Here is a 72089-nt window from a genome sequence, read left to right as displayed (position 1 = left end):
ATCACACGCACACCGTCTCCACATTGCCCTTCCGCCACAACACACATATGGACACATACACACGTTCTCTCTCAGTCACACAAACAAAATCAATATTAAAAAAACTAGGGCGCACCTAAAACGTCCAAATCCAAATAAACATGAACTGGAGCTAAATTCAAATATATGGAAATATTGTAGCGTCAAGAACTTTTCCAGGAAAAAAAGTTGAGTAATATTTGGGGATTGTTTTCACACACACAAAAGGTTCGGTGGATGTCCTTCGAGCGCGACACGGTGACGCACCGTTCGATTGACCGCACGGCCGCGGTTCACGTGCTTGCATAGGATTTGTATCGTGGCTGTGGTAACTAATACAAGCGCTGCCTCAGTCTAATGTTTACGTGTACTAGTACAGTTTTCTTTTAAGTTTGAGCAACCCTATATAAAACTAAACTAAGCTACCATACGCGCACTCATCAATATGTCACCGCCGCCGTTGCGCATGCCGGCACCCGCCTGCTCTGGCCATCCATTTCTCAACCATCACCGCCATGTCGCCGCCATCCCTGTGCCATGCAGCCAAAGGCTCGCCCGCTCACGTCGTCTGCAGTCCCTCCCCGCGATGCCGCCGCGCTACCAAGCACGCGAGCAGCTGGTGGAGCCACATCTATGCACGCAGCGTACGAAGAGGAGGACAAGCGCGTGCTCCAGCACGCCGACGAGGAGGCACAAGCGTGTCATTGTCGTCTCCGCCCACGCGAAGGAGGCGCGCATGGTGGTTGTCGCGATGGAAGCCGGTCACGCCCACACTAAGCCCGCGAACCGGGTGTGGATGCGGAATCTACCTTCCAGACCTTGAATGCCACATGGATCCTGCAATCTAAAGGAGCAATTTGGGTCAGTTGACTCTTGTGTTGGATGCAACATGGATGACTAGAAGTGCTTCTTCAACCTCCGAAATTGATGCACTGTTCATCTTCTCAGCGCCACACGCCTAACCGCCTAACCACCTGCCATCGCTGCCCCGCCCTCCCCAGAACCGCCTGCCACCGCCGTGCTCCCCCCACCCCCGCCATCCGCTTAACCCCGGGCATGATCCATTTTTTCCGGCGAACTGCATTCCACACCCAACACTCATAAGATAGATCAAGGGCACCCTGTCACCCTAATATAGATACTGGGGTAGCTTCTCTGCCGTCTTCTTCCTTCGCTCCGTCGAACTTCTTTCACAAATCGACTGACCCAAATTATACTACTAGTACAAACGTATTAAGTATAGTAGGAATACGAAGATACGAGCAGTAGTACCAACTGCAAGAAGAACAATAGTAAGACATAGTAATAGTACTACTACTATGCGTACTAAAGAGTTCAAATAACGAGAAAGAACATAAAGTTAAAATAATGAGAAAGAACATAAACATAGTTCTGCTGGGGGCTCAGCACAACACACCCCTAAAATAAAACTAAGCAACTAGTCCGCTTGACACTGTAGTAGAGCCAGCATGAGCGACGACACTACCACCTTACTCGGAGTCCGAGTCCACATCCTCGACTTCATCCTTGTCCCTCTTCCTCTTCCTCTTCCTCTTTATCGCTGCTTCTTTGCTTGAACCGGTCACCGGGCTCTGCTTCTTCATCCAACCCTTGTAGATATTTAAACAAAGGTAGGCATCCATTGTTGCGTACAGGATGTGATCTTCATCTATTGTCTTCGACTCCCATGCATGATGAAACTCTTGGTGAGGTTTCTTCAGTTTAGCGTACGAAGGATCAATCACGGCTGCTGCCAGGGTCAGCATTGAAGGCTGAGAGGAGGACACTAGGCTTGCCTTCTAGAGATCAAAGGGCTGGCATACAATGAGGCCTATCCAACCTAGGACATCCATGTCGTTCCTAAAGTCTACAGTAATGAATTTCACTCTTTCGTCCTTGAGGAAGTTCTTAAAATCCTGACACTCAACATCGGCATGGCATATGTGGTAGACCAAGCACACGTTATGTACGCAAACCTGGATCACGGCAGGCTTCTTCTTCCCTACCTCCTTCAGAATCTTCTCGCTTTCCAGGACTGTGGTGTACTCAACATCTAGCCCAGCGATCCACTCATCCTTTGAACTATTGAACATGCGTAGGAAGCGAGCAAGGCATGCTTTCACCATCGCGGATCCAAGGGTGTAGATGACGATGAACTCATCACCGGTGATGGCTCTAAACTGGTACTCAGTGGCGACCATGGAGATTTGGGAGGCCATGGATTCTGGAGGAGGGTTAGGAGAAGTTGAACTGGTGTAATGTGAAAGGACAGGACGACTGGGAGCGAACTATTGTACGGTAGAAGACGGGGATGAGTAGGGCGTGCGAACGGCGTGGGGTTGTTGGCTTGCCCGGTGGATAAACGGCTCCAAGCCCCCAAAGAGTTCTTGAGTACTATGCAGGACCCACTAGATGTCATGTCTACTAGACCCATATCGTAGGCCTGGCGGTATAGCTTCTGCCTGTTCGCATGCCATGCCGGCGCATGGATGTAACTTCACTAAATTCCCTCAACCATCGCGCCTCCCACGACCTTCGCCTCCCTCACGCGGCCGCGCCCTTTGAGACTTCGACCGGCTATAAATGAGAATTTTTTTGCCTACTCCGCATGCATGATACTCCCTCTGGTCCTTTTTACTTCCGTCAACCGTTTGCAAAGGTTTTGACCAAATTTATACTAAAAATATCAATATCTACAATACTAATTATAATGAGTACAAAAACTACATTTTATAATGACTATAAAAATATTGATTTGACATTGTGAATGTTGATGTACAATTTTCTATAAGTTTGGTGAAAGTAGAGGTACATTGACTTCAGACAAAACTTAAATGCACAATGCAGACTAGTTCCACTGTCCAGGTGCGTGCCATGTCCTATCTAGTAATCACAACAAGGTTAGCTATTAGAGTACTACTACCTCCCTTCCACTTCTAGTTTAAAGGGCTTGATTCAAAAAGTTCACCTACCCTTACCAAGATAGAGGTGGTGGAATAGTTTTTGTAGTGGTTTCTAGAGTCTGGACTCCATCTTCAGGAACCTTCGCAGCCGCCGGCAAGAATGCAAGGAGATGAACCAGAAAGGAAATGAGGCTGGAATGAGTAGTTCCGTATTTTATACAGTGACAGAGGTGGGTAAATATCTGCTATACCTCTGGTGGAAAGGCCATGTCTCTATGCACACACACACACACACACACACACACATCTCAGCCGTTGGTTCCAAGTAGATCGAACGGCTCACGTTGTCCAGAGGCAGACATACCATCACCACCAACTGAGATTTTTGTAGGAGTGGTCATGCATGCATGTGGTGTAATTAATGCATCAGTTTACACAAATTTTGGAGAAAACCGAGAGTACTAATTAAGTACTTTTGCAAACTATGTAACTAATTACACCATTCATCATCTACCTTGGTTGAAGAGATTTTCAAATTAAGCCCTATAAACTGGAAAGGAGGGAGTAACACATTACCACCACTATGGCCAGCCTTAATCATCGCATGCAATAATTTAGTGCACCTTGAAATCTGAACGCCTGCTTGACTCTCCTTCTCCGTCCAGCAGTCCCGCCACTCCACCTCGTGTGGAAAAAACTGCATGCATGACTCTCCTCCCTCGTGCTCGTCCAATTCATTGTGACCAACAATATTTCCACCCCTTCCCTCGCCCGTAATTTACTCCAACAAATATGCCCACATAGTTGCTTCAGTTACTTGACTGCAGGTGCATTGGGTCACTGACATGTGGGCCCAACAGGCATCTGGCCCACATGTCAGTGACGCAACTAGATCTGCAGTTAAGTCAGTGAAGCGCAGTCCATATATTATGTAGGTGTGCCATTGCTCGCTATAAATACTGCACCTCCCACGGCATTCGTAAGAACGCTCACGTTCATCACTATCTCCTCCCCCTCCCTCTCACGTCGACCACCATGGCATCGCCCCTGCCAAGCCCTGGGTGCCCCTCGCTGCACCGCGCGGACAGTCACGCGTCACCGTTCCGTTCCTCGCCGCCACTAGTCAAGGAGGACGCGTCGCTGTTCTATTCCTCGCTGCCACTAGTCGAGGAGGACGTGTTGGCGTTCCGCTCCTCGCTGCAACGCATCAAGGAGGACGCGTTGGTGTTCCGCTCCTCGCTGCGACACATCGAGCTGGACGCGTCGGTGTTCCCAATCTTGCCAGCATGCGCGTCGGAGGACACGTCGGCTCCCGCTACGAGGAGAACGCTGCGCCACCCGCTGAGCCCCCCAACCTTGAGGAGCTTTGGAAAGAAATGGATGTCTCCTTGTGGGAGGCTTTGCCTCCGGCAGAGCGTGCCAAAATAGAGGCGGAGAAGAAGGCCGAGGAAGAGAAGCACACCATGGGGCAAGCTGCCTGGCAGGCGTATGTCGCGTCCGAGAGAGTCAGGCAATTGGCACTTTGGTAGAAGGCTCATGCGAGGGTGGCAGAGGACGCCCATGCCAAAGCCCTAAGTGTAGTTGGGCCCAAGCTCCTCATCTACGCTTGGCTGTACATGGACCGGGTGCATGCTTCCAGCAAGGAGGAGTACCTGTTGGCGCCGGATCACCACACCGGTGAGATCGCGCCCGCCCGCCGGCAAACCGCCAATCAGCACCTCGCGAGTTGCGAGGCTGAGGAAGAGGCATTGTGTCGGCGCGCTGGGAAATGGCCGCACACCAGGGCACTCGTGGCGCGCCGCAAGCGCTCCTGCGAGCGTCATGGCTTTTATTAGGAATATAATTTAGTTACGTAAGCCAATCTCATTAGTTTTGGGATGCAAATGATAAATCCCAAACGTTCGGGAATTATTAGCGGCCTTAATTAAGTATGTATAAAAGGAAAAGTTTGGAAACCTTGTGTATCTGTATGCATTTTGTAAGTACGTGCATATATCACAAACTTTACTATATACTATCGCACTACACGTCTCTCTCTATATATGCTTGCAGACTGTGGTACTCCCTCCGTCCAGGTGAATAAGTCATCTTTGGTTGTGCACCGTGACCAAGAAGGAGGAAAGACTTATACATCTAGACGGAGGGAGTACTACTATTACTTATGTACGTGCAAATGCATGTTTTAACATTATGATGCGGTTTTTGTAAAAGTAGAAAAACAGAACTAGTCAAGCTTGTGAAACGATTCAATGCAAAACAAATGCAAAAATGCTCGTTTGATTGTTTACTTTTAGCTTCCTTCTCCATGGTTATTTCTCTATTGTACTTTGTACGGAGTATCTCACTGGTCGGGAAGGCATGCAAATTCCCAAACCGCTTCCTACACCCTGTATCGAATTTTTTGCCTAACAAGTTGTGCCGTGTTGGAATTCCAACTTGAGTACTACTACTAGGAGTACCAGGGGCCAGTTCTTTTAGGCTTCTAGATTAGTGATCCCATAACTACTACCTCCATCCTAGTTTATTGGTCCCCATTGTAATCTGTGTCAAATTTTGACCATAAATTTAACTAATGAAATATTTGTGCATGTCACATGCACTAACATTTTATCAGTTAAATCTTTGGTCAAAATTTAGCACAAATTACAATGGTGAAGAATAAACCAGGACGGAGGTACTAGTACTTTAGAAGCCCAAATAAATGAGTGAGGTGCCTTAATGTTACTCTCCACTGTGACTAGTCTTATGGGAAGAGCTGGGGAAGAGACGGCTTATTTTTTAAGCCGCCAAAAGAACTGGCCCTAGGAGTAGTAGCTAGGGATCAAGTGTGCGAGATGAACCAGAGAAAGTAAATGCAGAGAGATGAAATGCAAAAAAGATGGAGGGATGTGTTGGTTGCTTGTCTGTTTATTTTACCAGGCCACTTATTACTGGAAATGGTTGGGTTTCCTGGTATGACGGCTTTACTTCCGTGCCACGAGCGGGGTTAGACTCCCGTGCAGCGCCGCCCTCTACACTAGTACTACATCGGTCGTGGTTTATTAGTGCTCCATTGAATTTGACTGAAGATTTAACTGATAAAATGTTAGTGCATGTCAACAAAAACTATATCATTGGATTCGTATTTGAACATAGTTTTCAATGATATAATTTTAGGTGACATGCATGAGCATTTATCATACTATATATAATGTTAGTTAAATTTTTGGTCGTACTAATCTAGAGTAAGGTGCTCGTGCATTGCACGGAACAGTGAAATGCATTGATCGGGGAGTTGTTTATTTTGACAAAGGATGTGGGGGTCATCTCATGTGTAACGGGTATTGATAGGTTTCTTCGGATATTATTTCATCTCCAGAGCTCACAAACATCCCGGTGAAATAGATAAAAAATGTCTTTTGCAAACAAAAGCGTTCAACTGTTAAAACTGCATCCAAAACTTGTGAAGAAATAACACTTATTGTGCTTTGCAAGAAATGATCTTTAAGAATTAGTTTTTGAGTACCGATTGTTATACATGTTGGCTACAGGTGACATGTCACTTTCTTATAGTCAACAATTGGCTATACTATTAAGTATTAACCATGCTCTTATACACCTAGACGGAGGGATTAAATCAGGATGATTTGGAAGGGGGCAGAGGAGAGGTAAGAAATGGTTCATCATAAGTCTTTCACCAGTACTGTAGTAAAAATTCTCAGTTAATCTCATAAATGGCAAGCGAGAACTCTGATGGAGCAAAAGCATACATGGAAGATTCTAGACTAAACCATAAATGGATACACTTTTATTCAAGCACGATACTCTAATAGAGCAAGATCATGCATGGAAGGTTCTATACTATATAGTAAGAAGTCTCCACATTCTTAGATAGCGGATTATATTGGCGAAGACTAATAATCAACATTTAACTTGGTAATGCATATGTCCAGGTGAACCTCCTTGGATCCTCGTGCACCATGTTGAGGGGGAATCATACCATGCGTCTTCCATGTCCACATCAGCGGGAAGGTCCCAGCTCGGCACAGTCGTAGTCAGCGTCATGGAGCTGGTGTGGCCCACGTACCTCTGAGGGGCAGCAATAGTGAGCACGCACCCATACATCAGCCTCGTGTTAGTGTCAGCGTCAGCGGCGTCGCCCCTGACGCACACTACAGAGACGGGGTGGCGGCATGCGCGGCCTCGCTAGTGTCCATGATCAAGAGGAAGACGTTGCCGTCCTCCTTTGAGACTAGCAGGCGGCAGTGATCCTCCAACGGCTACGGCACGATAAACGGGTAGCACGTCTTGTACTTGATGTTCTCCGCCAAGGGCCAATAGTGATCGCCGGACACCTGCGTGAGGTGACGCACGAGGTCTACCAGCGAGCCCCAAAACGGCATTGGGCACTCATAGCAGTAGACGAAGGGCTCCTTGCAGGCATCGACCAGGCTGTCCATGAAATGGGAGTGGTTGTAGGGGACGTTGTGCCAGTTGAATATATGAGCAAGTTACTACGAGATTTAGTCTGAATAAGCACAAAATAAATCATGACGACAATAATAGAGAATAAACTAATCATGTGGACTAGCATAGTAGATGAACAAATCAAATCTAGGACACAGACTAGAAACATGAATTCTACCACAACATCGAATAGGAAGGACAGAAACACATATGGTGCAACGGGAGCAGCACCGTTGGCGTTGAGGTTGTCGCCCATGTCGTTGAGGAAGAGGCTGCCGTGGTCGGGGAAGAAGTCGTCGTCGGTGAAGTCGTCACTGCCGGCAGTCGCGAGAGTGCGCTCCCCAAATTTCAACAGCGCTCGCCGAATGGAACGCAAGAGGGAGTGGCTATAGGGGACGTTGCGGCCTCCGAATGGAGTGTAGGAGTAGCACACGAAGCAGTAGATGGTGCTCCTCCCTAGTCTCTATCTCTACTCTTATCTCTATCTCTACTACTCTTCTTCCTTTTTATAATATACTAGAAGCTGTCAAATAGAATAGTACTGCACCGCCCGCTGCATGCCCGGCTGGACATGCCTCCTCACCTCCATCAAATGCCTCCGTTAAACTCGCATGCAAACCGAGAGACCTACTCCGGCCCGCGGGAGGAAATTTGCCGGTTGTCGTTGGAGTATAATAGAGTGACGTCCAATCCATTTGAGTTGATTGCGTGTATGATTCTCCCTCTATAAAAAGTTAATTGCATCCTTAATCTTGTATTCTAAATACTCGGTTGGTTCCATTGTCAGTACAGTGTACATGACTTGCAGGCTGGCTACAAATTCATACAAAAAGTTAATAAGAAACAAATCCATCCTTAATCTTGTATTCTAAGTACTCTGTGGGTTCCACTCCCAGTACAGTAGTGAAAGAAGTATATATTAAAAAATATAAAAAGCCATAGTTTAGGATAGAATTCGAAAGTCATCATGCTGCAAGCATCCGGCCCGGACCAGTACACTAGGTGTTTGTTGAGGATGATGCAAGAGATAAACATTTATAGCAATGAGCCCGTCTATTGCAATGGATCCAAAGTAGAATAATACATATTCACAAATTTGAAAGAAAACAATTTAGTTTTGATATACATATCACTAAAAATATCTTATGTTTCACTCCAAATATATTCTTTGGGCTGTTTTGATGAGGTAAGGGAGGAATGTGGTTGGTTTCAAGATACTAAGGGGTTTTGTGCAAACTGGAGTAGAGAAGTGGGAATTGTTGCAAAAGGCCACAAGTTACATCACAACCATTATATGCAGATCTAATGGTTAGAAATGGCAGATGGCAGACACGCCATCATCACCAACTGAGTCTTTTATAGGAGTAAGTAATATAGGAGTAGGAGTAGAGAAAAAACCGAGTTGGTGATGATGGTGTGCCTGCCATCTTATAGTATAGACCGTCCGATCTATATCTCATGGATAGAAAGCAAACTATGACAATTTTAAAACAGATACCCGCACCTCTCTCCACATTTACAGATAGGGTCTTGCCTCGTTCATCCTTATTTCCCACAACCTCATTGCTGAGCAATTAAAAAAGGAAGTCTCTGGCCGTCCATCCCCATGCCTCTGCCCAGTCTGACCACTAGTCACCACCATGCCCCACACCTCCTCACCTTATCTATCATCTTTCTTGAGATATCATTTTTTCGATGAAATGGTCGAGATACCATTTTTCCGATGAAATTATCAAGATATCATTAGTTTTTACACATGGGATTACTCCTGCATGGGTCAATCACAATAGGTGTTTTGTAAAAAAATGCATCTTGATGTTCCGTGCAATGCACGTGCATCTTGCTAGTTTTTTGCATATAATTCCAAACACCACGTAGACACAGTCTTTGACCATTTTACAACTATGTTAGTATCATTGTTAGTGGTCAGCCGGTGCAAGTTATAGCCCCGGGTGTTTTAACCTTCTTTTAGTAATGATATCTGGCGATTGTTTGCCACGAGCTCAATCCCGAAGAATCCCACGTAACCGTCAGATTTCCATCCGACGGTGGCCTGTTTTTAAGCCATAGTATTTGACAAAACCGCCACCCTTACACACGCACTATAACTGCGTCGCGAGCGTTTGCAACTGCCATTTCTGCCAGTGAATGTTCGTTGGGGATTGGATTTAGCACCGATGGCGGTTCGTGGTCGTTCCACTCTCGGGCATTGAAGTTTGTAACTATTTTAGATTAGAATATATTAATCCTCCGGTGCTAGTAGTAGAGCAGAGTCCTACTCCACTACTACTCTACTCAAGCAAGTTAGGGCATAGTAGTAGGTACTGTAGGGAGTACCAGTACTGTGATCACTCAAGCAAGTTGTATGGCATCGATATGACCCTACGCTGCTGGTATGTGTCTCATAAGTCAAGCGGCGTGTTGTAGTCATCATCAACTGTCCACTTCCCGCAGCATATATTCGCTTCTCCTCTTTGTCCACACATAATCGTCCAATCTTCCATCCCCGCTAAGGCGCCTCCCCCCTCTTCCGAAACCCGAGCACTAACAATGGCAGAACCGAGTAGCGTCCGCCGAAAGAGTGGCTGGAATTCACTCCCCACAGAGGTAATCAAGCTCATTGTTTCGCGTGTGGACAATCTCAGTACCATGCCGCTCGCTGCATGCTCGTCGGGGCTGTACCGTTTACTCAAAGCCCTCATGTCGGAGCTTTTTAAGCCAGCTCCTTGCTTGCTGATGCCGCCTGATCTTCAGAAATGGCATGTCACACAACATAATGATAGTAGGGTGGCGAGCATCAACCCTCTTGACTATGATCTGATCCCCGTCACCCTCAACTACATTAACGGTATGTATTGCGTCGGCATGAACACGTCTTGGATGGTGCTTGTCGACGGTCGTGGAAGCTAGATGCTCGTGAAGGTCCACACCCGACGATTGATCCCCCTTCCTTCGATTAATATTCACTACAAAAAAATGACACATCCGTGACATTTTGGGCCGAACGAAATTTTTTCCTGTCATACATATGACACTTCTATGACGATAATTGTGACAAAACCCGGTATCATCATAGATGTGGTGGGCTCCTACTTCTATGACAAAAAATCATGACAGAAAATGGGCTTTTCGTCCTGGGCGGGCCGGAGACGCAGCTGCATGACATTCTTTGGGCCGTTCATGACGGAAAAAACCATGGTAGAAGCGAGGGGGAGGAAAATTTCGGGGAGTTCCTGGTTACGGTGGGAGGTCGGGGGCCAAGCGATGCACGTTTCTCTCGTACACGTACGCACGTGTGTGCGAGGCGTTGTCTCTAACTGAACCCGAGCGAGGCGTTGGGCTCTAACTGAACCCGAGCAATTGCACTGCAGGCTATGCATTACTAAACCCGAGCGATCGATCGATGGCTGTTAACCGAACCCGATCGAGCGATTCCTTGGCTACTGCTGCTAACTGAAGCCGATCGATGGGATGAACAGTGAGTGTTGCGGGGGGGTTTGGATGAACAGTGAGCGGTGGCATTGCCTCTTGATGAACATGACCCCATGGTGTGGTGGAGGGCTGGATGAACAGTAGACGGTGGAGGGGTGCCCGTGGAGGGGTGGATGAACAGGACTCCATGGTGTGGAGGGCAGGATGAAAAGTAGACGGTGGAGGGGTGCCTGTGGAGGGGTGGTTGAACAGGACCCCGTGCTGTGGAGGGCTGGATGAACAGTAGACGGTGGAGGGGTGGTTGAACAGTAGCTGGTGGAGTAGCGCGCGGTGGAGGCTGGATGAACAGGTGGAGGAGGTCGACGGTGGATGAACAGTAGCTCGTGGAGGCTGGAGGGGGTCGACGGTGGAGATGAACAGTATCCCGTGGAGTCCCATTTTGCGGTACGCCACACCCCTCCCGATGAACAGGACCCCCGTTTCGACCATAGCGCTCCAACACAAGTCTGTTTCCTCCGTTTTGCGGTACGCCACACCCCTCCCGATCAACAGGACCCCCGTTTCAATCGTAGGAGGTCCGTTTCCTTTGTTTTGCGGTACGCCACACCCCTCCCGATCAACAGGACCCCCGTTTCGACCATAGGAGGTCTGTTTCCTCCGTTTTGCGGTACGCCACACCCCTCCCGATCAACAGGACCCTCGTTTCGACCGTAGGAGGTCTGTTTCCTCTGTTGTGCGGTACGCCAGGCCTCGTTTCCATCGCCTCTTCCGTCCAAGCCCTCCCGACGAACACGACCACGCATTCCGTTCTGACCCATGAACACGACGACGACGTTGTTTCTCCGTTTCGACCCAGCCATGTACACGAGCCCTCGCCGTACATATGCGCGAGTAGGCGTTCGAGAGCCCGCCCGTATGTACACATACGTGGCCGTATTTTCTTTCTTGCACCCTGGCTGCTATACGTACATGTACATGCTATGTGCGCGCCTCTACTACGACACGTGCGCGCCTCTACATCCACCAGTATATATGTATGTACACATTCGCGACCATAATGACAACGCTACGTACGCTTCGACCAGGTGGGTCCCGACTGTCAGGCACTTCCTTGCCTGCGAAGATGTAGCTGGTGGGTCCCAGCAGTCGGGGGGCGAATCATTTTTTTTTGCCTGGACGCACTTCCTTCGTGCGAAGATGTAGCTGGTGGGTCCCAGCAGTCAGGGGGGTGAATCGTTTTTTTGCCCAGACGCACTTCCTTGCATGCGAAGTCTAGCTGGTGGGTCCCAGCAGTTAGGGGGAAACGCTTTTATTGCGAAATATGGCGGCCCGTCCGGTGGGTCCCTGCTATCAGGTGGAGGAAACATTATTTTCCGCGTAATAAGGAGGCACTTCCTTGCTACGGCCGTGGACCTAGCTGTCAGCCTCTCCACGTACAGTCCACGTCCGATGGAACTCGTTCCTTGACCACGCCGCACCAAGAACACCAGGGCAGTGGACGACGGCGAGGCCTAGGAAGGGGACGACGTGGAGCCGGGGAAGACACAGAAGTGGAAGCCCGCGCGGAGAGGAGTACAAGGGTTCACTGGTTCGGCTGCGGTGTGAGGCTGCCGTCGCCGCAGAATAACAGGGGGTGTGGGTGAGTAGAGGGATGGCCTGGCCAGCGGTGGGAGTAGTACGGGGCGGTGAGGCCTCCGCGGCATCACAGCCGGCCACGGGAGGTAGGAGCACGCGACACGACCGGCGCTGCTTTGGGCGGCTGGAGCAAGAAGACCAGAGGTTGAAGAAGCACTACGGCCGTTGGATGGACATCGTATGATCACTGCAGCTAGAATCGTTTATATTGACTAAGTTGACAAAGCTCTTGGTACGCGTCAACTTAGTAGGCCCACAGCTCAGATTTGGCAGAGAACATATAGCCCATTTTCAATTTGTAAGAATGCACAACCCATTTTTTTAATTCTAATGGAATTTACTATAGCCCATTTACAGTTTGTTAAAAGTACAACCGAACTTCTAGCTAGGACAACGATTAATAATTTCAAACAACCGCTCAAAATAGAATTCAAAAAAATTCCCACATTTTGATGGGATCCGAAATATTTTTATCCAAAATTTCTAGTCAGGTTAAATATAATTTCAAAATAAAGTTGTATTACGTTAAAATCCAACAAAATATTGCGCGCGCAACAAGTAATGAAATTAAAATTTCAAATTCCAAAAATAATATATTTTTCAAACTAATTACGTGTTTGGTGCATAGTAATTTTCTAGTTATTATAATTACATCCCATTTATTATTTCTTAAAGTCCATTTTCTTGTTAAGCCTAATGCATACCTCCTAGGAAAGTTTGCAGCCCAGCGGGGCGGAGAATAACAAGTTGACCCGGATATTGTGTACAACTGTCGGACCAATTGCATTGCTGATGTTGAAAAAAAAGCTATTTTTTATACACACATTTAAAAAAATTATATAGATAAGGAACATTTTTATACACACATTTAACAATTTTTAAATACATGATTAACACTTTTTAAAACATATTTTTTAGTCAACAGTGGGCCCACAGCGAGCGGAGGAGGTCACAATACACATATTTTTTAAATACATGATTAACACTTTTTAAAACATATTTTTTAGTCAATAGTGGGCCCACAGCGAGCGGAGGAGGTCACAATACACATATTTTTTAAATACATGATTAACACTTTTGCAAAAACAATTAGCCCACAACAAGCCAATTAGCTCTAGTTGGCCCACAGTGGGCCAACAGGACCCAATCAGCCCACAGTGGGCCGACATGGGCCAGTCGGCCAGCTGTAGGCCGACTGGAATCCAATCGGCCGGCTATGGGCCGACTAGGCCCAGTCGGCCTGCAGCGGGCCGACGGTGTATTATTTTTGAAAAAAATTTACCCAGCGTAATATTTATGAAAATTATTAAAAAATGTATTATTTAAAAAAATAGCGAAAAAGCCTGTGTAGTACAGTACAACCTAACATGGTTACTCAGCCCACATTCAGCGATGCCGGAAAGGCCCAAACAAGGGTTCTCTACAACTTTTTGAAGTCACTGAGCTCAATCAATAACTTAAGAAAAAAGTTAGACTACAGTGAAACCTAATTAAAAGTTGTCACGAGCAAATAAATAATTCAACGGGTCCCTCTTGTGCGTGTGTGTGTGTGTGTGTGTGAGAGAGAGATAGAGATAGAGAGAGAGACCCATCGGCCAATGCTCGTAAATACATCTTTCAGCCATATGCATTGCTGATGCTCAGTAAAAACTTATATAGTTGACACAATCATATAGAACATCATAGCACACTGAACTTGCATACAAAAATTTCACGCAGGCGGCACAATCAGGATGGAAGCAGTGGATCGCTACGGGAAGGGCTATGTTGAAACCAACGAAGTCGTACATAACGGTTCATCGTCTTTATCAATGACGGAGAAATATTTTGAATGTTGTGGAAAGAAAACAGACAGACAACACAATAAGTTCTGCTAGCACATTAAGTTGACGTACAACCCTTTCTAAAAAAAAGTCCAGGTACAAAATTAGAACAGGTCACAATCAAATGTACTGGCATCTCAGTGCTTCACACCCATAGCTCGGATTTAACTAGTATCTGACAAGATTCAGTTGTTACCTCAAATTAGAGCACATCCAGGCAGCCAGCCCTGCCTCTTCTCCCAAAGAAGCAGTGGCCTCCGCCGCACGATGGAGTAGGCCCTGTGCCATCCATCGTTCCGAGCAACACGGGGAAAGTCTGACATTGACTCCTGTAATGGACGTCATCGACGGACCCTGGCACCAGCAGCGGCGACAGGACTTCGATTGATGGATTGACCACTTCTTCGACATGCACGGACACTCGATATAGGTACATCCCTAACGTGGTCCACGGCGGCCTTGGTGGAGACGAATAGTACAACCCCGGTTCCTGCACCGGTATCTCAACACCAATCACCTTCGGTATGGTGGACGGTTTCTTCATCCATGCCATAAACGTCAGAGCCCAGCTGTCCAGAGGAACAAACATACTTACGAGCTCACCTCCAAGGTCGTTGATAAGCTCATCCATGGACTCGCTGTTCCAAGCACGTCGAGGCATGCTGTGGAAGGTAAGCTTTCTTAAAAACTCAAGCTCAAAGGGCACTGAGCCCCATCCTGGGTGCCACCGATCAAAGCTCACTAGCGCGCCATCGCAGAACAAACGCCGGGAAGATTCGAACACACGACTGCAGTTGAAAGTTGTTTGGAACCTGATGAAGAAATCAGCCGGTGGCGGACAGACTTCGACGAGCAAGTCACTTATTTGGATGTCGTGCGCAATGCCAAGAGCTTTGACAAGGTCATCTGGTGAGACAGGAGGCCGGTCGCCGTTGATGGTTACCATCAGCACTTTGTCGGCAAACTGGTCGTCAAGCACCGCCATGCCACTGTTGAGCGACAGCACGCAGCGACCGAAAGCAAGATGGACCTCAGGATCTCCGGCTCGGAGATCCGCATTGACCGGCGACATGATAGTGCACTTGAGTACAGGGAGTACAGGAGGGGGATTTGGGGGAACTGGAGTAGGAATCGAGATTCCAGAGGTGGGGGAGGGGCGGGAGACTGGGGATGAAAAGGTAGCATGAATTTCGAGCACGCGCCAATATGCTCTCGGCGCGCAAGCGCACGAAAACACCAGTGGCGCCCACATGTCGTCCTAAGAGTCCTTATTCTTTCTTTTTTGGAGAGCCCGACCTTTTTTTCAGGATCTTTTGAGAGCCCGGCCTGAGAGTCATAATTGACCTGTTTGGCATTGCATTACTACTCGGCCCATATTCAACGACACCTCACTGGCCCAAACAAGTGTACATCATCGAAAAGACACTGAGCTCAAATTATATAACTTGAAAAAAGGAGATATACTCTGAACACTGGAGAATGGTGATGCCCTCATTTAGCCCACCAGTAGTTCGAGACAATAAACAGTTCGAAACAACGATATATACAACATTCAAACACTGACTAGTGACTACTACTGACATAAACAGCAAGACATGATAGTTCATAAGAAGTCTTGCTACACCACCAAAACGCACCCATCTGCAGCGCTCAGACTCTCGTGATCCAGACGAGAATGACATTCTAAACAGAAGCAACTATTACATAGTAAGAGTGACATAGACGAGGATGACCAAATGACAAGGAATATGCATAACAAAAGAAAGAACTACCCATCCAGAACCAGCAGCAAAGACAACAAAGTCATTCGAAGAGATGATCCAACACCATCATAATTTGCAGCCCTGCTTCAGCGACCAGTGATCCGGAGACACCAGTACTCCACCCTTTCGATGCAACAGCCCAATTACCTATCAACCTGAAGGCTCGAACCACATCACTGCCTGTCGTAATTGAGACATCCAAGGATCAAAGTTAATCCGGATGCCTTTGTCATTCTCACCTTCTTTTGGCTGCAGGCTGTATCGTTGACAATCAGGGGAGTTTGCTCCCGAACTCCTAGGGCTCGCCGTGTAGACACAGTTTTCCATAGCAAATAGAGCCTCTCTGCCATCAAGGTCCTTGCCAACGGTGATCTCCTGGTTAATCGGATAATTGAGTCCGAGAAACAGAGAGTGTGAACCAAGGCTGTTTACCTGCCTCCAACTAAAAAATCCTAAAGGCCCCAACAAGCTGGTATCCTGCTCATAGACATAACAGCCACTGTCCGGATACTCACGTATTACACGGTGCTTGTATACAGTGGGGTTTTTGCAATATAACTTTTCCGGCTCATGTGTCCGAATGATCATCAGTCTTTTGCCGTCGTCTGATCGAGCGAGGAACCAGTTGTGCTTCCCTGTTTTTGGCAAAGGTGGTGTGATTACAAAGGGCAGTAACTGTAGGGACACTACATCATATCAAAAAGGACAGGCATTGTTAATGTAAGATCAGCATTGTTCAGAGTATGAGTAGGATAATGCAAGAAACAGCATTGATATGTCCCTGTTGGAACTGGTAGGAAAATACAGGGAAATGTATACTGGGTTCGAAAATATAGAAGTGCCATGCATGGTTATACTCATGTTATCTCGCAATCGATTCTTCACAGGAAACTACCATGTCATGCATGTTATGTAATCATGTTCTGTCCTCACAAACAAATTCTTCAAGGTAACTAACAGACCATGCATTGTTATATACTCGTGTTCTGTGGGCAAAATTTTGTGAGGATATTATTCTAGCCATTGATTGCTGAAGGGCGAATATAGGTATGTACACATGGTAAGCATTGCAGGATTTCACTACTTCCAAATATAGAGTTCTCCATATGCACAATTACTTCCCTTATGTATGGTTAGATGAAACCAACAGTGTGGTGCATGTTTCTACATCATGAAAATGAGGAAACTAACATGAGAGGAAACAACTTACACGCGCCGTCCCAGCAATACGTGGTGCCATCTGCTTTGTCGATCGCGTAGATGATGCCATTGTGTTCAATAGCATCACAGAAGTGTGTATCAGCTTTGACGATGATCCATTGCGAGCCGAGTTGTCTCCAGCTAAAGAAGGCACCGGCGTAAAGACAGACGAGTTCACGATCGAACAAGGCAATTAGCTTGAAGTTTGTGTAATTCGCATGTCGTGTGGGCACTTGGCAGATTACAATCTTCTGCAAAACAAGGTCCGTCCAACTGACGTAGTAATCTAGATGACTTGGACCGCGATGGTAATACTCTATATAATCCAATGGAGGAAGGATAATCTCATGGGAGGTCTGGAAGTTCACGAGCACCAACTTTTTACCGTCTTCTTTGAAGGCAGCCATCCAGTGGGAGTTCATGCCGACCCAGTACATACCTGCCAAGAAGTTTCGGGCGATGGTGATCGGATCTATGTCGAGGGAAATGATGTACGGCGACCCACTACATACCTGCAAAGAAGTTTCGTCTAATGGAGATCGGATTGAAGTCGAGGGGCATCATGCACGCCTCCGTATCATGGTGAGCGAATCTCGCAAGACCAGATAGCAGCAAGCAGGGTGTCTTGAAAAGCTTAGGCCTCACCTCGACGATGGCCGTGTGCATGTCCCTCGAGCATGCAGCCAGCCGCAATGCGCTCAACATATCCATACACGAACAACAGAGGTCGAGGATGTCACTAGGGAGATTGCTCCAATCGCGGCTTATATGGATGCTGCGCGGTTCGCGTTCGGCCATGGTGGAGTTTGGAAGGGGGCTTGATTTACGGGGGAGAAGGATGTCGGTGCTGGAGCGGCTAGCGAGGGAATAGTGGTATTGGGGAGGCGAGTGAGGCGACGGTACACGGGGGCACACTGAGATGGAGATGGAGAAGGAGATGGAGATGGAGTGGTGCTATGGGAGCGGAGAGGGAGACGAGGCGAGGCGCCAATGTGCTGTACAGCGGCAGTGATAGACTGCACTGTGCACAGGGTGAGGCTGACTTGGTAACCCGAACACGCCGCCTGGACTAGTGTCAGGCGCAGGGTGTTGTCACTTCACTGTGAGGACCGGATGAATAGTATTTTAACCATCAAGTGTACCACAGTTGTACTACTACTACTACTATTACTAGTAGGTACATGAGTACTCCAGTATTGTATAGCGTAAATAGGTCTCCCGTGCTAGCATGCTTGTTCACTTCATTGTTCAGGTATCATCCATATTGCGAGCAGAACCAAATTCTCGTGCATGCCCAATCAACGCTCTGCTGCGATGCATGCAGTGGTCATTGTCGGTGGGAACGACACCTATGGGATCACAAGAATCCCTACTGTGGTTGGCAGGGCGCGGGGTCGTGAGAAGAGCGGATCTAACATGTAGCACACGGTTCATTTATCCAGGTTCGGGCTGCGAGGATGCGTAAAACCCTACTCCTACTTTGGTGGATTGTATATCTGTGTTCTTGAGCTAGCTATGGGGCGTGAGGAGCTCCAAAAAGACGAATCCTTCCTCTGGTCGCCTCGGGCCTCCTTTTATAAAAAAGGGGTTGCCACAGTGGCACACAAGAGGTGGAAAGGGTACAGTGATGCGAGGTTATCCCTCGCATTACATAACAAGGCGCATTTAATGCGTCTTGATTAGGTGTCCTTGCTTTATCGAGGACGGGGGAGAAACCTATCTCGTCTGTCGCCGCTCCTTCTTGTGTCGACACGCGCCCTGGCCAGCGACGCCTACGATGCCATGTAGGTAGGCAGGCAGCTGAGGTGGCGTAGTGGTGGGTCTTCACGAAGATCTGCATGCCGCCACGCAGGTGCCTGCCCAGCTGGTTGGGTCGACAGCTGCATGCGAACGGCGGTGGAGGTTTAGTCAGCGTGGGCCTGATGGTGGCCCTACGGGTGTCCTCGGTAAGGGCCTTGCCAGGGCCCCGGCAAGGGTCTTGCCGGGGCGGCTGCTATCATCCCCGGCAAGGCGCTTGCCGGGGGCCTTGCGGTCTTCCTCGGCTGGGATCCCGCCAAGGTTTGTCGTCTCCTTAGTGCGTATCTGATCTTGAATGTCTTCACAAAGATCTGCATGCCGCCACGGGGATGTCTCCCAAATCCTTGCCCTTTGGGGGCAGTGGATTCAAGGGTGGTTTGCTCCGTAGGCGCGGGACGAGTCACCGCGGCAAGTGTCTTGCCGGGGCTGCTAGAACTGTCTCCCGGCAAGGATCTTGCCGGGGGAGTCCGCTTCGTCCCCTTTGCTCTTCGTGGTCTCGGCCTTGGCGTTGTTCTAGTTCTCTCGAGCTTCGGTCTTACCCTGGCTCACCTCCCTTGCCTTTCTTGGTGTGGTGGTGCCCGTGGCTCAGACTGCCCGTGCACAGTTATAGGGGTACAAAAAGTGTACCCCTCTTTTTGTACACCGATAGGAGCCTACACTTTTTGTACACCGATAGGAGCCCCCGGGCCTGGGCCACACATAAGCGCAATGCGTTGTTGGGCTAGGACCAAAAACAGTGCGCGGGCAGGAGGGGCGGTTTTTACCGCGGTAAGATTCTTCGTGCGCTGCGCTTCCCACGACTCCTGCGCGTGGCACGGTGTGGGGAGGTGTGTGTGACGTGGGCAGCATGCGTGGGGTTGGTTCCCGCGGGCATGCGTCACACCACAGTTAACGTGAAAGGAGGCGACCCGTGTTTTCCCCCATAAAAAAGGAATAACCGCGGGCGCGCTACTCACTTTCTCCTCTTTCCTCATGCCTTTTCCAATCTCAGAGCCGTTGTTTCCTCTCTTCCTTCCTTCCTAAGCTTCCGCCGTCGCCCGCCGTCATTGCTTCGCCACCCCCCTTCCTTATCCCTCTGAACTTCTTGGCCGCCATGGCACCCAAATCCGTCAAGGGCAAGGGGGTGGCTAAGGGCGCTGGGACTGTGGAGCCGCCGGAGAGCGCGCTGTCGGGGGACCGGACGAAGTCTGCCCTTTTCTTCCCCTCGACGGTTGATGTTCATGAGCTCCGGGCCTCCTTCAGGCCCCTATGGGGAGCGAAGACGGGGGAGAGAATTCGGGACACCCGGCGATGCGCGTCATTCCTGCTGCTTGCGTCGATCCTGCTCCAAATCGGCATCCCTTTTTCGTCGATTATCTTTCTTGTGGGTTATGCCCCCCTTTCTCCGATTTCTTCTGTGACATTATGCACACCTTCGGCTTTCGCCTCTTGGATTTTACTCCGAATGCGGTGGCGTGCATGGCTTTCTTCGTGCATCTTTGCGAAGGCTTCGCCAGGGTGCAGCCCAACACGGCGCTCTTCCGCCATTATTTCTTCCCTCAGATCCAGCCGGGAGGTGCCGTCTCTACTTGCGTCACCTGGATCCCAAGATCCAAGGGGGCATACCCGGACGGTGCCGTGAAGGAGAGGTGGGAGGAATGGCGTGGACGGTGGTGCTGGATTGAGGATGAAAACCCGCCGGAATTCTACAAGGTCCGCCGAGTGCCGCCGGTCCGTGGCAGCGATTGGAGCGATGTCGACGCCACCGATGGGAGGCTCACTGTTGCCACTACTAGGATTCTCCGGCTCACCCGGGCCGGACTCACCCTTGAGATGATCGAGGCGGACTTCATTCGCCGCCGGATCGCCCCGTTGCACAACAAGGGGAGGCCAGCTTGGCTCTTTACGAATCCGGCTGACATTATGCAACTCTGCCCCGGCCTCGATCACAACTTCACAGTGCTGGCGCATGCCCACTTCTGCCAGTGGCTTTTCCATCTTGATGTGGGTCGCGATGGCGAGGTCGAACGGACCGGCAAGGCAGCGAGGGCTGCCGCAAAGGTTGGCAAGGCCCTCAAGGGGCCGTTTTTCAAGCTGCCAGCAGGGGTGGTCCCGTTGTGCAACAATTCACATCGGTCCGAGATCATCTCTATGATGCCGGACTGTAACGCGCACGACCCTGTCCCAAGCTGGAAGGAGCTGAAGGATGCTGATGTGCAGCAATTCTTTAACACCCTGATCGAGGTGTATGTCAATGCTGACGCAGAGCAGTGGCTTGTCATGGACACCACCCAGGTAGAGCTGGACTACATCGCCACTAGGGCGAGGGAGGCACAGCTTGCCATGGAGGCCGGCAGTGCCGGGGGTGTGGAGGACAAGGCCGCAATGACTGCGGAGGAAGAGGAGCTCACCTGGTGGGCGGCGGTGTAACACCCCGGATGTAACTTTCCCAATTTGTACTCCAACTCTTGCCGTTTCCGGCGTTAAGTTATTTTATTTTCTGGGTTCGGGTTTTTGTCTCCGTGTGTTGTCATGCATCCCATATCATGTCATCATGTGCATTGCAGTTGCATACGTGTTCGTCTCATGCATTCGAGCTTTTTCCCCGTTGTCCGTTTTGCATTCCGGCGCTTCGTTCTCCTCCGGTGGTCATTTCTACCTTTCTTTCATGTATGGGGATTAAATATTTCCGGATTGAACTGAGACTTGCCAAGCGGCCCTGGTTTACTACCGGTAGACCGCCTGTCAAGTTTCGTACCATTTGGACTTCGTTTGATACTCCAACGGTTAACCGAGGGACCGAAAAGGCCTCGTGTGTGTTGCAGCCCAACACCCCTCCAATTTGGCCCAAAACCCACCTAAACCCTCTCCATCGTCTAGAGCATTCGATCATGATCGCGTGGCCGAAAACCGCACCTCATTTGGACTCTCCTAGCTCCCGCTATGCCTATATATAGTCTCCCCCGAAAATTCCGGATCAAATCCACCCTAACCTAGCCCCCTTCGTCTCTCCGCGCGCCCGACGTTTCCGGACGCGCCGGACATCGCCGCCGCCCCCAACCGGGAGCTGCCACGTGGCGCCCCCGGACCACATCGCCGCCCGCACCCGCCGACGCCCGCAGGGCCCGTCCCCGGCCCGACTCCCGGGCCGCGCAGCCGCCCGCAGCCGCCCTCGCTGCGCCGCCCCTCGCCTCGCCGTCCGACGCCGTAGCGCCGCCGTGGCGCCATCGCCGCCCGTCGCCTCGCCGTGCTCCACCGCCGCCACACGAGCCCGAGCTCCGGCTCCGCCGCTCGGCCGCGCCCTCCTCCTCCGCCCCGCGGCTAGCTCCGGCCGGATTCGGTGAGATCCGGCCCGGGGACCTCTACTCTGGCGCCCCACCATCTACTCCGGCGAACTCCGGCCAGATCCGCCGCCGCCTTGAAAACCGTGCGAAACCCTAGATCCGGAGGTCGAAATTCTACCAAGTCCCCGATTTTTTCCAGTTTCAAGTACCTATGTTCATCGTGCCGTAACTTTGCATCCGTAGCTCCGTTTTTGGCATATAGCATATCAAAATGTTCATCTCAGAGAGTACATCATTTCATTCCATTGCGTCATTTTCATTTGATTTCATCTTTATGCCCTAAATGCTGTTCGAAGAGTGCTACTTGAGATATTTGTCAGATCTGCTGCTCCATTTAGATATTTGACATTTTTGCCATGATTATTGTGTGCATGATATGCCCATGAGTTCTACATATGTTTTGTTAAGGGTTTTGCCATCTTTTCAGAGGTGCAACCCATGTATTTTTGTGATGTGTGTGGTGACTAGCACGAGCTTGCCAAGTGAGGCACTTGGTAATTCTGATTTCAGGGACTTAGTAATTCCACTAAGTCCTTGACCTGTTTATCTCATGATGCCATATGTTCATGTTGTTTCCTAGAGATCCGTGACTCTTTTGAGGATGATCAGTAAGGATGTTTTGTTAATATTATAGTGCTCTATCCATCCATGTCCTTTTTTGCAATTATGGATCACCCTAGATTGAGTCAATCGAGCTCTACTTTTGCTACTTTGTGAATCTGGGCAGATTGTCAACTTGTTTGCAATTTTGCCGGTGTTGTTGTAGTTGATTCGTGCATGCTATGCTATTCTTTTGCCATGTCTAGCTTAAATTTTGTGTATTCTTGATAGATGTATGCTTAGCTTATCATGACTTGCACCGTAGCGAGTGCATCGAGCTCGTAAACATGCCTACTTGATATCTGTTTTCAGCATGCTTCAGTTTTCACTAAGTCTGAGAACTGATTATGTTTTTGCCATGTTCACATGCTTGCAATTGTATTTTCTGATCCCTTTTGGCTCAAGGTCACTAAGGTACTTTTGTTAAGCTCTTTGAGTAGCTCCATGCCATGCTTTACTTTGCCATGTTCAGGTCCTGTAGCATGTAGTTTTGTTGCTCCGAAGAGTGCTACCTGATCTGAGATTCCAGACAAGTGTTAATTTCACTAAGTCTGAGATCTGTTTGCCATATGCATTTTTTGCCATGCTTGTTTGAACCTGTTAATGGATGAATTGGCCGTAGCTCAATGCTAGACTTTTGTTAAGCATCTTGAATGCATCCCTGCCATGTATTTTGTTGTCATGTTTGAGTGCTGTAACATGTTCATCTCATTGCATTTAGATGGCTACTTGCTGTCAATCGCAGACCGGTGCCATATTTGAACCGCTTGCCATTTCCAAACCATAACTCCGATTCCGACGTTCTTTATATCGTTTTCAAGCGATTTCATCTAATCTTTCCAGTGGCTCACTTGGATTCCCAAGTTGAGGCCAGGTTCATGCATTCCTTGTCACATCTTGCATATGCATCACGCATCGCATCCCGCATAGCATATCATCTTTACATCATTTTGTTTGAGCTTGCACGTGGTTGATTGTGTCCTTGTTGCTTGTTTTTCTTGTTTGGGTAGAGCCGGGAGACGAGTTCGCTAACGAGGAGCCCATTGAGTTTGCTTTCGAGGATCCAGTCAACTCTGACAACTGTGCAGGCAAGATGATCATACCCTCGAAATCACTACTATCTTTGCTATGCTAGATTGCTCGCTCTTTTGCTATGCCAATGCTACGATGCCTACCACTTGCTTTCAAGCCTCCCGAATTGCCATGTCAAACCTCTAACCCACCATGTCCTAGCAAACCGTTGATTGGCTATGTTACCGCTTTGCTCAGCCCCTCTTATAGCGTTGCTAGTTGCAGGTGAAGATTGGAGGCTGTTCCTTGTTGGAACATTTATTTTACTTGTTGGGATATCATTATATTATCTTGTTATCTTAATGCATATATATACTTGGTAAAGGGTCGAAGGCTCGGCCTCTCGCCTAGTGTTTTGTTCCACTCTTGCCGCCCTAGTTTCCGTCATATTGGTGTTATGTTCCCGGATTTTGCGTTCCTTACGCGGTTGGGTTATAATGGGAACCCCTTGATAGTTCGCCTTGATTAAAGCTTTTCCAGTAATGCCCAACCTTGGTTTTACCATTTGCCACCTAGCCTCTTTTTCCCTTGGCTTTCCGGAGCCCGAGGGTCATCTTATTTTAACCCCCCCCCCCGGGCTAGTGCTCCTTTGAGTGTTGGTCCGAACCAGGCAGCCTGCGGGGCCACCTCGGGGAAACTCGAGGGTTGGTTTTACTCGTAGCTTGACCTATCTGAGTGTGCCTTGAGAACGAGATATGTGCAGCTCCTATCGGGATTTGTCGGCACATTCGGGCGGTGTTGCTGGTCTTGTTTTAACCTGTCGAAGTGTCTTGAAGAACCGAGATACGAGTCTGATCGGAACGTCTTGGGAGGAGGTATATTCCTTCGTTGATCGTGAGAGCTTGTCATGGGCTAAGTTGGGACTCCCCTGCAGGGATTTGAACTTGCGAAAGCCGTGCCCGCGGTTATGGGCAGATGGGAATTTGTTAATGTCCGGTTGTAGATAACTCGAACCTTAACTTAATTAAAATGAATCAACTGAGTGTGTTACCGTGATGGCCTCTTCTCGGAGGAGTCCGGGAAGTGGACACGGTGTTGGAGTAATGTTTGCGCAGGTTGTTCTCTAGTTTCTCGCTTGCGCTTTGCCTCCTCTTCTCGCTCTCTTTTGCGAATAAGTTAGCCACCATATTTTGCTAGTCGCTTGCTGCTCCACCTATATTTACCCTGCCTTACCTATAAGCTTAAATAGTCTTGATCGCGAGGGTGCGAGATTGCTGAGTCCCTGTGGCTCACAGATTACTATTATACCAGATGCAGGGCCTGAAGATTCCGCTCTAGGTGACGTGTTTGAGCTCAAGTGGGAGTTCGACGAAGACTCTCAACGATACTATGTTTCCTTTCCTGATGATCAGTAGTGGTGCCCAGTTGGGGGTGATCGGGACCGTGTCACATGTTGGGTTCTCTTTTATTTTGGTGCCGTAGTCGGGCCATGAGTGTTTGGATGATGTAATGTTATTTATGTACTTGATTGATGTGGCGAGTGTAAGCCAACTATGTTATCTCCCCTTTATGGTTTATATTACATGGGATGTTGTGAAGATTGCCTAACTTGCGACATATGCCTTCAATGCGATTATGCCTCTAAGTCGTGCCTCAACACATGGGAGCTATAGTCGCATCGAGGGTGTTACAGGCAGCCTCCGGGGAGGTCAGCAGCGCCGACACTGGAGCTCCGCTCGTTGAAGACGCAGCCGACGAGTCGTCGGAGGAGGAGGACGTGGCGGCGGGCTCGACGCCAACCAGGGGAAGAGGGCGAATCCTGCGGCGGGTTGGCTCCGGCGAGCCGGTCCGGCCCGGCAGGGCTACGCGGCCTCAATTGACCCTGGAGGGGTCTGGGCGTCACACGAGGGCCACGACAGCCAAGAGGCTGATGAAGGCTGCTGAGAAGAACAAGACAACAACCCCTTCCTCATCTGGGCATGCACAAACCCCGCCGTCTTTGCCTCCTCCGACAGATGTTGACTCGGATGTTGACGCGGAGGTCGCTTTTGATCTCGGGCCTCTCAGCCCGAAGAGGAAAAGGAAAGTGGTGGAAGAGGAGGAGGTGGATGATGAGTAAGTACTCCGTTCCTTACTGCCATTTCAATTCCTCTGAATTAAGTCACTCATCTTGAGACGTTTTTGCTTTCGCAGGGATGCAGAGATGTTGGCCCAGAGGGTGAAGAGGGCGAAGGCCTCGGCGAGCAGTCAGCCCCCAGCTGGGGCTTCGAAGACGCCACTGGTGGTGTTGAGCAGCCCGGACAGCAGCCCCCGGCACAGCCCCCAGTGTAAGTTCGTCACCCTCGTCTTATTCGACATGTGGTAGGCGTTTGATGCTATGGTGTTGACCTTGTCGGGTTTGCAGGAGGGGAGCGGCAGCAGGAGGAGCCGCAGAGGGCTACCACCAACACACCACCCCCATCGACTATGCCACCGCGAGGGGAGTCCCCGGCAAGGACATCAAGCACGGAGCCCACACCCATGGAGGAAGAGGGGGACTTGGGTGCTGGTGACTCTGCCACGGTGTCGGATGCTGGCGGGGAGGGGACTTCTGCTTCACAGCCTGGCACTGGTGAGTCGCCTGTCCTCCGTCTCTATTTTTCCCTTATTCTTTTTCTTGGCTTCAATGCTCCCATTACTACCCAGGCCCTCCTTCAATAGATATGGAGGACGTGGATACTGTTGTTGGGAATATTGCTGAGGAGGCCACGGCAGAGGCCGCCAAGGATGCTGCCGAGGACACCACTGCGGGGGCCGCCGAGGTGACCGGCGAGGCTTCTGCCAAGGGTGCCAGCGGTGGGCCTGCCGGGGAAGCCGGCAAGGCCACCATCGAGGAAGAGGTGGTTGATGATCAGCCTCCCTCTTCCTCAACCTCGGCCCCGGCAGATACCTGAAGGTGGGCGACGATCTTTTCGTCCATCTCCCAGGGGCGTCAAGTTCCCGAGCGCCCGCCGTAGGGGAAGTCTTTGACGGCGAGGTGCTTGCCGCCACCGGGCTCGAGTTTCTCGCTGAGCCGGGCGTTGGCGGTGATGGTTCTCCAGAAGAGCAGCTTTTCCGCTCTATGGGGGCCAACTTCCGAAAACTCCAGGCGCTCTACCGTGTCCGTCTAGACAAGGTCAAGTCCAGGACGGCAACGGTGGACCAGGCGGAGGTGGATTTCATGGCGCGCGTTGCTGAGACGCAGACCTGGTTCCACCAGACTCATGAGGAGCAAAGGGCCTTTCAGGACGAATTGGCCAAGCACAATGTCGAGCTCACCATGAAGATGGCTGACATCAAGAAGGCCCAGGAAAGGGCGGCGAACTTGGCTGCCGCGGCCGAGGCCGTCCGGAACTAGCATCAAGCCGCACTGGATTCCCAGGAAGAGGACCTCACCATGCGTGAGGCGAAGCTTGCCGCAGCGCTCCGTGGCAAGGATGAGGAGCTCGAGGCCCTTGTCGCACGGCGGACTCGCGAGCTGGAGCAGAGGCACAAGGAGGCACTCGATGCCCAGGCTCTGGCCCATGCCGGCAAACAAAGGGAGTTGGAGGTGGAGCGGGACGAGCTAAAGGAGCAGGCCCTCAAGTTGTCCAACGAGAAGAGCACGCTCAACAACGCCTTGGTAGAGGCGCAAGGAGCGGTCATCAGCGGGACTGGGGAGCACTCCGAAGCGCAAAACTCCGTCAGAGATCTCAAGCTAAAGCTGGAGGATCTCGAGAAGATGTTGTCGGAGAGCAGGGCTCGGGAGGAGACCTTGACCAGGAGCCTGGAGGAGGAGAAGCAGCTGCGGGCGAACGAGGCCGCCTCCCACCAGGATTATGTGGCAGGCGAGAACAGATGGATCAGCCGTCTGGAGGACGTCGTCGGCAGGGTCACCTCGCAGTTGGCCACCATGGGGATGCCAAATGTGAGGTATGCCCCTGAGCTCAGCGGGACCGTCAATGCCAAGCTGACCCAGTTCTTCGAGGGCGTCCTTGGAGCCTTGGCTTATCTTCACTCCAGCAGAGCGGCCACGTTGCCCGGGGAGGCCCGGCGACTTTGTCGGGGGGTCATGACCAAGGTCCTCACCAAGATGGCGTACTGGAATCCCGACCTCGACTTCGATGCCGCGATGGATAGCTTGCCGGATGGTACTGACCTCACGGTGCTCAAGGAGCGCATCAAGCCCGTCATCAGCAGCATCGACGAAATCAAGAGGGTGGAAGGCCAGCGCCGGGATTAGGCATCCCGTTCTTCACCGCCGCTGCAGGTTCACGACCAAGACAAATTTCATCTTTAGTTAGAACCGCAGCAATGATGTGATGTAATATAACTTTGCAGTACTCTTAATTTCATGCACGTTATTTCCCCGTTCAATTCCTCTTTGTATGCGCGCCCTACGTCGATTGGGTAGGCTCGCCGGTGCGGAAGCCCCTAGCGGCGTTTTGGGGATGGATCCCCATGGGCCTGCTGGGTATGTGTGCTGCCGGACGAGCCACCTTTCTGTTCTGAACACGGCCGCTCGAACTGTCGAGCTTGACTCGAGTCAGAATAGAGGGCGTTGTTGATCGCGGGAGGCTACTCTCCCATTCCTGACGCAGCCACTTGAGCTGTTGAGTAGACTCGAAACAGGGCAAGGGCGTTGCCGATAGTGGGAGAGCCCCCTGGCGTGCAGGTTTCTCATACAAAGGCGTGACATCTCCGGGGGGAAATAACCTCATATAAAAAGGATAGAACAAATAAGGGTTCAGTGCAACTTAGCTTCTGTTTGTAGTCGCTCGAGCGCTGATCTTCCGGCCTCCTTCCCTCTCCAGGAGCCACGAAGACGAAGGAGTGCTAGGCTGATTGCTAGAGCCGATTCTCACAACTGCGCCCCCTACCTGGTGTGCCAGAGATGTCGGTGGGAACGACACCTATGGGATCACAAGAATCCCTACTGTGGTTGGCGGGGCAAGGGGTCGTGAGAAGAGCGGATCTAACAGGTAGCACATGGTTCGTTTATCCAGGTTCGGGCCGCGAGGATGCGTAAAACCCTACTCCTACTTTGGTGGATTGTATATCTGTGTTCTTGAGCTAGCTATGGGGCGTGAGGAGCTCCAAAAAGCCGAATCCTTCCTCTAGTCGCCTCGGGCCTCCTTTTATAGAAAAAGGGGTTGCCACAGTGGCCCACAGGAGGTGGAAAGGGTACAGTGATGCGAGGTTATCCCTCGCATTACATGACAAGGCGCATTTAATGCGTCTTGCTTAGGTGTCCTTGCTTTATCGGGGACGGGGGAGAAACCTGTCTCGTCCGTCGCCGCTCCTTCTTGTGTCGACACGCACCCTGGCCAGCGACGCCTGCGATGCCACGTAGGTAAGCAGGCAGCTGATGTGGCGCAGTGGTGGGTCTTCACGAAGATCTGCATGCCGCCACGCAGGTGCCTGCCCAGCTGGTTGGGTCGACAGCTGCATGCGAACGGCGGTGGAGGTTTAGTCGGCGTGGGCCTGATGGTGGCCCTGCGGGTGTCCTCGGTAAGGGCCTTGCCGGGGCCCCGACAAGGGTCTTGCCGGGGCGCCTGCTGTCATCCCCGGCAAGGCGCTTGCCGGGGGCCTTGTGGTCTTCCTCGTCTGGGATCCCGCCAAGGGTTGTCGTCTCCTTAGTGCGTATCTGATCTTGAATGTCTTCACAAAGATCTTCATGCCGCCACGGGGATGTCTCCCGAATCCTTGCCCTTTGGGGGCAGTGGACTCAAGGGTGGTTTGCTCCGTAGGCGCGGGACGAGTCGCCGCGGCAAGGGTCTTTTCGGGGCTGCTAGAACTGTCTCCCGGCAAGGATCTTGCCGGGGGAGTCCGCTTCGTCCCCTTTTCTCTTCGTGGTCTTGGCCTTGGCTTTGTTCTAGTTCTCTCGAGCTTCGGTCTTACCCTGGCTCACCTCCCTTGCCTTGTTGGTGTGGTGGTGCCCGTCGCTCAGACTGCCTGTGCACAGTTATAGGGGTACACAAACTATACCTCTCTTTTTGTACACCGACAGTAGTTCTGGTGCATCAAGGACGGCATGCAGATCGTTCCACACTTGAGAAGAGGAAAAATGGAAAGGTAGAACGCGGCAGCAGAGGAAGAGAACGCTGGCTAACGAGGCTGGGAGGGGATCGAGCAGGAAGTTAATGCTCCACGCCTAAAGGTTTTGGGAAAACCTGATTTTCATGAGGTGACTTATACTCACCTAAACGGAGGGAGTATTCCTTAACCAGAGAATGTTGTGTGTCCCACTCACGCGCTCAAAAAAAAACTACGACACATTTTTTTATCTGTTTGCATAGGTCCCACCTATCAGGAAGGATGGGCACGTACATGAACAGGTACGACTCATCAGTCTACCCGCATAGCCTTTTCGTTTAGTCTACCTAGCCGTCTAATCAACTGCCTGCACGCCACTTCTCCCATTTACTCCTTCTCCATCGGGAACCGATTCTCCTCGGCTTCTTCACCTCCCCTTCGTCTTCATTTTGCATCCAAACCCCACTACATTCACATTGTTTTAACCTCTTTAAATAATCATCTACTACTTCAGTTAGACTAGCCATCTAATCCTAATTCTCCAAACCATAGCCCTCCGTTCCAGCGGTTCCAAATGGCGAAAGAGATCGAGATGCAGGTTTTTAGCGTCCAACATATCCTCGTCGAAGGCTCGATGTGCATAGTTGCCACCGTCACTGTCCACCCAAGGGTTGTTCGGCAGTGGATCAACAATGTATCGAACTCCCTCGAAAAGGAAGAGATGAGGGTCATCAGTCTCGACGCAGAGTACACGGAGCGTGCCCCTAGGAAGATCCAGTGTGCCGCCGTCCTTCAGCTCTGCCTCGAAGATGATGTTTTGGTGTACCACATCATACACTCGCCCTCCATACCAGGTGAGCTTCACGATTTCTTGTCTCGGGAGGACATATACTTCTATGGGGCAGCCATCGAAGGGGACAAACAGAAGCTAGAGCCGTACAACCTTGATTTGAAAAGCATCGCTGACCTACAAACTAGAATCAAAATTCCTATAGAAGTTTGTGATAAACAGACACCATCCCTATTCGACGTAGCAAATTTTGTGCTCGGTACAAATCTTCAGAAGGGTGACGAGACGGTGGCATTAAGGTCATCTGGATGGGAGAATTATCCCTTGACGTACGAGCGGATAAAATATGCTGCCCTCGATGCCCATGTGAGTTTCGAGATAGCTGCAAGGTCCAAAGAGCTTGTTGCGAAGCCGTCTCCCACAGAGAATGAGAACAAGAAGAAGAAGAAGAAGAAGAAGAAGAAGAAGAAGAAGAAGAAGAAGAAGAAGAAGAAAAGGCTGCACGAGCAAGAGGGCATTATGGATGGATGAACTATTTCCTCTCATGTAAAAAAATTATGCCCTCTCGGTGTCTATTGATATAGATGGACTATTTCGATGGTGTGCATGTCTTTGGAACAGAGTAGTAGTGTGGGTCCGCTTGACTATAAGGAACTATTTATCCGCATATATAGCTTTCTCTGCTACTCCTTCAGTGATCGGTATGTAGTGCATGTGTCCGTAGACATGACAGCATGTCCATGGAAGTTCAACTACGGCGACCATCATGTTTCATCTCGCAATTCCCACGATGCCTCTCCAACCCATGGCACCACGCCCCCCGACATGCGCCTCACCCCTCTCGGCTGCACCGCCCATCTCCCTTTGTGTGCATGACATGTGGGCCACCTAAAATGCGGCGAGCATCAAGTTTCTACCACAGCCACCCGCGATTCCCACAACGCCGCTCGAACCCATGAAACCACACGTCCCCTGACCTGCGGCTCACCCCTCTTGGCCCCACTGCCCCTCTGTCTACGGGAGCATTACATGTGGACCAGTCACCTATCGGGTCCACATGTTATTGACTCAAAGGTAGGTGTAGTAAGGCGCTGAAGCTCAGTCCCGACGGCCCTGAGAGGGAAATGTAACTCCTGCGCCTGGGCTTGTGGTGCTCCCGCAACACGAACTCATTCCAAACTCGATATTTGTTTCTTTACTATACATGCACGCAACGATTTAATGGACATTGTAGTCTCAACATGTGATGGGGAGCTCTAAATTTGAATTTGAAACTTACAAAACGAAAAGATTCAAAACAAATAAACTGGGAGAGAGGGAGTATATCGTAGGATGTGTCCCATACAAAATAAGTCCCCTGGTTTGTCACCGCGAAGATGCGGTTAGAAAGGAGCACAACATCTTCCTACTCGTACGGCATCAAATCGGCCGCAGACAGCATGGTCCACCTTTGACCGCCATGAGCAAGGTTCGTGCTTTCTTATTCAATCTCACCGTGGCTCCATCGTACCAATTCATGTGGTGGCCCATTGCATGGCTGATCCCAATGTTGGACAAAGGTTCTACGGGAACGGTGTCACCGTTGTAAATGTTGTGCAAATTGATGTTGGTACCCTCCCGTACATATGCAAGCGAATCTCCACTCGCAACGAGCCTAACCTGTGAAACAGTGGGCAGGGGGAGAATTAGGAAATGGACACGGAAGTAGTCTTTAGAATGCATTTACTACGTGATCAAACTCATCTTACCTGCTCATCGGAGGAAATCCGAGTGCCCCTCAACGTCGGCATCTCAAGGGGCATCAACTTGCAACTACGGCCACGCCGCGCTGGAGAGACCCCCAAGGAAACATCCTCGTGTGTTCCATGGAACATCAATATGCATTTGTATGAGTAGTTTATCCTGTGAGAGAAAAGGATGAACGAGGGAAGGCCTCTAGAGATAGAGATGGACACTACTACTACCAATGTGTTGGCCCGTGCGTTGCAATGGATCCAAAGTAGTAGAATAATACTTGTTCACGTGCTTGAAATATAAACACTCTAGTTTTGATATACATGTCTCAGCAGACATGACAGCTTGTCCATGGAATTTGAACCACGGCGACCATCACGTTTCTTGTTTCTACCACTGCCACACCCACACGCGATTCCCACGACACCGCTCCAATCCACGGCACGACGTCCCCCGATGTGGACATGGATCCTATGACGTGGCTATCACTGCCTTGCCCTGCCTTTCCTTCGCTGACAGGTGGGACCCACGCTTATGGGTCCCACATGTCAGTGACAGAATGGTAGGATTGTTCGCGTCAGGGGATCCTCATCCCCCTGACGTGCCCCTCATCCCTCTCGGCCCCACCGCTCCTCTGTCTTTGTGTGCATGATATACTCCTAATATATTACTCCCTCCGTACCTAAATATTTGTCTTTTTTGAGATTTCAAATGGACTATCACATACGGATTATATAGACATATTCTAGTGTTTCTAGCAAGATGCCCGCGTGTTGCACGAAGTTGATGGAAAAGGTAAGCACAACTTATAAATTGATGGATCGAGTACTAGTTACAGTGATGCTTATAATTAAGCAAAGGGATCACACATGTCGGTATTGACTGGAACGAGAATGCAACAGCACAATAAGAATTAAGGCCACGATGATGTGATCGCAGTGGTGGTTACAAAAGGCAAGAAGAAAGATGTATCCACAAACGTACGACCTCCTCCTCCTCAACTTAGTGCGTCGGGCCACCGACCGGCGGCTAAGGAGCGGCGGCTTTTGTGGTGAGGTCGAGGTGCTTCTCAGCAAAGGCATCCAAGGCTTCCAGCCAGTTGAGGAAGGCCAACCTCGTAGCGTCCTCACTGGCATTGTAGATACCTATGTACACGATTTGTTCGTACACGTGGATGTGTAGGTCGACGAATTCTTGCAGGGCGAGGCGCCTCACGGTGAGCGCGACCTCCAGGTGGATATTCTTCGTGGCGTCGGCGGGCAGTCGCAGGGCCACCAGTGCTTGGAAGAGGTTCCGGCCATGGAGGCCGATTAGGGTGGCAGGCAATGAGGAGCCCGGGCGCGCGGGCTGGAGGAGTACGGCGATGTCGTCCGCGAGCTTCTTGATGACGGTGAACTTGTTGCTGGTGTCAACAATCATCTGGTCCAACTGAGAGTCGTAGTTGGCGTCGACGGCGGGCATCCACCAGGCGGTCTCCAACACCGTCTGGAGATGATCCTCGGCGCCATGCCGCAGGCCGGCGTCGTGGACCATCTGGCGCAGCCGCTGGCCACTCACGCGCATCGCCGCCATGGGTCTGGAGTAAGCTCTTTTGCGCTTAGTGTAGGTGCTTAGGCAAATGCTTAGGTGCGTACGATGTGGTAGATGCATTGGAATGGAGGGGCGCCTTTATATGAGGGCGATGAGGGCAAACTGTGTTGCATTCACATCGTGCAGCCTCTTTTCCCGGACCTCCTCCCATTACTTCCCTCATGCATTAATTGAGGAGGATGCATTGGCCCTTCAACATATCGGGAACCTCTACTCCCTCCCTTGTCTGCATTAAAGCCATATCGGGAACTGCGTTGCCCGCTTTCAAATCGAATACTCCCTGCGTCTAGGTGAGTATTAAGTCATCTTACGAAAACCAAATAGTAAACACATAGGCGTGGTGCATTAACTCTCACGTTGTTTCTTAGGCTAGCCATAGTGGGAGTAACTTAGGTAGTAACTTAACACATCCCAAGACAATTTTGCTTATGTGGCAACTATTTAATGAGGAAAGAGGTGCTTGTGGTAACATAATATGTTACTGTAACATAGTGCTTTAGTCGCTTCGACAGAGACGCGAGAAGACGAGGGAGTAGGCTGCTGCAAACGTATGGCTGTGTGATTTGACAGCGAGTTACTGCTGGACAGGTGGGGCCCCATGATTTGACTTGCCATTATCATTTTAACTACGGCGCTACAACCGGCGTGAGCCTCCCAGATTCCTGACCACCTCCATACAGGTGCCTCTCCCAATGCTCCACCATGTAGTAGAGGCTGGCTCTTGCATGAGAGCCCACTTCTCCACTTTTTCCTTGCCTCTATTTCCTCCACATATGCAAAAATGCCATGTAAAGCGCACTATTGTACTTACTTTTACTTGCTCCTACAGGTGCTTAAGCTTGCCACATAGGCATAAAGTCTGATGTGGCAAATTATTCAAGAAGAGAGAGACTAGTTTGGTGACCCAAGGAAGAAACGGTGCTGAGCGCGTGTACCTAGGTGAAAAGACAATTTTGAGTCTATAGCTAATTAAATGAAGCAAACTTAGCAACACCATTTCATTGGAAGAGGTCACTCCTTGGAAAATGCAATAAATACTAGTACTCCATGTGTCCCATAATATAAGAACGTTTTTGGCACTACACTAGTGTCAAAAACGTTCTTATATTATGGGACGGAGGGAGTACGAAGAAAGAGATAGAGAGGAGTAAAAAAATACACTTATAGCCAACCTTGTTGTAGTATGAGTGACTAAGTGATGACTATGTATAAAATGCCAAACATCAGGTAGCCTAACACATCGTGTTAAATCTCCAAGGGCGCGACCGCACGAGCGACGCGATGGTCGTGGTAGGCGCGACCATGATACGGGCTGCTAGCAGTCCTTGGATCTGAGATCAAACGGTCGCATGCTAAGTTGCTGAAAATTTGTAGAATAACCCTCCAGGATAGGATATTCACCCATAGGTCTAGAATCACGCCATGCAACCGTTCCATCTCAGATCCAAGGGCTCTCGGAAGCCCGTATCATGGGAGAATGGAAAGCCACTACCCTGCCGTTCGCACGCTGGAAGTTCGCTCCTACTCGTCCCCGCACATCCTTCAATACTACAGCGGTTCGCTCCTAGTCGTCCTGTCCATTCACATTACGGCAGTTCCACTAATCCTAACCCTCCTCCCAAATCCATGTTGTCCCAAATCTCCAGGATCGGCGGTGAGTACAAGGTTAGAACCATCACCGGCGATGAGTTCGACGTCATCTACACCCGTTCTTCCGCGGCGGTGAAAGGATGTCTTTCTCGCTTCAGACGCATGTTCGAAAACTCAGATGATGAGTGGGTCGCTGGGCTAGATGTTGAGTACACCACAGTCCTGGGACGAGAGAAGGATCTAAAGGACGAAGAGAGGAAGAAGCCCGCCGTGCTCCAGGTTTGCGTGCATGACTTATGCTTGGTCTACCACATATGCCATGTCGATGTTGAGTGCCAGGATTTTAAGGACTTCCTCAGGAGCAACCTAGTCAAATTTGTTACTGTAGACTTTGGTAACGACAAAGAAGTCCTGCGTCGGGTAGGCCTTGTTGTAGGCAACACCTTCGACCTCCAGAAGAATCGGCTGGTGTCCTCTCTTCAGCCTTCAATGCTGACCCTGGTAGGAGCCATGGTTCATCCTTCGTACGGTAAACTGGAGAAACCTCCATACACATTTCATCGTCATGCATGGCAGCGGAATGTACTAGATATAGACCACATCCAGTATGCTGCAATGGATGGCTACCTTTGCTTCAATATCTACAAGGGTTGGATGAAGAGCAACAGCCAAGTGTGCAGTTCAAGCAAAGAAGTATCGGCCAAGAGGAAGAGGGACAAGGACGAAGTCGAGGACGTGGACGAGGACTCTGAGTAAGGTAGCAGTGTCATTGCTCATGGCGGTTCTAATGCAGTGTCTACCGGAATAGTTGCAAAGTTTAATTTTAGGTGTGCTTAATTTAATTTGAGGGGTGTGTTCTGCTGAGCCCCCAGTAGAACTATGTTATGTTTTTCTTGTTACTTTAACTCTTCAGTACGTACATACAAGTATTTCTTACATTTCATCTTTTAGTTGGTACAGTACTACCACTCGTTTCTTCACATTATATACGTACAATATATATGGCCAACATCATATAGCCAGCAGTTTAGTTGTCAAAGAATTTCAGGGTGCTTAGTTATGTCAAAGAATTCCAGGGTGCTTAGTTTTATTTGAGGGGGTGGGTTGTGCACTTGTGCTGGACACCATTATTGTGACAAGCCTTTTTAATAGTACTATATGCATAATTTGGCGATGAGCGCTCTCTATATGTACCACCTTTTTTTAATTTCAAGTTTTTCTCCATGGCGCAATCCATCGATACTACTACTGTACAAAAGTGGAGTATATACATTTTTTAAAAGGCTAGAGGGTGGGGCAGTCTAGCTCGGTCGGTTTCATGAGAGGCGAGGGCCATTGTGATTTGACGGCTCATTACTGCTGTCAAATCGAATAGTACTGCGCCGCCCGCTGCACGCCCGACGCCTCCATTAAACCCCTCCGTTAAACCCGCATGCAAACCGAGAATCCTACTCCGGCCACACGTCCGTTCATGAGCGGGCCGGAATTAAACGCAACACCGGCCGAGCTCCTCCCGTCCGCCCTCAGTTTAAACGAGGCCAGACGCCGGCCAAGCTCCTACCGTCCGCCCTCTATTTACATGAGGCCAGACAGACAGCGGGCAAGAATCGCACCCCTCTGCCGCTCCCCCATCTCCTCCTTCACCATTTTCTCCACTCCTCTGATGGCTTCCGATGAGCCGTTCTCCGGCATATTACCCGGCTGGGTGGCCCGCCAACCCCTCCGGATACGGGCGAGGCCGCTCCGTGCTTCACCAACCTCGCTTGGCCCAACGGAGCCAGTTGCCGCCCCAAGCAGGCGCGTGGTTCAACAACTCGCCGCTCCAGTTCAGCTCAATGATGAGTGGCGAGTTGCTCCACGCCGGCACGGCGGCGAGCACGCCGGTACGGGCGCCATCGCTGCTGCATCATACCACGCCACCAGTGTCTGCGGTGGCCGCGCCTCCCGTGTCTGTGGGCGCGCCTCCTATGCCTACGGCAGCGCCATGGAGGCAGAGACAGAAGCCGAGTGCGTGGAGAGCGACGAGTCAGTGGCCAGCTTCTCCGTGTCCGCCGCCATCATTGAGGAGAAGTAACACGGGAGGCCACCGCCACTTGGGACCCATGAAGGCCACCACCGAGGCGACGATCGCGGATTCAGGTGGTTTCTTTGCTGCTTCGTCTCTTCCGAGGACCTTCGTCGACCCCGCAAGTGTCTGACGGACATGAGGAAGACAAAGGGATCCGCGGGCGGCCATTTAGATTATGTACTCCCTCTCCAGCTGGCGGGGAATTTTTGTTCTAAGAATGGATAAATTGTATGTATCTACAACTAAAATAAGTCTAGATACATCCATTTCTAGGACAAGTATTTACGGACGGAGGGAGTATTAATTATACAAGAGAGACGGATTGGCACCTCTTAGTTCATGTAAATGTAATGAAATCCATGATGTTTATATGAAGATCCAGCTTTTTTTATACGAAATCCTTCATGCTTATATGAAATCAGTCCGTGTTTGCACGAATTTCCTCTGGTTGGTTAGAGTTGTAAAAATGTATGCCGTTGGCGTTTGATGCCATCCTCCGCCTAAGGAAGCGGGAGGAAATTTGCCGGCTACCGTTGGAGATGCTCTTTATGCTGGAAATAATAGAGTGACATCCAATCCATTTGAGCTGACTTGCAGGGTGGCTACAGCTTCGTACAGAAAGTTAAAAAGAAACAAGTCCATCCTTAATCTTGTATTCTAAGTACTCTGTGGGTTCCACTATCAGTACAATGGCGACAGAAGTATATATCAAATAAGTAGAGTAATATATAATATAAAAATATAAAGTTAAAAGACAGAATACGAACTCATGTCATCGCGTTGCGAGCATGCGGCGCTAACCAGCCTAGCACATTTTTGTTGTAGACCATGCTGGAGATATATCTCCATGTCTACTCTTATATATACTCCATTCGTTCCTAAATATTTGTCTTTTTCAGATTTCAAATGGACTACCACATACAGATGTGTATGTAGACATATTTTAGAGTGTAGATTCACTCATTTTGCTCCGTATGTATTTTCAGGAAGGGGTCAGATTTGTACTTGATTTATTTATGAGGTATCCAGATGGCACTGCACCGCCACAAAAAGAGGGTAACATCAAAATTATGGACTACTTTTTTGAGTATGTTGGTAAGGTCCGGTCATAGTCACTTGTTGAAATCTCTAAAAAGACAAATATTCCCTCCGTCTGTAACATCCCAAATTTTCAATTTGGAATGTTATACATTAGATCATAAATGCATATCATATTTTTTTGCTTTTGGTTTTGATCCTAGAAATTCTACGCAACTCAAGGACCCACAGAGAGAGTTGGGGATTTTGTGATTTCCATATTTGAGTTTTCTCAAATTTTGAGAATAGGATCATTTGATTTTATTTATTTTATCCTCAATTATTTCTATTACAAAAATATGAGAGAGGGAATAAAATGACTTTCCCAAAATAAAGAAATATTGAGGATTTAATAATAAAATAAAATAAGATTTTATTTCGGAGTTTTTCGTTATTTTATTTGAATTTAGGAAAAATGTGTGTTTTTCAAAATTTCATTTAGGCCCTAAATAAATGTTCACCTTGTGCAGCTTGATTTTAGAAGCCTGGGAAAATTTATTTCGGGATTTTTGGAGTCCGTTTAGTATTTCTTTTTATTTTTCTTCCGCGCGTAATTATTTAAAAAGAAAAAAACGAACCGACCTAACGGGCCGTGTCCGACTAGGACTCCGGCCCGACTAGGCTATATAAGCCGGGGGAGGAGGCCCAGCCGAAACCCTAAGCCGCCCCAGCCCCAGCGCCGCGCCACCGCCGCCCTGCCGCAACCGGACGCCGCCGCCGCCGCACGCCGCCCGAGGTTCGCCGCGCCTCGTTTTCTGCGCCGGTTTTTTTTATTTTTTTTCGAAAAACCGTTTGGTTTTTCCGTCGGTTTTTTTAGTTTCGGTTTTTTTTAAATAGATCGGTTTTTCTGATTTATTTAAATAGCGAGCGTTCGTCCGTTCGTTCGTTCTAACAAACGTTCGTCATTTTTCTTTTTCTCAGATTTAACCCGCGATTTTTCTGATCGCGATTCCTGATCCGATTTTCTTTTTAGTATACCTTTTCGCACGTTTATCCGAATCAGGCGATTCAAGCACCTAGAGTTTCGTCTCGAAATCCTCTATCCGTTTAACCAACTTAAACAAGTTTTTGCTACTGTAAAATTTTCCTTAGATCCAGATTAGTAGAACAAAGTTGTTTTCTTTGGCCGTTTGACTTTCGTTGCTTCGTTCGATTTGATTCTTTTTGTAAACCGGAGTTCTTAAGTTGAACCTTCTGGTTAGATCTCTCATTTGACTTTTACTTGTGCATTAGATGAGTACTTAATGTATGCTTGTTTGTTTGTCTGTGATAGAATACCCGGAGTGCGCCGCCTGTTACTTCGAATCGCTAGGTTTCCCGGATCATCAGCAAGGCAAGTAACACTTTGATCATACCTTTCCTACTACCCAGTTTTACACTACTAGGGAAAACCTTATACACAGAATCTTAGCAGCAGCGCGGTATAAAAACAAATGCTGCTACTAATTGGCAGTAGCGAGCTTGAGGAAACCGCGCTACTAATAACCCAATAGTAGTAGCGCAGGTTTTTACCCCTCGCTACTACTAAGTGATTTCCACCGTGCCTCCCGGGACCAGCCGTAGTAGTAGCGCAGGTTATAAACCCACGCTACTACTAAGTCAATAGTAGTAGCGTGGGTTATAAACCCCACGCTACCACCTGCATGTGCTCCCATCCCACCAACCATCCCACGCCATGTCTAAAAAAAACACTCAACGCCCGATCCAGATCCCCAATCCCGTATCTGCTCCCACCTCCTCTCCCAAGTCCCAACCCGCCATGGAGGGGGAGCCGCCCGCGCAGGGCCCGCCCCCCAGCGCCACCGCCGCCTACGGCTCCGGCGGCGGCAGGGAGAAGGGCGCCCCGTGCCAGGAGTGCGAGGAGCAGCTGTGGAAGTACCGGTGCCCGGGCTGCTCCCGCCTCACCTGCAGCCTCCCCTGCGTGCAGGCCCACAAGCATCGCACCGCCTGCTCCGGCAAGCGCCCTCACACCATCCCTGTCCCGCTCGCCCAGTTCGATGGCAACCAGCTCCTCTCCGGTGACAGATTCGTCCCTCGACCTCCGGTCCAGTCCCTCGCTCGCCATGGCCTCCATCCATGCTGACTGTCCGTCCCCTGTTTTCTCTGCATGCAGATTACAACTTGCTAGAGGAGACGAGCTAGGTCAGGGAGTCGGCCCACAGGCTGCTCGACGGCTTCGGCCGCAACTTTGGCTGCGGCTTCGAGGGACGCCATGGCGCCCAGCTGCCGCTGTGGCTCTCCTTCCTCCCCAAGGCCGCGGAGCGCCGGGGCGTCCGGCTCGCCGTCCAAACCTGAATTTTCCATGGACCATGTTTGTAACTTGTATGTGTTGCTTTTGTTGCTTCAGTCTTCAGTTTACCAGGAGATACTTGTGGTCAATGTACCAGGTTGTTTGTTTCTACCGGGATAAGTGCGAGGCATACATTCCTGCCGGTGTCGGCGGCTCGATCAGGTGAGCTGCAAGTTCTCCAACAAATGTCCACAATAGTACATGTATTTATCAGTGTCAGTGATGTTCCAAATGGTATGCAAAACCTTCAGAATCAGATACAGTTGTTGAGGTTTTCAGATAACTGCAGGTAGGGGGGCATCGGTCGTCGAGGCTGAGAAGACCGGGCTGTCGTAGGATAGCTTCAAGACAACCATTGTCAAACGCGACGACGAAAACATCCATGTGAGATTGTTTGTGAACTCTGCCAAGCCATGTTAAATTAAAGCTGAACTCAGAAAAAAAATTGGGTCCTGGTGATATATAAGGAAGTCAATTAAAATATTTTTCATTGACCATTTGTAGTAGTATAGATTTCTTAAAGGATTAAACAAAAATATCCTATGTCTAGAACTAGAAGACATCTTAGAAAATTAGGATACAGAGCTAGAAGGATGCACAACTTCAGGAAAGAACAATTATTATATTTTAAGGTTGTAAAGGTTGTATGTTGTGTTGGCTAAGACTAAAGATTATAAATTCATCATCGTACTAATGTCGTTCTCTTTGCAGATGATTCTAGAAACTATATTATGCTAGGAGTGCCTTACTGCAGCAACTAGCAGCAAGGCCAGCCACTGGTTAAATTGGAAAGCTGTACTGACTTTCAGCAAGATCATGCGATGATCTTAGTATGCTTCTGCTGCCAAGTAAGAAATACAGTTTGTCAAAGTACGGATGTGGGCTAAAATGGAACCCGGTGGACAGATCGTTCCCTAGAAAATCCGTTGAATATGTGAATCTAGAAGTAATGCTGATTGTAGAGATTGATTCTTTGCATATGTGAATCTAGCGGATAGATTACCTCTCTGCCCGCTTGCTCGCCAACGGCAGCGTCGCACACTGAGGTACGCGCCACCCCCGTCGTCGTTCCTCTTCCGTTCGGGAAGTCACTGGTCGATGCGCATGCATGGGACCAATGTCTGAAGCGTAGTACAACTATCCAGTTTAGTGATTGTGGCGAGCCGGTTAAATTTGCAAATCTAAGTTTGTTTGTGCTTGAAATTCCTGCCTGTTGAGGGCGTAGCTTTCGGACGATTAGTTACCATGGGCTGCACTACAATTTGTGAATTATTAATGCTGACAAAACGGCGAGTGATTGATTCTACTGATGCATCTCTTTATGGCAGAAAAGCTCAGCACTCTCAAGGACCAGCTCAGGGGACTGGAGGTAGGTCCGGTAGAAGATCTGTCCAATAAGCATTTCCTCACCCTTGGGAAACTTTGCACAAATGGACTATGTATTACACTCCAAGTGCTTCTTTTTGTTATGGATGGTTCGGTATATGAACCATGTGATCAATGTTCGATTTCATATTGCTCTATCATTGTCCTCTGCCGCATTTGATGGACTTGTAAACTATCTCTGCAGCACAAAATTTGACCATGGAGATGACTAACATGGCTTCTCTGTCTTATGCTCTATTTGTCAGTGAAAAATCTTGCACCTTGACCGACAGAATTAAGAGGGACTAGAATGGGGAAGGACCTCTGCTGTATCAGCTAATAGTAACACATCAGCAGTACCTAATGAAGTATGGTTCCAACCCTCAAGCCCATGATTGAACTGGTTACTTGAATGTGAATGGCCAACTCCATGCCAGCTATCTTTTAATCTTACTATGCTTTTGCATTATCTTCTTCAGTGAGAAGTTGTTATATTTGAAAGGGAACAGGGCAAAGTGTTGCACTCTTGCTTTTGTTAGAGCACTATATTTTATTGTTAACCATGCTATGGTTCAAACTCCTTTTATTCTGCTCATATGATATTGCTCATCTTTTGTTTTCTGTCCTGATGCCTCCTGTATTTAGAGTAGAAATATTCTTAATTTAGTGTTTCTTGAACATGGCCAGGGCAATGGATAAAATCTACTCTGGAGAGTTGACAGAGGGAGCACATGCTAAGTTGACTTTTTCCTACGGATTTGCTTATCGTGAAGATGCTTGCAAGGATGTAGAGGGAGCGGATCATTTGGAGAGATGCCACTGTTTGGTGTTTTTATGCATTTTGGTTTGCTTGTAACTGTGTTTGCACTAGCTAGCAAGAAGTGTAAAACCATGACAATTTTGTATGCTCTTACAGGATGTGCTCTAATGCCGCCGGTTTATTATAAATCTTGGATTAGTAATGATGTGTAATGCTGCCGGTTTATTGCAAATATGTGTTTGTTTTAGTTGTTGGAATTGTATGCATAGAATGGAATTGGTGGCTTTTTTTAATTCCTAATTAGTTAGTAGTAGCGTGGGAAAAACCAAACGCGCTACTACTACTTCATTAGTAGCAGCGTGGGTTTGAAACCGGGCTACTACTAACTTTTTAGTAGTAGCGTGGGGAAAAACCTGCCGCGCTACTACTATTTCATTACTAGTAGCGTGGGTTTGCACCTGCGCTACTACTAAAATGTTAGTAGTAGCGTGGGTTTACCCGCGCTACTACTAACTATTAGCTGTAGCGCGATACTAGTAGCGCGGGTACCCGCGCTGCTAGTAGCCATTTTACCCGCGCTGCTAGTAGCCTTTTTCCTAGTAGTGTTATTGCATTAGATCAATCCTCACACATTGCATGATTAGGATCTAATTAAATTGTGGGATGGGAAGTAGTTGAGGTAGTACCTATTACCTGTTTATTATCAAACCTTTGGGAGTTACTTCTACGTTTGCTTATTATGCCATGCTATGCTAGTAGACGTGGATTGGGTGAGTGATATCCATGACAGATGTGAGTTTTTTAATTAATGGTTTATCTAAGGTTGCAACTTAAACACACATCTGGGTGGATTGAGGCACCTGGGTATTCCAGGACTTGCCTGTTTTCTTTTGGACCGCCACCCAGGCTCAAAGGGATCATGAGACTATTCATACTAGAAACTTTCATGTGCAGCCACAAGCTATTATGGGCTCTAGCATAGTTGACTAAGTCGTGCGAACTCTTACAGTGGTAGACTAGCAGATGTAGGGGATGTAGGTGGTACGGTCTACCCGATCGTAAGGTGCTAGCACTTCTGAAAGACTATGTCTCGGTCATCCGTCTTCTCAAACACCGTGTAGTGCGAGAAACCAAACGGAGGCGATTGAGTCTTGTGGGGAAAAGTGTGCAAACCTCTGCAGAGTGTAATAAACTAATCATGGTTAGCCGTGTCCCCGGTTATGGACATCTTGAGTATCTAGTACCTGGATTATCATGTGAATCTCAACATGTTACCCTAAATTAATTTTGTTGGGCTTTGTTTAAAGATGATGCTTAATTGGGATTGAGAATGCTGTCAACTATTCTCAATGTTTAACAACTACCATGATAGTTAAATAAATTTATTCCTTTCAAGTAGGGAAAATTGGCTTTACGCAAAACTGTAACCATAGAGCTTTCCACTAGCCAAATATGCATATAGTATAGCTGTTCCATTCTATTACTCTCTATGTGTTACCTTGCCAGCATATTCCATGTGCTGACCCGTTTCGGGCTGCAACGTTAATGTTGCAGACTTTTCAGACGATGATTAAGGAGTTTTTAGGTCGTGGTTCTATACTCAGTGATGCCGTTGGAGTTGAGGGACTCACTTATCTTCCAAGCCTTCCGCCGTTATCGTTATTAGATGGCCTTAAGCCATAGTTATTGTAATAAGTTCTCTATGGAGACACTCGATGTAATAAGTGTGTGATTGCTACTCTGTTATAAATCCTTCGAGTACTGTGTGGTGTCAGCATTACTGATCCAGGGATGACACTGGAGCACAGATATCAGACTGTTTGAGGTCTGGTCGCTACAGAGATGGTATCAGAGCACACGCTAACTATAGGACACGGCCACTAAGCTAAAGACCTAGATCACTATCCTCTCTTTTCTCTTCTGACTCCTCATCTTTTCTACTCTTTTAGGATGGCGAATGCAAGGAACCAGTTCACACAACCGGATGAAGAAACACCCTTTGGACGTCACTTGAAGGAAGTCACTAGATACCTGAACATAGGAGTACCAAGCTTCACCGGAACCTACAACGTCAATTTACCTGAAGAAGAGCGCTGGATGATTCAAGTTCAAGTTCCAGGAAGGACATTCATGCCAGTCACTGAGCCCATAGAGTTTTCTTTTGATGCACCAAATTGGAGTCTAGGAATGAGCATGGCAGCTCACATCGCCATGGGACGCATTGGAGAAGTCTACCGCAATGATCTCAAGGATACTATCTACCAGATTAGTGGGCGCCCAGATGAGCACTGGGAGATGATCAGCACCAGAAAGGATAGATCAATTGCAGCTTTTATCCAGGAATTAAACCAGCACATTCGACGACAGGAGAACCAGATGTGCTCCAACATGATAGATCTAAAGAAGGAAAGGACAAGAATCAAGGAACTGGAGGAAGAACTCAAGGCTACACGTGAAGATTATGAAGAAGAAATTGAAGTATTGGTGGATAAGAATGCCGACCTAACAAAGAAGATCGGGATATTTATGGGAGACCCTACGCCAGTAGATGAAGATGAAGAACCCAAGGAGATACGCCCAGAAGACTACATCATCATCGATGACACTGATTCGGATCCAAATGATAGCGATGATGACTATATTGATGAAGCTGGAGCAGATATCATGGAGTCTGCAACCGAAGAATATTTCTAGTAGACCACCCCATCAGTAGTAGTAGTCCACCATGTAAATACAGTAGTCCGAGCACTTTTGCGATAGTTAGATCGATTGTATGCCCTTGTTTGATTGAATGAAGTGAATTGTTTGCTTTTGCCTCATGTGCATATGGGTAGTGTTTTCTCTTTAGACCCCCTCTATTCTTACATCTCATCTTTTCTAAACCCTGAGATGACTCCGAGACGTGACCCCGGATTTACCTTTCCACCGGAGCTCACCCAGTTGATCCAGCAGCAGAACACATTGATGCAGTTGCTAGTCCAGAATCAGAACCAGGGGAACAACAACAACAACAACAACAACCCACCACCACCACCACCTGTTGATCACTTAGCCCGTTTTCTTAGGCTGAATCCGCCGGTGTTTTCCAGTAGCACCGAGCCGATAGTAGCAGATGATTGGCTCCGCAAGACAGCTAGAGAGTTGACCACAGCAGGATGCACAGATGTGGAGAAGGTGAAGTTTGCCGCACATCATCTTGAAGGACCCGCATCATCATGGTGGGAGAATTTCACAGCCACTTTCCCTGTCGACACTGTCACATGGGACCAGTTTCAGCAGGCTTTTCATACTGCCCATGTTTCAGCAGGAGCCATGGCCATGAAGAAGCGTGAGTTTCGCAACTTGCGCCAAGGAGGACGGACAGTTGGCCAGTATGTGGAGGACTTTAGTAAGTTAGCACGTTATGCCCCAGATGACGTCGCTACGGATGCAGCAAAGCAGGAGAAGTTTCTGAAAGGACTGAATGATGAGTTGAGCATGCAGTTGATGGTAGCAACCTTCAACAACTACCAGGAGTTGGTAGATCGTGCACTTATGATTGAAGGGAAGCAGCAGCAAATTGAAAATCGCAAGAGGAAGTATGGACAAGGACAGTACAATTCAGGAGCTCAGCAGAAGCCACGTTTTACCCCTAGACCGGGAGGACATTTTCAGCATACCCATGGAGGAGGTAGCTCGCACAATCACAATGGCACCAGGAATGGTAATGGGAATGGAGGAAGCAACGGCCAGAATCGCACCAACCCATCAACCCCAGCCAAGAAAGACCTGAGCCAAGTCACTTGCTTTAAGTGTTCGAAGACCGGACATTATGCCAATGAATGTCCTGAAATACAGAATGGAAATAGCAATGGAAGCTCTGGGAAGAAGCCGAACCCTTTCAACAGGGGACAGGTGAACCACGTTAGCATGGAGGAGGTTGAAGCTCAGCCTGATGCAGTAATAGGTAAGTTTTTGGTTAAGTCATCTCGTTCTTTTTGATACTGGTGCATCACATTCATACATCTCAAGGGGATTTGTGGATAAGTACAACCTGTAAACCCAAGCCCTTAGGTCACCCATGTTAGTAACCTCGCCTGGAGCAGAATATATGGCTAGTCGATGGTGTGATCGGTTACCATTAAGGATTGGTAACTATGTTTTTCCCTCAGACCTAATAGTATTGGAATCCCAAGGATTGGATGTGATATTAGGCATGGATTGGTCGTCAAAGTATGAAGGGAATATTTAATGTGCTAGTAAGTCAATTTTGTTTACCACCCTAGAAGGGAAAAGGATCAAGTATGTATCCCGACATGTGCCAAAGAGGGCTCAAGTAAATTGCTTAACAGGAGTTGTGCAGGAGGAAGTACCAGTGGTAAGGGATTTCCCTGAAGTATTTCCAGAAGAGTTGCCAGGCATGCCACCGGATAGAGATATTGAGTTTTTGATTGAGCTATTGCCAGGCACCGGGCCAATATCAAAGAGACCATATAGGATGCCAGCAAAGGATTTGGTGGAAATTAAGAAGCAGATTAAGGAGTTACTGGATAAGGGATATATTCGCCCAAGTTCTTCGCCTTGGGGATCACCAGTACTTCTAGTGGAGAAGAAGGATGGATCGTTAAGGATGGTTGTTGATTATCGAGGATTGAATGAAGTAACGATCAAGAACAAGTACCCACTACCGATGATCAATGATCTGTTTGATCGATTGCAAGGAGCTAAGGTATTTTCCAAGATCGATCTGCGATCAGGATACCACCAGTTGAAGATTCGAGAACAGGATATACCTAAGACAGCTTTTACCACCAGGTATGGGCTGTACGAGTATACCGTTATGTCATTTGGTCTGACTAACGCACCCGCACATTTTATGAACATGATGAACAAAGTATTTATGGATTTTTTGGATAAGTTCGTCGTAGTGTTCATTGATGATATCCTGGTCTACTCGAAGAATGAAGAGGAGCATAAGGAGCATTTGCGTTTGGTACATGGAAAGCTCAGAGAACATCAATTATATGCCAAGTTCAGCAAATGTGAGTTTTGGTTGAAGGAAGTAGGATTCCTCGGACACGTTATATCTGGAGAAGGTATAGCAGTAGATCCTACCAAAGTTGATACCGTGACCAAGTGGGAAGCACCAACCACCGTGGGAGAGATCCGGAGTTTTCTTGGACTCGCAGGATACTATCGGATATTTATTGAGAATTTCTCAAAGATTGCGACACCTATGACGGAGTTATTAAAGAAAGATACCAAGTTCATATGGACGGAGGAGTGTGAGGCTAGTTTCCAGGAGTTAAAGAAACGTTTGGTTACCTCACCAGTGTTGATTTTGCCAGACCAGACCAAGGATTATGAGGTGTATTGCGATGCTTCACGTCGAGGACTTGGACCCGTGCTTATGCAGGAAGGGAGAGTTGTTTCATATGCCTCAAGACAACTTAAGCCACATGAGTTGAATTATGCAACGCATGATTTGGAGTTAGCAGCCGTAGTGCATGCATTGAAAACATGGAGACATTTTCTGATTGGAAATCATTGTGAGGTTTACACACACCATAAGAGTTTGAAATACATTTTCGCGCAGAAGGAGTTAAATCTCAGACAAAGGGGATGGTTGGAGCTCATTAAGGATTATGATATGAAACTGCATTATCATCCCAGGAAGGCTAATGTAGTAGCTGACGCATTAAGCCATAAGAGCCACATCAATACATTAATGACGGGAGGAATACCAAGGGAGTTAGCAGAAAATCTTCGTGAACTATGTTTGGAAATAGTTCTGAGAGGCTATATAGCAGCATTGGAGATTCAGTCTACATTGATGGATAAAATCAGAGAAGCTCAGAAGACTGACAAGGAGATTGCCTCTATTAAGGAGAAACTTAGCAAAGGAAAGGCTAAAGGATTTCGTGAGGATGAGCACGACACCCTATGGTTTGAAGACCGTGTTTATGTGAACAATGACCCGGAGATTAGGAAGTTGATTCTGCAAGAGGCACATGATTCACCATATTCGGTTCACCCAGGAAATACCAAGATGTATTTGGATTTGAAGGATATTTTCTGATGGACCGGAATGAAGAAGGATATTGCAGAGTATGTAGCAGTTTGTGATGTATGTCAGAGAGTAAAGGCAGAGCATCAGAAGCCAGCCGGATTGTTACAACCATTGCTGATACCCGAATGGAAGTGGGATAACTTAGGCATGGATTTTATCACGGTATTGCCCAGATAACGTTCAGGCTATGACTCGATTTGGGTTGTAGTCGATCGGTTGATGAAGGTAGCTCATTTCATCCCAGTAAAGACTACCTACACCAGTGCTAAGTTGGCAAAGATATACATGACCAGGATTGTATGTCTGCATGGAGTTCCAAGGAGTATCGTATCGGATAGAGGAACCCAGTTTACCTCAAAGTTCTGGAAGCAGTTGCACGAAACTTTGGGAACCAGGCTAGAATTCAGTACAACTTTTCATCCACAGACAGATGGACAGACCGAGAGAGTCAATCAGATTTTGGAGGATATGCTGAGAGCTTGTGCGCTAGATTATGGATCTAGTTGGGACGACAATTTACGGTATGCAGAGTTCTCTTACAATAACAGTTACCAAACCAGTTTAAAGATGGCCCCTTTTGAAGCCTTGTACGGAAGGAGGTGCAGGACACCGTTGTCATGGGACGAAGTTGGAGACCGCCAGTTGTTTGGACCTGACTTGATTAAAGAGTCTGAACAGAAGGTGAAATTGATTCGCGATAGGCTCAAGGTAGCCCAGTCCAGACAGAAGAGTTATGCAGATTCTAAACACAAGGAGACAGTTTATGAAGTCGGAGATAGAGCTTATGTTCGAGTATCACCACTTCGGGGAACAAATCATTTTGGGGTTAAAGGAAAGTTAGCACCATGATTTGTAGGACCATATCGAGTTTTGGAGCGTATGGGAGAAGTGGCCTACAAGTTGGAATTGCCCGAAGGATTGTCAGGAGTTCATGATGTGTTCCATGTTTCCCAGTTGAAGAAGTGCCACGCGGAGATGGCTGACATACCTTTGAGAGATACAGTGCCATTGGAAACTATTCAGTTGGATAACGATTTGACCTATGAGGAGAAACCAATTAAGATTCTCGAGTTTGCCAGCCGAGTCACTCACAGCAAGGTTATCAAGTTTTGCAAGGTTCAGTTGAGCCACCACACGGAGGACGAACCCACCTGGGAACGAGAGGAAGATTTGCTCAAGGACCACCCTCACCTATTTTCTAGCCAACCCGAATCTCGAGGGCGAGATTCATCTTAAGGGGGGTAGGTTTGTAACATCCCAAATTTTCAATTTGGAATGTTATACATCAGATCATAAATGCATATCATATTTTTTTTTGCTTTTGGTTTTGATCCTAGAAATTCTACGCAACTCAAGGACCCACGGAGAGAGTTGGGGATTTCGTTATTTTCATATTTGAGATTTCTCAAATTTTGAGAATAGGATCATTTGATTTTATTTATTTTATCATCAGTTATTTCTATAACAAAAATATGAGAGAGGGAATAAAATGACTTTCCCAAAATAAAGAAATATTGAGGATTTAATAATAAAATCAAATAAGATTTTATTTCGGAGTTTTTCGTTATTTTATTTGAATTTAGGAAAAATGTGCGTTTTTCAAAATTGCATTTAGGCCCCAAATAAATGTTCACCTTGTGCGGCTTGATTTTAGAAGCCCGGAAAAATTTACTTCGGGATTTTTGGAGTCCGTTTAGTATTTCTTTTTATTTTTCTTCCGCGCGTAATTATTTAAAAAGAAAAAAACGAACCGACCTAACGGGCCGTGTCCGACTAAGACTCCGGCCCGGCTAGGCTATATAAGTCGGGGGAGGAGGCCCAGCCGAAACCCTACGCCGCCCCAGCCCAGCGCCGCGCCGCCGCCGCCGCACGCCGCCCGAGGTTCGCCGCGTGGTTTTTTTTTCGAAAAACCGTTCGGTTTTTCCGTCGGTTTTTTTTAGTTTCGGTTTTTTTAAATAGACCGGTTTTCCCGATTTATCTAAATAGCGAGCGTTCGTCCGTTCGTTCGTTCTAACGAACGTTCATCTTTTTTCTTTTTCTCGGATTTAACCCACGATATTTCTAATCGCGATTCCTGATCCGATTTTCTTTTTAGTATAACTTTTCGCTCGTTTATCGGAATCAGGCGATTCAAGCGCCTGGAGTTTCATCTCGAAACCCTCTACCCGTTTAACGAACTTAAACAAGTTTTTGCTACTGTAAAATTTTCCTTAGATCCAGATTAGTAGAACGAAGTTGTTTTCATTCGCTGTTTGACTTTCGTTGCTTCGTTCGATTTGATTCTTTTTGCAAACCGGAGTTCTTAAGTTGAACCTTCTGGTTAGATCTCTTATTTAACTTTTACCTGTGCATTAGATGAGTACTTAATGTATGCTTGTTTGTTTGTCTGCGATAGAATACCCAGAGTGCGCCGCCTGTTACTTCGAATCGCTAGGTTTCCCGGATCATCAGCAAGGCAAGTAACAATTTGATCATACCTTTCCTACTACCCAGTTTTATTGCATTAGATCAATCCTCACACATTGCATGATTAGGATCTAATTAAATTGTGGGATGGGAAGTAGTTGAGGTAGTACCTATTACCTATTTATTATCAAACCTTTGGGAGTTACTTCTACGTTTGCTTATTATGCCATGCTATGCTAGTAGACGTGGATTGGGTGAGTGATATCCATGACAGATGTGAGTTTGTTAATTAATGGTTTATCTAAGGTTGCAACTTAAACACACATCTGGGTGGATTGAGGCACCTAGGTATTCCAGGACTTGCCTGTTTTCTTTTGGACCGCCACCCAGGCTCAAAGGGATCATGAGACTATTCATACTAGAAACTTCCGTGTGCAGCCACAAGCTATTATGGGCTCCAGCATAGTTGACTAAGTCATGCAAACTCTTACAGTGGTAGACTACCAGATGTAGGGGATGTAGGTGGTACGGTCTACCCGATCGTAAGGTGCTAGCACTTCTGAAAGACTATGTCTCGGTCATCCGTCTTCTCAAACACCGTGTAGTGCGAGAAACCAAATGGAGGCGATCGAGTCTTGTGGGGAAAAGTGCGCAAACCTCTGCAGAGTGTAATAAACTAATCATGGTTAGCCGTGTCCCCGGTTATGGACATCTTGAGTATCTAGTACCTGGATTATCATGTGAATCTCAACATGTTACCCTAAATTAATTTTGTTGGGCTTTGTTTAAAGATGATGCTTAATTGGGATTGAGAATGTTGTCAACCATTCTCAATGTTTAACAACTACCATGACAGCTAAATAAATTTATTCCTTTGAAGTAGGGAAAAATTGGCTTTACGCAAAACTGTAACCATAGAGCTTTCCACCAGCCAAATATGCATATAGTATAGCTGTTCCATTCTATTACTCTCTATGTGTTACCTTGCCAGCCTATTCCATGTGCTGACCCGTTTCGGGCTGCAACGTTAATGTTGCAGACTTTTCAGACGATGATTAAGGAGTTTTTAGGTCGTGGTTCTATACTCAGTGATGCCGTTGGAGTTGATGGACTCACTTATCTTCCAAGCCCTCCGCTGTTATCGTTATTAGATGGCCTTAAGCCATAGTTATTGTAATAAGTTCTCTATGGAGACACTCGATGTAATAAGTGTGTGATTGCTACTCTGTTATAAATCCTCCGCATACTATGTGGTGTCAGCATTACTGATCCAGGGATGACACCGGTGCACAGAGATCAGACTGTTTGAGGTCTGGTCGCTACACCGTCTGGAAATACTTGTCATCAAAATGGATAAAAGGAAATGTATCTAGACGTATCTTAGTTTTATATACATCTCTTTTTATCCATTTTGATGACTAGTATTTTTGGACGGAGGGAGTAGAAAAAGAGTTGGTGATGATGGTGTGTGTGCCATCCTGCAATATAGGCCGTCGGATTTATATCTAACGGATAGGAAAGAAACTATGGCAATTTTGCAAAAATATACCCACAAGTCTCTCCACATTCGCAAATAAGGCCTTCCCTCATTCAACCTTTTCTCTCACAAGATAAACTACTCATACAAATGCATCTTGATGTTCCGTGCAACGCACGGGCAGCTAGCTAATTTCTTTTAAAATAGTTGCTGCGATAATTGGGTTGAAGTGATATATTTTATGTTTGCCCCGAATGACTTCAGATTCACTAGTAGTAACAAAGAAAAGGTTGCCTTGTTAATTAACAGAAAACAGGGTGAAAGCTATCACATGAGGCCGGTAAAAACAAGGCACACTAGGTTTAGCGTCATCGTCACTATAGCTGTGCGCGCGCGAGAAGTCTACATATCGAGGGGGCTACCGAGCGAGGCACCGACACACAATGTTTGAGAGAGAAACCAATTGACAGATTATGATCAAATCGAGTTGTCACCCTTCTGCTGTCATTGTTGGGGGAGGGAGAGAAAGACGTATTGAGAGGGTGTGCGGTAGACACAGAGGCACAACTAGCGAGTGTGTGTGTGTGTGTGTGTGTGTTTGCAAGAGGAGTAGATAGATTATTATCAAGATCGATGTGCCACCCTACTCCTTCGGTGCCGGGTAGTGTGTGTGTGTGTATGTTTGAGAGAGAAGCCAGTCGATAGATTAGTATCAAGATCGAGGTGTCACCCTACTCCTTCGGTGTTGGGAAGTGTGGGTGTGTGTGGGGGGGGGGGCGTGACACTCACATATCTCTACTCTTATAAAAAACAGAGTTGGTGATGATGGTGTTCCTGCCATCCTGCAATATAGGCCATCCGATTTATATCCGACGGACAGGAAGGAAACTATGGCAATTTTGCAAAAAGATACCCACACCCCTCTCCGCATTTGCAAATAAGGCATTCCCTCGTTCATCCTTTTCTCCCATAAGATAAACTTCTCATACAAATGCATCTTGATGTTCCATGCAACGCATGGGCATCTTGCTACTAGGGAGAAGGAGTTTGTGTGACACATATCTAGCTATATTAAGGGATAGGTAGATAGCATATGTGTGAGAGACATTAGTGGTTGTGGGTGGGCGCAATTAAAGGGGTGGGCATGTTTGACATAGAGAGCGTGTGTGTTTCTGTGTGAGAGACTTGTAGGATGGAGTAGAAAGACGAATTTAACCCTGAGGGAGGGAGAGAAATACACGAAGTGCACGTGTGTGATTCCAATGCCCACATGGAAATGTGATATGTATGCGTGTGAGAGAGATTGCACAATTCATTGACGTATCACTATCTAGCGATCGTGGACGTGCATCGCTTGAACATAAGTCAATATCTACTTCGTATCGTGGCCAAAGGTACAATATCGATTCAACGCTATAAAGATTGGACACTCACATATCACATTTTTTTCTATTTAAATAAGCCTTTTTAGTTGTGCATGCCAAAGTTACAGTGATGTTTCTTCAAACAACCAATGTAGTTATCATGAACATGCACCATTGTTACTCTTGCATTCAAATTCATTAGTCTTGGATGATTTAAGTTTCTATTTTGAAGTAATATATGTAATATTCATATATGAATTCAACGGGTACACAATTTTATGAAATGGAGGCTATGTAATCATATGAGGTAACACTTTTAAGTAGCTGACTACAATATCCATTTCTTTTTGTGCGCCTCTACACTAACACGTCAATGCATTATGTTTAAAGTAAGTAACCAATGGCACTAAATTATCTATTTACATGAGAAATACATAGGCTAAGCATTTGATCCCTTTTTTGTGAACGCGCCACTACACCCGTACGATTGGCCGCGCCCGTGTGAACGTCCAAGTTCTCGGTGCATCATCCCGAGTTATTGTCTTTTTTCTGGGGTGGACTTGGCACCAGTTATTAACTGCTGATGCGTGCCCCGTGTACACAGTCTAGCATGACCTTCCCGCTAGCACGGTCCAAAATTAGTTGAAACTGGATACGAACGATCCCGCGGGTGGCAAAATCTCCCACCTCCTTCTAAAATTTCCACCACCTTAGTCTTTAGCATGCGAAATCCCCCTTTTGTCCTTGGTGCACAGAGACCAACAGTTACAATACCGCCCTCATCTACATGATAGGTCGGGGCAGCGGCATCCACCTCACCGGATCTGCTTCTGTGGCCGCATCTACCCCTCCCACCTCCCCTAGAAACAAGTAGACTGCTCATCCACCACTGTACCACAGCCCATTCAGTGCCGGCCTTGTCCACGGAGCCGGATCTGCTTCGCTGGTACTCTCGTCAACCGCCGCACATCTGCAGCGGCTCATTCGTACTCCCCACCAGAGATGCTGTTAAAAGTAATATCAAAGGGGTTGAAAATTCCAAAAAAAATATAGCAAATGGAAAATTTGTTTCTTTTTTGTTTTTTTTCTTCACTGATATTTTATATTTCATTGGATTTTAACATGACATAGTACTAATTTATTTTTAATTTATTTTAGTATGGCTACTAATTTTTGGATTAAGAATATTTTGTTCCCCAGCAAAAAATTGCGAATTTTAAAATTTTCGCACATTTTTAGTTCAATTTTTAACCCTGGTGTTGACCAGAAAATGGGCAGCAATTCTAAAAATGGAAAATGGGCTGCAATAAATTCTATATGAATTAGAAAATGAGTAAAAATTATAAAAATAATGGCAAATGGGTTGTACACGCCACAGATTTCGAGGCTGACTTGTTTACGCAAAGCTTTGTCAGTCAACACACGATACTAGCAGCAATGACTGTTGGATGTCTATCCAACGGCCGACGTGCTTCTTCAATCTCTGATCTTCCTACTCTAGCCGCCTAAACCAGTGCTGACGGGACTGCCTGCTCCCTCCTCCTGTGGCCCGCTGGGATGCTGCGTAGGCTTCACCCGCCCACCCTACTCCCTCCGTGGCATGGCCGCACGCAATCAACTGCCTCCTTATTACGTGAATTTTTTTTCCGTCCCACTAACATATGGTGCGCACCGGTTTGGAGGCTAACCTGTGGGCCTACTAAGTTAACGCGTATGGAGGGCTTTGTCAACTTAGTCAAGAAACAACTCTAGCAGTAGTGATCATTGGATTTGAATCGAACGGTCCTGCTGCTTCTTCAATCGCTGATCTTCTTGCACGAGCCGCCCAAACCAGAGCCGGTGAGACCGCCTGCTCCTGCCTCCAATGGTCGGCTATGCTGTCGTTGAGGCCTCAGCGCCCCCTACTACTCCCACCGCTGGTGAACCAGTGAACCCTTGTAATCCTCTCCGCGTGGGCTTCCACAACCGCGTCTTCCCAGGCTCCGCGTCGTCCCCTTCCTAGCCCTCGCCGTCATCCACCGTGTAACACCCTCGATGCGACTATAGCTCCCACGTGTCGAGGCACGACTTAGAGGCATAATCGCATTGAAGCCATATGTCGCAAGTTAAGCAATCTTCACAACATCCCATGTAATATAAACCATAAAGGGGAGATAACATAGTTGGCTTACACTCGCCACGTCAATCAAGTACATAAATAACATTACATCATCCAAACACTCATGGCCCGACTACGGCGCCAAAATAAAAGAGAACCCAACATGCGACACGGTCCCGATCACCCCCAACTGGGCACCACTACTGATCATCAGGAAAGGAAACATAGTATCGTTGAGAGTCTTCGTCGAACTCCCACTTGAGCTCAAACGCGTCACCTTGAGCGGAATCATCAGGCCATGCATCTGGTGTAATAGTAATCTGTGAGCCACAGGGACTCAGCAATCTCGCACCCTCGCGATCAAGACTATTTAAGCTTATAGGTAAGGCAGGGTAAATATAGGTGGAGCTGTAGCAAGCGACTAGCAAAATATGGTGGCTAACTTATTTGCAAAAGAGAGCAAGAAGAGGAGGCAAAGCGCGAGCGAGAAACTAGAGAACAACCTGCGCAAACATTACTCCAACACCGTGTCCACTTCCCGGACTCCGCTGAGAAGAGGCCATCACGGTAACACACTCAGTTGATTCATTTTAATTAAGTTAACGTTCGAGTTATCTACAACCGGACATTAACAAATTCCCATATGCCCATAACCGCAGGCACGGCTTTCGAAAGTTCAAATCCCTGCAGGGGAGTCCCAACTTAGCCCATGACAAGCTCTCACGGTCAACGAAGGAATGGACCTCCTCCCAAGACATTCCGATCAGACTCGGTCTCTCGGTTCTTCAAGACACTTTGACAGGTTAAAACAAGACCAGCAACACCGCCTGAATGTGCCGACAAATCCCGATAGGAGCTGCACATATCTCGTTCTCAGGGCACACTCAGATAGGTCAAGCTACGAGTAAAACCAACCCTCAAGTTCCCCGAGGTGGCCCCGCAGGCTGCCTGGTTCGGACCAACACTCAGAGGAGCACTGGCCCGGGGGGGGGTTTAAAATAAGATGACCCTCGGGCTCCGGAAACCCAAGGGAAAAAGAGGCTAGGTGGCAAATGGTAAAACCAAGGTTGGGCATTGCTGGAAAAGCTTTAATCAAGGCGAACTATCAAGGGGTTCCCATTATAACCTAACCGCATAAGGAACACAAAATCCGGGAACATAACACCGATATGACGGAAACTAGGGCGGCAAGAGTGGAACAAAAGACTAGGCGAGAGACCGAGCCTTCCACCCTTTACCAAGTATAGAGATGCATTAAGATAACAAGATAATATAATGATATCCCAACAAGTAAAATAAACGTTCCAACAAGGAACGGCCTCCAATCTTCACCTGCAACTAGCAACGCTATAAGAGGGGCTGAGCAAAGCGGTAACATAGCCAATCAACGGTTTGCTAGGACATGGTGGGTTAGAGGTTTGACATGGCAATTCGGGAGGCTCGAAAGCAAGTGGTAGGCATCGTATCGTTGGCATAGGAAAAGAGCGAGCAATCTAGCATAGCAAAGATAGTAGTGATTTCGAGGGTATGATCATCTTGCCTGCACAGTTGTCAGAGTTGACTGGATCCTCGAAAGCAAACTCAACGGGCTCCTCATTAGCGAACTCATCTCCCGGCTCTACCCAAACAAGATAAACAAGCAACAAGGACACAATCAACCACGTGCAAGCTCAAACAAAATGATGCAAAGATGATATGCTATGCGGGATGCGACGCGTGATGCATATGCAAGATGTGACAAGGAATGCATGAACCTGGCCTCAACTTGGGAATCCAAGTGATCCACTGGAAAGATGATACGAAATCGCTTGAAAACGATATAAACAATGCCAGAATCGGAGTTATGGTTTGGAAATGGCAAGCGGTTCAAATATGGCACCGGTCTGCGATTGACAGCAAGTAGCCATCTAAATGCAATGAGATGAACATGTTACAGCACTCAAACATGACAACAAAATACATGGCAGGGATGCATTCAAGATGCTTAACAAAAGTCTAGCACTGAGCTACAGCCAAATCATCCATTAACAGGTTCAAACAAGCATGGCAAAAAATGCATATGGCAAACAGATCTCACACTTAGTGAAATTAACACTTGTCTGGAATCTCAGATCAGGTAGCACTCTTCGGAGCAACAAAACTACATGCTACAGGACCTGAACATGGCAAAGTAAAGCATGTCATGGAGCTACTCAAAGAGCTTAACAAAAGTCCCTTAGTGACCTTGAGCCAAAAGGGATCAGAAAATACAATTGCAAGCATGTGAACATGGCAAAAACATAATCAGTTCTCATACTTAGTGAAAACTGGAGCATGCTGAAAACATATATCAAGTAGGCATGTTTACGAGCTCGATGCACTCACTACGATGCAAGTCATGATAAGCTAAGTATACATCTATCAAGAACACACAAAATGCAAGCTAGGAATGGCAAGAACAATAGCATAGCATGCACGGATCAACTACAACAACACCGGCAAAATTGCAAATAAGTTGACAATCTGCCCAGATTCACAAAGTAGCAAAAGTAGAGCTCGATTGACTCAAGCTAGGGTGCTCCATAATTGCAAACAAAGACATGGATGGATAGAGCGTTAATATATTGACAAAACATCTTTACTGATCATCCTCAAAAGAGGCACGGATCTCTAGGAAACAACATGAACATATGGCATCATGAGATAACCAGGTCAAGGACTTAGTGGAATTACTAAGTCCCTGAAATCAAAATTACCAAGTGCCTCACTTGGCAAGCTCGTGCTAGTCACCACACACATCACAAAAATACATGGGTTGCACCTCTGGAAAGATGGCAAAACCCTTAACAAAACATATGTAGAACTCATGGGCATATCATGCACACAATAATCATGGCAAAAATGACAAATATCTAAATGGAGCAGCAGATCTGACAAATATCTCAAGTAGCACTTTTCTAACAGCATTAGGGCATAAAGATGAACTCAAATGAAAATGATGCAATGGAATGAAATGATGTACTCTCTGAGATGAACATTTTGATATGCTATATGCCAAAAACGGAGCTACGGATGCAAAGTTACGGCATGATGAACATAGGCACTTGAAACTGGAAAAAATCGGGGACTTAGTAGAATTTCGACCTCCGGATCTAGGGTTTCGCACGGTTTTTTAGGCGGCGGCGGATCTGGCCGGAGTTCGCCGGAGTAGATGGTGGGGCGCCGGAGTAGATGTCCCCGGGCCGGATCTCACCGGATCCGGCCGGAGCTAGCCGCGGGGCGGCGGAGGAGGGCGCGGCCGAGCGGCGGAGCTGGAGCTCGGGCTCGTGCGACGGCGGTGGAGCATGGCGAAGCGACGGGCGGCGATGGCGCCACGGTGGCGCAGCAGCGCCGGACGGCGAGGCGAGGGGCGGTGCAGCGAGGGCGGCTGCGGGCGGCTGCGCGGCCCGGGAGTCGGGCCGGGAGGGCCGGGGACGGGCCCCGTGGGCCTCGGCGGGTGCGGGCGGCGATGTGGTCCAGTGGCGCCACGTGGCAACTCCCGGTTGGGGGAGGCGGCGATGTCCGGCGCGTCCGGACACGTCCGGCGCGCGGAGAGACGAAGGTGGCTAGGTTAGGGTGGATTTGATCCGGAATTTTCGGGGGAGACTATATATAGGCATAGCGGGAGCTAGGAGAGTCCAAATGAGGTGCGGTTTTCGGCCACACGATCATGATCGAATGCTCTAGACGATGGAGAGGGTTTAGGTGGGTTTTGGGCCAAATTGGAGGGGTGTTGGGCTGCAACACACATGAGGCCTTTTCGGTCCCTCGGTTAACCGTTGGAGTATCAAACGAAGTCCAAATGGTACGAAACTTGACAGGCGGTCTACCGGTAGTAAACCAGGGCCGCTTGGCAAGTCTCATTCCAATCCGGAAATGTTTAATCCCCACACACGAAAGAAAGGTAGAAATGACCACCGGAGGAGAACGAAGCACCGGAATGCAAAACGGACAACGGGGAAAAAGCTCGAATGCATGAGACGAACACGTATGCAACTGCAATGCACATGATGGCATGATATGGGATGCATGACAATGATAACAACACACGGAGACAAAAACCCGAACCCGAGAAAATAAAATAACTTAACGCCAGAAACGGCAAGAGTTGGAGTATAAATTGGGAAAGTTACATCCGGGGTGTTACAACACTCCACCACTACGAAAGGATCTCGTCCCGAGATCTAGGACTGAAAGAACGCCGGGTAGCTTCACGGTCGGAATGGTGTGACCACTTGACTTTGAGAAATTTGATTGACTTGTTGCGAGTCTTGCGTTCAGTCTCTTCAAGAATAGCAACTGGGTGCTCATGATAGGAGAGATCTTCTTGGAGCTCAATGTCCTCAAAGATGACGGTGCGGTCAGGAGTCTTGAAGCACTTTCCAAGCTGAGAGACATGGAACACGTCATGAACATTTGCAAAGTTTGAAGGAAGCTCGAGTTGATAGGCGAGGTCGCCTCTCTTGCTGACAATCTTGAGAGGTCCCAGGTATCTAGGTGCAAGCTTCCCTTTGATACCGAAGCGATGAGTACCTTTCATAGGAGAGACGCGGAGGTAAACATGATCTCCGATCTCGAAAGCCAAATCACGGTGCTTACTATCATAGTAGCTCTTATGGCGGGATTGGGCTGCTTTGAGGTTATCTCGAATGACTTTGCACATTTCCTCTGCCTCTGTGATTAAATCATTACCCAAAAGCTGACGTTCACCGGTTTCGGACCAGTTGAGAGGGGTAGGGCACTTCCTGCCATACAGAATTTCAAATGGGGCCTTGCCCGAACTTGCTTGAAAACTGTTGTTGTAGGAGAATTCAACATAAGGAAGACAATCCTCCCACTTCATGCCGAAGGAGATCACACAAGCCCTGAGCATATCTTCAAGAATCTGGTTCACACGCTCGACTTGACCGCTAGTTTGAGGATGGAAAGCTGTGCTAAAGTGGATGTTGGTGCCCATGGCTTTCTGAAAAGAATCCCAAAACTTGGATGTAAAGATGCTGCCACGGTCTGAAGAGATCACTTGTGGAATACCGTGCAGAGAGACAATACAAGAGGTATAGAGTTCCGCCAATTGAGCTGCAGTGATCGACTCTTTGATAGGCAGAAAGTGAGCCACTTTAGTGAGTTTGTCGATGACAACGAATATAGCATCATTGCCACGCTTGGACTTTGGAAACCCAGTCACGAAATCCATTTCAATGTGGTCAAACTTCCATTCTGGAATGGCAAGAGGTTGGAGGAGACCAGCTGGCCTTTGGTGTTCTACCTTCACTCTTCTGCAGACATCACATTCATTCATGAATTGAGCAATCTCGTGCTTCATTCGAGTCCACCAATAAGCCTGCTTGAGGTCCTGATACATCTTCATGCTCCCAGGGTGGATGGAGAGGAGAGAATTGTGAGCCTCGTTCATGATCACTTTACGGAGGTCACCTTTGGGTACAACAATACGATCCTCGAAGAAGAGAGTGTCCTTGTCATCAAGGCGGTAGCACTTCTACTTGGGTTGACTCTTGGCAATCCCAATCTTCACCTTTTTCACCATAGCATCAAGAAGCTGGGCTTGGCGAATCTGGTCTTCCAAGGTAGGAGAGACTTGAAGGTTGGCGAGGAAACCTTGAGGAACAACTTGCAGATTAAGTTTGCGGAAAGCTTCACAAAGCTCGGGTTGATAAGGCTTGAGAATCAGACTGTTGCAGTAAGCCTTCCTGCTCAATGCGTTAGCAATCACATTGGCCTTGCCTGGAGTATACTCAATACTCAGATTATATTCTTGAATCATTTCGACCCATCGAGTTTGCCTGAGGTTGAGATTAGGCTGAGTGAAGATGTACTTGAGACTCTTGTGATCAGTGAAAATGTCCACTTTTCTTCCCAATAAGAGATATCTCCAAGTCAAAAGAGCATGCACAACTGCCGCCAACTCGAGATCATGAGTGGGGTAGTTCTTCTCGTTGGGCTTCAACTGGCGAGAGGTATAAGCAACAACTTTCTTCTCTTGCATCAATATTGCGCCAAGACCTTGGAGAGAGGCATCACAAAAGACCTCATACGGCTTGGATTCATCAGGCGGAGTCAGAACTGGAGCAGTGATCAATTTCTCTTTCAAAGTGTTGAAAGCAATGTCACACTCCGGAGACCAAACGTACTTGACGTGCTTCTGGAGAAGATTAGAGAGAGGCTTCGCGATCTTAGAAAAGTTTTCAATGAATCTTCGGCAATAGCTTGCGAGACCGAGGAAGCTACGGAGTTGCTTCACGTTCTGAGGAGGTTCCCAATTCACAATTGCAGACACCTTCTCAGGATTCACGGCAATGCCCTTGGCAGAGATGATATGAGCAAGGTAAAGAACCTCATCGAGCCAAAATTCACACTTGGAGAACTTGGCGTAGAACTAATGTTCCCTCAACTTATCGAGCACCAAACGCAAGTGCTTGGCATGATCTTCCTTGTTCTTTGAGAAAACCAGAATGTCGTCGAGATAGACCAAAACGAAGTCATTGGTGTAGGCGTTAAAGATGAAGTTCATCATGCGAGAGAACGTCGGAGGAGCGTTGACGAGGCCAAAAGACATGACAGTGTATTCATATGAACCATAGCTTGTCCTGAAAGCCGTCTTGGGAATATCTTGCTCACGGATTGGAATCTGATGATAACCCATATAGAGATCAAGCTTGGAGAATACTTGGGCACCTTTGAGTTGTTCGAACAGCTCATTGATGTTGGGAAGTGGGTATTTGTTCTTGATGGTCTTCTTGTTCAATGGACGGTAATCAACACAAAGTCGGTCCGTTCCATCCTTCTTCTTCACAAAAAGAACACCACAACTCCATGGAGAAGAACTAGGCTGGATGAGACCCATTTTCTCTTGAATGTCAAGTTGCTTCTTCAGCTCCTTCAACTCTTCAGGTCCGAGCTTGTAAGGATGTTTGCACACAGGTTCCGTACCAGTCTCAAGATCAATAACGAATTCAACTGGCCGGTGTGGAGGCATTCCTGGGAGCTCTTCTGGAAAGACGTCTTGATATTCACAAATGACTGGAATTTGCGAGATAGCATCCAGTTCACCCTTCTCATTGAGAGAAAACAGACGGATGGTATCATCACGAGTGGTAAAGACAATTACATCCTCAGACGAATGAGTCAATTGAATCTGCCTTGCAGCACAATCAAGCTGAGCCTTGTGCTTAGAAAGCCAATCCATCCCGAGAATAAGATCAATATCCGAGTTACCAAGAACCATTGGGGAAGAAAGGAACTTGTAGTCGCCCAATGTGATAGTAACATCTGGCACCTCCAGTCTTGCACACAAACGTTTGCCAGGAGAAACGATATCCATTTGTTTACCCAAATGAGAAGAAACGAACTCATGCTTGGTAAAAAATGGCTTTGACATGAAACAATGCGATGCACCAGTGTCAAAAAGAACTCTTGCAGGAATATCGTTAACAGGAAGGTTACCCATGATGACATCTGACGAGTCCTCTGCCTGAGCTGCATTCATCAAGTTGACCTTGGCATGCTTGGGGTTATGCTTGACCACAGCTGTACTTGCCGATCTGACAGGAGGAGGAGGAGGAAGACGCCTCTGGTTGAAACACTTGTTGGCATAGTGACCCTTCTGTTGGCACTTGTTGCACGTGACCTCTGAAAGCGGACGGTGATACGGAGCACTCGATCTTGGAGCTTGAGACGAAGTCTTGTTCTGAAAGCCAGGGTTGGGTGGGTGGGAAGAACCACTGCCACCTTTGCTCTTCTGCTGATACGGCTGACGGAACGGAGGAGGAGGAAGCCAATACTTCTGCTGCTTGGCAACTTGAGTAGAGGAAGAAGGAGTAACATCTTTGACTCGCTTCTTGGAAGCATCACACCTCAATTGGGCAGCCTCTTGCTTCAGTGCCATGTTATAGAACTCATCGTATCTCAAAGGCTCAAAGAGAACAATAGCTAGCTGAATTTCTTCTCTGAGACCACCCCTGAACTGGTATATCATGCTCTTCTCATCAGGTACGTCCTGCTTGGCAAAGCGGGCGAGCTTCTGGAACAACTTGTTGTAGTCATAGACAAACAAAGAACCTTGCTTCAGGTTGCGGAATTCCTCACGCTTGCTTTCAACCATGCTCTGAGGAATATGATGTGCTCGGAAATCTTGACGGAATTCATCCCAAGTGATAACACATCCACCTCTGGAGTCCTTGTACTGCTGGAACCATTCTGCAGCTTGATCTTTGAGTTGGATGGAAGCGAACTTGACAAAGTCCTCAGGCCTGACGTTACTGCACTCGAAATGCTTGCACAGATCCACAAGCCAATCGTCAGCATCGGTTGACTCAACACAATTGCTGAAAGTCTTTGGCCCATTAGCAAGGAACTGGTTGAGTGTAGCAAAGTGATTCTGATTGTTGCCTTGGTTCCCTTGGTTGCCTTGATTGCGCTCTTGAAGAATTTGCATGATCAATTGTGTGTTTGCATTGGTTGCGGCCATCACAGCTTGCCATGCCTCTGGAGGAGGTGGAGGTGGTGGTGGATCAGGATTCGGAGTCGTGCGCGTTGGAGGAGCCATCCTAAAGAGGTTGACCACCATTAGCACATTGATAGACAATATTGAAGCTGAATCCAACGGAATGAAAATTGCAACATATAGTCTTCACATCCGAACAAAATGAACGAATGCATCCTCTTGAAATGGTCACATATCCATAAATTGAGAAGCCACTTAGAATTTAGGTAGAGAAATAAATCAACAAGGTATGGATCAAGAACGAATAATCGGTAAGAAATCCCAATCTCAAACGAATATCGGTGGAAGAAGAACTAGAGCTACTAGAATTCCCACCTATGAAACTCCCGAACCTTTCCGGTTATGCAATCAGGTGTTGGGGATACAGGGGAAGCATAATATCTCACCCAAATCTAGCAAATCCTACATCCAGCTGTATCCATCCTTCAAAACATAACCAAGAAACCTTCGGAAACCATCTACCTCAACCTTCGAAAAGCATCCGTTATACAAGTTATGGCGATAATCCCGAACTCCCGCCCCAGTACTGGGTGGCGTCGAGGTTATCTCACCAACGAACTGCATAAAAGAGATTTTCGATGTCGGCGTACTAAACTCAGGTATTCCAGAATTGCAACGATAAAATTATGATGACAACACCTCAGAGCTCAACTCCCCGAGACACTTCCACAAAACCCCTGACAGGAGGCACCAAGACAATGTTCTCATCATAAAACCATCGGAACGATTCCAAGATACCCGCGTGATCCTAAAAAAAATTGTGAAATTTGAGAAGAGAAGAGTCAAAACTCTACGTCAGGATGCCTTACCAGAGCGATGAGGAGACTGGGAAGTAAAAAGAATTCCTAAACTCTCCGATATATAATTCCTAAATGACTCAAAACATTTTTCTAGACACAACTCGGCCGCTAAAAACGATCAAGCAATGGGGCTCCTAAGGTCGGGGAAGGCTCTGATTACCAACTTGTAACACCCTCGATGCGACTATAGCTCCCACGTGTCGAGGCACGACTTAGAGGCATAATCGCATTGAAGGCATATGTCGCAAGTTAGGCAATCTTCACAACATCCCATGTAATATAAACCATAAAGGGGAGATAACATAGTTGGCTTACACTCGCCACGTTAATCAAGTACATAAATAACATTACATCATCCAAACACTCATGGCCCGACTACGGCGCCAAAATAAAAGAGAACCCAACATGCGACACGGTCCCGATCACCCCCAACTGGGCACCACTACTGATCATCAGGAAAGGAAACATAGTATCATTGAGAGTCTTCGTCGAACTCCCACTTGAGCTCAAAGGCGTCACCTTGAGCGGAATCATCAGGCCCTGCATCTGGTATAATAGTAATCTATGAGCCACAGGGACTCAGCAATCTCGCACCCTCGCGACCAAGACTATTTAAGCTTATAGGTAAGGCAGGGTAAATATAGGTGGAGCTGCAGCAAGCGACTAGCAAAATATGGTGGCTAACTTATTCGCAAAAGAGACTGAGAAGAGGAGGCAAAGCGCGAGCGAGAAACTAGAGAACAACCTGCGCAAACATTACTCCAACACCGTGTCCACTTCCCGGACTCCGCCGAGAAGAGGCCATCACAGTAACACACTCAGTTGATTCATTTTAATTAAGTTAAGGTTCGAGTTATCTACAACCGGACATTAACAAATTCCCATATGCCCATAACCGCGGGCACGGCTTTCAAAAGTTCAAATCCCTGCAGGGGAGTCCCAACTTAGCCCATGACAAGCTCTCACGGTCAATGAAGGAATAGACCTCCTCCCAAGATGTTCCGATCAAACTCGGTATCTCGGTTCTTCAAGACACTTCGACAGGTTAAAACAAGACCAGCAACACCGCCCGAATGTGCCTACAAAGCCCGATAGGAGCTGCACATATCTCGTTCTCAAGGCACACTCAAATAGGTCAAGCTACGAGTAAAACCAACCCTCGAGTTTCCCCGAGGTGGCCCCGTAGGCTGTCTGGTTCGGACCAACACTCAGAGGAGCACTGGCCCCGGGGAGGGGGGGGGGGTTTAAAATAAGATGACCCTCGGGCTCCGGAAATCCAAGGGAAAAAGAGGCTAGGTGGAAAATGGTAAAACCAAGGTTGGGCATTGCTGGAAAAGCTTTAATCAAGGCGAACTATCAAGGGGTTCCCATTATAACCCAACCGCGTAAGGAACGCAAAATCCAGGAACATAACACCGATATGACGGAAACTAGGGCGGCAAGAGTGGAACAAAACACTAGGCGAGAGGCCGAGCCTTCCACCCTTTACCAAGTATGTAGATGCATTAAGATAACAAGATAATATAATGATATCCCAACAAGTAAAATAAATGTTCCAACAAGGAACGGCCTCCAATCTTCACCTGCAACTAGCAACGCTATAAGAGGGGCTGAGCAAAGCGGTAACATAGCCAATCAACGGTTTGCTAGGACATGGTGGGTTAGAGGTTTGACATGGCAATTCGGAAGGCTTGAAAGCAAGTGGTAGGCATCATAGCATTGGCATAGCAAAAGAGCGAGCAATGTAGCATAGCAAAGATAGTAGTGATTTCGAGGGTATGATCATCTTGCCTGCACAGTTGTCAGAGTTGACTGGATCCTCGAAAGCAAACTCAACGGGCTCCTCGTTAGCGAACTCGTCTCCCGGCTCTACCCAAACAAGACAAACAAGCAACAAGGACACAATCAACCACGTGCAAGCTCAAACAAAAGGATGCAAAGATGATATGCTATGCGGGATGCGATGCGTGATGCATATGCGAGATGTGACAAGGAATTCATGAACCTGGCCTCAACCTGGGAATCCAAGTGAGCCGCTAGAAAGATGAGATCAAATCGCTTCAAAACGATATAAAGAACGCTGGAATCGGAGTTACGGTTTGGAAATGGCAAGCGGTTCAAATATGGCACCGGTCTGCGATTGACAGCAAGTAGCCATCTAAATGCAATGAGAGGAACATGTTACAGCACTCAAACATGACAACAAAATACATGGCAGGGATGCATTCAAGATGCTTAACAAAAGTCTAGCACTGAGGTACGGCCAAATCATCCATTAACAGGTTCAAACAAGCATGGCAAAAAATGCATATGGCAAACAGATCTCAGACTTAGTGAAATTAACACTTGTCTGGAATCTCAGATCAGGTAGCACTCTTCGGAGCAACAAAACTACATGCTACAGGACCTGAACATGGCAAAGTAAAGCATGGCATGGAGCTACTCAAAGAGCTTAACAAAAGTCCCTTAGTGACCTTGAGCCAAAAGGGATCAGAAAATACAATTGCAAGCATGTGAACATGGCAAAACAAAATCAGTTCTCATACTTAGTGAAAACTGGAGCATGCTGAAAACAGATATCAAGTAGGCATGTTTACGAGCTCGATGCACTCACTACGGTGCAAGTCATGAAAATCTAAGCATACATCTATCAAGAAAACACAAAATGCAAGCTAGGCATGGCAAGAACAATAGCATAGCATGCACGGATCAACTACAACAACACCAGCAAAATTGCAAACAAGTTGACAATCTGCCCAGATTCACAAAGTAGCAAAAGTAGAGCTCGATTGACTCAAGCTAGGCTGCTCCATAATTGCAAACAAAGACATGGATGGATAGAGCATTACCATATTAACAAAACATCCTTACTGATCATCCTCAAAAGAGGCACGGATCTCTAGGAAACAACATGAACATATGGCATCATGAGATAAACAGGTCAAGGACTTAGTGGAATTACTAAGTCCCTGAAATCAAAATTACCAAGTGCCTCACTTGGCAAGCTCGTGCTAGTCACCACACACATCACAAAAATACATGGGTTGAACCTCTGGAAAGATGGCAAAACCCTTAACAAAACATATGTAGAACTCATGGGCATATCGTGCACACAATAATCATGGCAAAAATGACAAATATCTAAATGGAGTAGCAGATCTGACAAATATCTCAAGTAGCACTCTTCTAACAGCATTTCGGGCATCAAGATGAACTCAAATGAAAATGATGCAATGGAATGAAATGATTTACTCTCGGAGATGAACATTTTGATATGCTATATGCCAAAAACGGAGCTACGGGTGCAAAGTTACGGCACGATGAACATAGGCACTAACTAGAAAAAATCGGGGACTTAGTAGAATTTCGATCTCTGGATCTAGGGATTCGCACGGTTTTCAAGGCGGTGGCGGATCTGGCCAGAGTTCGCCGGAGTAGATGGTGGGGCGCTGGAGTAGATGTCCTCGGGCCGGATCTCACCGGATCCGGCCGGAGCTAGCCGCGGGGCGGCGGAGGAGGGCGCGGCCGAGCGGCGGAGCCGGAGCTCGGGCTCGTGCGGCGGCGGTGGAGCACGGCGAGGCGACGGGCGGCGATGGCGCCACGGCGGCACGGCGGCGCCGGACGGCGAGGCGAGGGCGGCTGCGGGCGGCTGCGCGGCCCGGGAGTCGGGCCGGGAGGGCCGGGGACGGGCCCCGCGGGCCTCGGCGGGTGCGGGCGGCGATGTGGTCCGGGCGCGCCACGTGGCAGCTCCCGGTTGGGGGCGGCGGCGATGTCCGACGCGTCCGGACACGTCCGGCGCGCGGAGAGACGAAGGGGGCTAGGTTAGGGTGGATTTGATCCGGAATTTTCGGGGGAGACTATATATAGGCATAGCGGGAGCTAGGAGAGTCCAAATGAGGTGCGGTTTTCGGCCACGCGATCGTGATCGAACGCTCTAGACGATGGAGAGGGTTTAGGTGGGTTTTGGGCCAAATTGGAGGGGTGTTGGGCTGCAACACACACGAGGCGTTTTCGGTCCCTCAGTTAACCGTTGGAGTATCAAACGAAGTCCAAATGGTACGAAACTTGACAGGCGGTCTACCGGTAGTAAACCAGGGCCGCTTGGCAAGTCTCAGTCCAATCCGGAAATGTTTAATCCCCACACATGAAAGAAAGGTAGAAATGACCACCGGAGGAGAACGAAGCGCTGGAATGCAAAATGGACAACGGGGAAAAAGCTCGAATGCATGAGACGAACACGTATGCAACTGCAATGCACATGATGACATGATATGGGATGCATGACAACGATAACAACACACGGAGACAAAAATCCAAACCCAAGAAAATAAAATAACTTAACACCAGAAACGGCAAGAGTTGGAGTACAAATTTGGAAAGTTACATCCGGGGTGTTACACACCGCCCAGGTGCTCTTGGCGCGGCATGGTCAACGTGGTCAAGGAATAACTTCCATCGGAAGAGTACTGTACGTGGAGAGGCTGACAGCTGGGTCCATGGCCGCAGCAAGGAAGTGCCTCCTTATTACGCGCAAAATAATTATTCCTCGACCTGACAGCAGGGACCCAATGAACGGGCCACCATATTTCACAAAAAAAACGTTTCCCCCTTGACTACTGGGACCCACCAGCTACATCTTCGCACGCAAGGAAGTACGTCCATATTACGGGCAAAAAAAGATTCGCCCCTGACTGCTGGGACCCACTAGCTACATCTTCGCACGCAAGGAAGTGCGTGACAGTCGGGACCCACCTGGTCGAACTGTATGTAGCATTGTTAATCAGGTCGCGAACGTGTACATAAATACTGGTCGATCGGTCTGTCTGCAGGCTGCAGCGATGAACCGTGGCCGTGTAAGGAAAGGCACGTATCGTAGTAGAGGCGCACACGTAGCATGTCACGCAGTCCCGTTAATATCGTGTACACGTACGTACAGCGGCTAGTGTGCAAGAAAGTAAATACGGCCACGTACGTACATACGGGCGAGGTCTCGAATGCCTACTCGCGCATATGTACGGCCAGGGCTCGTGTACATGGCTGGGTCGAAACAGAGAAACTGCGTCATCGTGTTCATGGGGAGGCAACGGAATGCGTCGTGTTCATCGGGAGACAACGGGAATACGTCGTGTTCATCGGGAACCAACCGGCTTGGACGGAACAGCCGATCGAAACAAGGCATGGCGTACCACAGAACGGAGGAAACGACCTTGTGTTCAACCGGCCACGGTCAAAACGGGATCATGTTCATTGGCAGGGATCTGGCATACCGCAAAATGGAGGAAACAGACTTCATTTGGACCTCCTACGGTCGAAACGGGGTCCTGTTGATCGGGAGGGGTGTGGCGTACCGCAAAACGGAGAAAACGGACTTGTGTTGGAGAGCTACGGCCAAAACGGGGGTCCTATTCATCGGGAGGGGTGTGGCGTACCGCAAAACAGGACTCCAGAGGACATTGTTCATCTCCACCATCGACTGCCTCCACATGCTACTGTTCATCCACCGTCGACCTCCTCCAGCCTCCACCTGCGACTGTTCATCCACGGGCTCCTGTTCATCCAGCCTCCACCGCTCGCTCCACCGGCTACTGTTCAACCAGCCCTCTCCGCGGGGTCCTGTTCAACCACCCCTCCACGAGATACTGTTCATCCAGCCCTCCATCGGCTACTGTTCGACCAACCCTCCACGGGGTCCTATTAATCCAGCCCTCCACAGGGTCCTGTTCATCCAGCCCTCCATGGGGTCCTGTTCATCCAGCCCTCCACGGGGTCCTGTTCATCCAGCGGCAACGGCCTCTACTACCATGAGGTCCTGTTCATCCAACCTCCCACCGGGAATTGTTCATCCAAACCCCCCCCCCCCAACTACGCTCACTTTTCATCAAGGGAAGGTGGTAGCAGGGTTCGATCGGCTTCAGTTAGCAGCAGTAGCGAAGGAATCACTCGGGTTCAGTTAACAGTAAGGGATCGATTGCTCGGGTTCAGTAACGTAGCTAGTGCAATCGCTCGGGTTCAGTTAGAGCCCAACGCCTCGCTTGGGTTCAGTTAGAGCGCAATGCCTCGCACACACGTGTGTACGTGTATGAGAGAAACATCAACTGCTTGGCCCCC

The sequence above is a fragment of the Triticum aestivum genome, chromosome 3A (assembly GCF_018294505.1).
Source record: "Triticum aestivum cultivar Chinese Spring chromosome 3A, IWGSC CS RefSeq v2.1, whole genome shotgun sequence".
Taxonomy (NCBI): Eukaryota; Viridiplantae; Streptophyta; class Magnoliopsida; order Poales; family Poaceae; genus Triticum; species Triticum aestivum.
Note: the sequence above shows the minus strand (reverse complement) of the source record.